At 40.5% G+C, this 53,493-nt stretch overlaps 1 protein-coding gene across 2 annotated transcripts; it reads right to left on the bottom strand.

Annotated features, from left to right (window-relative positions):
• Nucleotides 1–13,748: 13,748 nt before the first annotated feature.
• On the bottom strand, nucleotides 13,749–36,422 carry LOC116047898 (23 kDa integral membrane protein-like). 2 transcript variants are annotated; one of them, XM_031296921.2, is made up of 9 exons: nucleotides 36,136–36,418; nucleotides 32,734–32,799; nucleotides 30,214–30,327; nucleotides 29,950–30,024; nucleotides 28,993–29,088; nucleotides 26,132–26,226; nucleotides 24,751–24,856; nucleotides 15,918–16,001; nucleotides 13,749–14,196 (listed from the first exon to the last, which is right to left on the bottom strand). In XM_031296921.2, the coding sequence occupies exons 1-9, from the start codon at nucleotides 36,193–36,195 to the stop codon at nucleotides 14,074–14,076; spliced, it is 819 nt and encodes a 272-aa protein (XP_031152781.1). In that variant the 5' UTR covers nucleotides 36,196–36,418; the 3' UTR covers nucleotides 13,749–14,073. The 2 variants fall into 2 exon arrangements, with proteins under 2 accessions (XP_031152781.1, XP_031152782.1); XM_031296922.2 differs by lacking the exon at nucleotides 28,993–29,088 and having other exon boundaries at nucleotides 36,136–36,422.
• Between the last annotated feature and the right edge of the window lie 17,071 nt (nucleotides 36,423–53,493).

Here is a 53,493-nt window from a genome sequence, read left to right as displayed (position 1 = left end):
GCAGGGAATCTATAATCAACCACCTGTTTTCCGTGGCTCATCAGCGCAGCTTCTTAAGCTGTGGCTGCTCTCTGCTCGGCACCGGATAGTTAAGTCTAGTCACGTAGGTGAACGTCCAGTTTTGTTTCGGTCGCGGTACTTTTTGTTACCTGTAGTTTTGCCTGTAACCTGTATGCTGTTCTTTGTGTTTCGAAGGAGAACCACTCTGCTCTTCAGTCTCTCAACCTGCCTGCTGACGCCACTCTCCACCTGCCGTCACCAGTCCTGCATGCTTCGTCTCCCTGCACGAGTCCACATACTGCTCTGTCGCCTGAGAGGTTTATTCTACCAGTCCATTCTGTTACTTTGCCTAAATCATCAATAAACTGTGTAAAACTTTAAACTGTCTGCAGTCTGCGTCTGGGTTCTATCACAAAGTGTGACACTGAGAGAGGAAGCATACTCTGAGGGCTTTTACTGGATGGCAACAAACCCTGTGGTCGGGATGTTTATTGATTAATGAGCTGATCTCACAAGAGGCAGGTATTGGCACTAATTGCGGCTTCTAAAATGTTCGTTTATTTATTATATATAACAGAACTTAAAGTGATGCATGAAAACAATTTGCTCAATAAATACTTTGTGCTTAAAGGTAGAAACATAGGAAATGAACTAGCCAATTGTTAAGTACTCTACTCTTTCTATTTTCTGCTACATTATGCTCCTACTGCACTACATTTTGGAAGCCAATATTGTACTTTTTACTGCAATTATTAATACAAAATGTAACTTGACTTAAGGGGAAGTATTTGAATATAGCTCCACCGTTACCAGCTGCAACATTAAAGTGCTTTGTATCTGTGTGAAACATTAAGTGAGGGCGGAGATGAGGCATGTTAGTCAAATGGAAAGCACTTTGTCTAACTGTTGGAGCCGAGCGACCACAGCTGCCGTCCCTTTACTTAATGCTAATTGAGGTGGGTCAGCCTGCTGTCAACGTCTGTGCACTGGCCTTTATATCTAAATCAACCTTATTAATGTTATGATCTGCAACTGTGTTCTCTGTCGTCTAACTTCACACACTCAACAGGGTCTTATGTTTAAAATGAAATGCATAAAAAAGACATCTTTTGAAATAAATAATTCTGTGAATAAATTATACATGCGACCGTTTCACAGCGTTAATGTTACGTTTAGGTATGAGGACGAAAAATGCTCCCTTGGGAGCGTGCATAAGCGGAAGTTAGGTAACATAACATATGTACTGATTTCAAACCAAACACCGATCTTTTTCAAACTTAACTAGGTAACTTTTGCGCCTAATCCTAACCAAACTGCAACCGTCTGACAAACGTTTGACAAAGCCACGACCGTTACGGGAAAGAAAAAGCTCCTGTGGGTCTTATTAGACGGGTAGGAATAAACAACCTATATCGTCGTATTGGTTTGAAGTACTTGTGTTTTGTCTACAGTAGGCTACTGATATCAGTGTCCAGAATTTTTTTTTTTTGTTTTGGCAGATTTGGGTCCAGAAGTTGGCACCAGGGATGATCTGTAGGTCTTGTTCCCATTTTTCTAAAGTGATGGATATTGTTTGGTCAGATGTGGAAATTAACTTGTAGATTAGAGCAGTTTACATTTTTTTTCCAATAGTGATAAAGCTATAGTGCGTAGTTTCGGTCTCCCCCATGAGGAATTCTAAGGGCGTTATCACACCTGAAAGTCCGAACCAAGGTCCAGAGCAAGGTTCATGTTTTTGTTACATTGTCTACATTTGATCCGGTAAGTTTTGGTTTCACACTGCAGTTATGCAAGTGCACTAAAGATCTATATGTGACAAAACTACGTACTGCCGTCCATGGGCGTCAGTTTGGTTTGAAATGTGCGGGGGACAGAGACGCATTCGGAAGTACATTTCCAGAAGTGCTGGGTACAATGACGCATTCATTTTTTTTTTTTCTCTTTTGCGCAGGTCATGTTTTGAAAGACGCTGTCCTGTAGCTTACTAATGAATAAAAACGTGGTTTAATGTAAGTAAACAATGAACACTGATTAATAAATTTCTCTCTCATATTGCTCCTCACAACCACTGAAAACTGACAAAAAATCAAACCCAAAGTCCAATTATTATAGACGTTATCTGACATTAAGCGTTTCTGCTTCATTAGAGCCTATGTAAGGAAAAAGCTTAACATGGTTTAAGGTACCTAAACAACGACCAGACATCACCAAATTTCTCTCTCATATTGCTCCTCATAACCACTGAAAACTGTCAACAAATCAAACCCAAAGTCCTATTATTATGGACGTTATCTGACATTAAGCGCTTCTGCTTCACATTTTCAGCAGGGCAGCAGAGCGGCTGTGGGTTGACTCCCCACGGTTCTCATGGGGTTTATAAGTCATAACGTGAAAAAGCTTAACGTGGTCTAATGTACCTAAACAACGATCAATCGTTACCACATTTCTGGTTCGATTTTTTTTGACAGTTTTCAGTGGTTATGAGGAGCAATATGAGAGAGAAATTTGGTAATCATTGATCATTGTTTAGGTACAAGCTTTTTCCTCGCCATAGGCGCCGACAACGCTAATGTGAGATAACTTCTATAATCGTTGGATTTCGGTTTAGTTTTTTTGACAGGCTTAAGTGTTCATTACAAGATATGGCCATGAGAAATTTGGTGATGATGGCTCGTTGTTTAGGTACATTAAACCATGTTAAGCTTTTTTTCACGTTAAGCAGAATGTCCCGACAGGCTGTGTTGTGAACAGAGAAGATAGAGTTTGTTGTGGATTTTTTTGGCATCTGTCGCTCAAGAATTATGTCTTATGGACTTTTTTTTTTTAACTAAATTGAGCTCGAGGTTTTCAAAAAAAGTGGTGGGTACAAAATGACTCATGACGAAATCTGGTAGGCGTCCCCACCGAAATCGACGCCTATGCTGTCGTCATCACATACGTGAGCTGCGTCTCCAGATACTTCTAATTGATTGGTTTGTAGACGGGCTTCCCCGTCATCTCGTCTCCTCTCTGTGTCGGAGTTTTTTCAACTGACTGCTGCTCTCCCCTACTGCCGCGGCTCTTTTTGTTTTGTTGTGATGTTGAGAAGCGAGACACGGGAACTTTCTTTCTGGAGAATTTATTCAGAGACAAACGGAAACCTACACTGTACATTTACTACCACTTAACAAATAAACTGCTGATGTATTCTCTGCTCTAATAGCCGACAGCTGTCTGCTCTGAGCTCATTCACCATCACACACTCTCTCATGTAGCCTACACACTAAGCACCGAGCTATTCCTTAAAGGAGCTATTCCCCGGTCTTGTAACACGAGGAGAGCCTGCCAGAGCTTCTTGTATTTGGTCCAAAAGTCCGAACCATCTAAAAAATGCTTTCACACTATAAACGAACCAGACCATGGTTCAGTATGGTCCTGGACCGAGACACCTCTTTTTATCGGACCAAAATTTGGTCTTTTGATCCGGACCATGGTCCGGGGGAGGTTTCACACCTGTAATTTTGGTTTGGATCAAATTGAAAAGTCCGAAAGTCCGGACCAAAGGAGGTAGGTGTGAAAATGCCCTTAGTAATGACAACAAAACTCTCATGGGCTCTCATGTGAGAAGGGAGCAAAAAGATGCCCTAATGAATAGCTGTGGATGCCGGGAGGGGCCCATAGAGAATGCCTTACTGCAGGGCCCCAGAATTTTGTGCTATGCCCCTGGTCAGAGTTATAGCTATTTTCGGGGTTTTTGAAACACGGATGGTGTGTGATGGCCTATGAATGATAAGTCTGATAGATTTCCTTATATAAGGTTGGCTCTATGTCTGTCTGAATCGTAGTTATTCTTCTCTCTGAGCTGGCACGATGCCTGAACACCAAAACGTCGTTTTGACCCAACAAAGATGTAACGGTTAACACATTTTAGGTTTCATTTTGACTATAGGAGTTTTTACTTTCATTTCTCCCCCAAAAGATAGAGTTGAAGGAAGAGAAAGTTTCATTTTTTCATTTCCTTTGTCAGTGAGTCATAAGTGAAACATGAAGCCACAAAAAGAAGGTTTGGTGCTGTGAGCGAGGAATCTTTATCCAATCAGAAAGAGGTCTATCTAATCCAGGGATTATGCAGTAAAAAAAAAAAAAAAAAACACCAGACAAGTTACAACAGAGATATCACTAAACCTCTTTACTTAAGGGACTGTATGAAAAAAGAGGGGCGATAAAAGGAGTGGGTGTATTTGTTGTTTTTTGAGGAGAGTAGAGAAGAATCTATTATTTATATATATATATATATATATATATATATATATATATATATATATATATATATATTATTATTTTTTTTTTTTTTTTTTTTTATTATATAATTTACTATTTTTTAAATAAGCTGAAACAAGATGGCATTTGGTGATCTTTTACTTGATTCAAAATACCCATACGACAATGTAGAAAGTCCTACATTCAAAATCACAAGTAAAAGTACAGAAGTAGTGTAGTAGTGTAAACTAAACATACTTAAAATATGAAAAGTAAAAGTACTTGTTCTGCAGTGAAATGTGTCCTATGACTGATATTGTTTTATTATATAATTGTATAGCACCTTTTCAGTACACGTAAATTTAACCAAAGCATCTCCCTTAGGCTGAGAAGCTCAGTCACCTCAGTTCCCCCTTTCCGGTCTACATATCCCTGCCTCTGCTGAATTATTTTTATTCCTGGTGGGGACAAAATGTATGCCCCCACCCCCGCACCACCCCCTCAAAGTGATTAATGCTCCTTCACCAATAGACCATATATTATACACCTAAAATAGAAGAATTTTAAACTAAGTAAAGCGCTGCAACGTGAACAGTCTATAGTGCCATAGAACGATAAAATCCGAGCTGCAGTTGCTGGTTGTATTTAGCCGCTACAGAGCTCCGGGACGCCGGCCTCCAGCTGCAGTTGTTTAGCTGCAAAAAGGGGACTGCAAGCCGGCTACAGGCACCGCCAGATGACAGTCCTTCCAGGGGCCGTGGATGGTAGTGGAGTTTAGCGAGAAAAAGTGAGCGTCATGCGGCGATGACAGTTAAGTTTAGGCACCAAAACGACTAGTTCAGTTCAGGAAAAAGATCATGGTTAAAAAACAGAAACGAACGAGCGTTTCCTGGGTGAAAGTATTTTGTTCTCCACTCTCCGGCCTCTGAAAGCAATGTGTTTTATGTTGACACCACGTTGTGCTATTTCATAATGAGATTATTTTCCATTGGATATTGAAGTTCAGAAATAAGTGTTTTGGCACGGCTGGCCGAGTGGTACTATGTCCATGGTATTGAAAGGGGGATTTTATTATTGCATGTTTTCTTTTGTTGTGCGTGATCAAAAAACGTTCCCCCCTTTTTGTTTTTTTACTTTAAATCGCACCCTGCGTGTGGAACTTTCCTTTGCGTGGAAAGGAGTCAGTTGAGGTAGTTTGGGCATCTAGTAAGGATGCCCCCTGGGCGCCTCCATAGGGAGGTATTCCAGGCATGTCCAGCTGGGAGGAGGCCTCGAGGTAGACTCAGGACTAGGTGGAGATGGAGGTGACGTGCACCAACAACACCAAAACAAAACATACTTGGCAATAAAACCCTTTCTGATTCTGAGATTATATCTCCACCCTGGCCTGAGAACGCCCTCGGGAAAAGGGAAGTTTGGATTCCCGTGACCCGACCCCAGATAAGCAGATGTTGATGGATGTCAGTTTTGAGCAACCCACTACAACAGAGATATCCAACAGGGGGTCTATGACCCCTAGGGGGTCCTCAGAGTTAAGTGCAGGGGGTCCGCCAAATTATGTCTAAAATTTATTTGAAAGTTGTTGTTTTTTATTCAAATATGTCTGAAAATATACAATAATATGAATCCAACCTATTACTTGGAAAGATAATTTGGCCTATTTGTGAAAAGAAAAAAACATTTAATTTACACATTGAAGATAAGCTTACTACTTACCGGATAAGCGGAAGAAGATGGATGGATGAAGATAAGCTTACTATAGGTAAAGTAGCCACTATGGTAGCCATACAGTTAAGCATAAGGATTCACTGTGCCTTCCACATATATGTTTAACATTAAAACATGATGTATAAATAATGCATATCTATTCATTTTCATCCTTCCGGCCCAGTTTAACATGCATCTTAATTTTATACAATATATGTACAGTAGTAGGGGGTCCATACTCCATCTCTCTTCCAGCTAAGGGGTCCTTGGCTTAAAAAACGTTGAAGATCCCTGCACTACAATGTTGATCTTATAGAGCTCAACCGTGACCGCCCACATTTTTAAAAGCTCCGGTTCCGGAAGTGTGAAATATCCCCATTCAATTATTCCAAATGATGTTTCAAAAATTCTGAAAAGTCTGAAACTAAGCCAACCAGCTACAAAAGGAATCATGACCGTAAAACATTTGATTCTGCACAGAAAAAACATTTTTAAAGTGGCAAAAAAGGCAAAGATACAAGACTGTGTACAGAAACTACCATAGACTTCAATGGTAGAAGGTCGCTCTAGCAGTTCGTGGGTTCGTTGGTATGGTAAACCCTTCCATTGCAACAGTGTGTTGGACCAATCAGAGATTTCGCTGTTACACTTAGGATTGTGGGTAGTGTAGTATAAGATTGCGAATAAAACATGTTTTTCTTAAAACAAGGTTGATTTCATGCAGACTTCTGGCTTTTACAGGAGCAGATTACCCAACTTCGTAGCTCGTTGTCAGTCTACCTCGGATGGTTTAGACATAATGGCTGATAATCAAAATCCTTATGAAGAAAATCAATGGGGTTTTTACTTCCGGAACAACACTGACTACGTTTGCATGCACATAATATTCCGGTTTCTGCCCTTATTCTAAAAAAGACTATCTTCCGACTAAGCTATTTACATGGCTAATAAAAGTGAATATTCCACTAATATTCCCGTTCACATGCAGCCGTGCAAAGTAAGATTTTTTACAAAGTTTACCAGCGGTGGCGGACTTCTTGGACTGTGCGAACACTAGTGATGTCTTTATTTTCTGAGCTCACTAGATGGCACTCTGTTCAAAGAAAAATGTTAAAGGAATGGCAATTACAGTAAGTGTGTTTTCAAGCCTTTGTTGAAGAGAGAGACCCATCTAGTGGGCTCAGAAAAAAGAGAAAATGGTTCACGATACGTGCACACACATGCTTCATTTGGCCATCACTAGCGAACACAGCTTCTCTCTTTCATTCCTTCAACCAGCTTCTTGAAAAGGTCGGCTCATATCCAAAAACCTGCTGATATCCAAGTCTTTGATAATGTTTAAAAGTAGCTGTTTCTCCTTCTTATCGGGTCTGCAGCCTTGCAAACTGTTGGCTGGTTGGTTTGTGTACAGCAAACATAGCAACGCACAGAGCTGACCATAAACCGTAAACGGGGCACGAGGCCGTAACCTGCAGTAAAAACCCCGATTGAGACGTGTATTTCGAATGCGCTGTATACATGTCCAAAGAATGCCTCTAAAACCTGAATAATACCGGAATATCCCACATGTCTTAATCGGAAAATGCTATATTCGGAAAAAGGCCTTATTCGGAATATCCAACCGGAATATGCTGTTTACATGACCTGTATCAAATTGGGAATATTTACGTATTCGGAATAATAGTGGAATATTGGTGTGCATGTAAACATACTCACAGTTGAGCTCTATTGGTGGTTAATCAGTTTTCATACAGTTCCTAAATGAGACATTATCAGACTCTGCTGACTGGCTTTTGGGAGTTTATCATGTGACAGTGAAAACGCGAAAGGCGGCACAGTATGTCCTGTATGTCCCTTACCGGTCTACCCCAGTTCATGCGAATGCAAATGTAAAATTTCAAGCCAAAAGGAATACTTGGAATTGATGGTGGAGGTAAATATTCATGAAAAGAACAAGTTTGTGAACAGCCAACACAGATTTTGATAATGAACGACTAAACACGTTACACACTGGACCTTTAAAATCAACTCACTTGTGCCTTTTGGACAATTTGGAGATCTGGTTTTAAACCTGCAAACTTCTACTTGTACTTTGATTTAACAAAAAGTTTTGTTGTCCTATCTTTCTTATGATGGTGTATTCTTTCTTTCATTCTGTGTTTGTGGTTGTCTTTGTAATTTGACTCAATGACATCACAAATAAGGTTGAATGAAGGAAAGAAATATTGTTTAACAGGTTTGTGAGTTTTAGGATAACACCTTTTAATTTGTTCAACATGTCGGGACAAGCGGCTGAACAGTCATTTTGATTCATCTTTTTGGGAAAGGTGAAGCATCTACCCACACACATACGGTATAAAGGTCATGTTTTTGTGGCATTTTCTCGTACAATTCCTTAACCTTCAAGTGCTGCCAAAGTTGAGCTCAGATTAATTAAATCTTGCACGTCTTTACCTGCAGAGTCAAAACTCTTCCCATGGCTGCAAAATGTTTTCTCAGAATAAGGCTGATTACAATAATAGTTAACATAAGCGGAATAATGTTAAAATAAAATAAAAAAGACAGTTGACGCTGTGAGGAAATGATCATGGATGCTTTATTAAGTTAAGGATGACAGATGATGACATCTAGAGATTCAGATAAATACTAAAGGAATGAACCTGTAGGAGCCACATATTGTATGTTGTTTATGGTCTCATTTATATTTATTGATTATTGTGCACTTACATTGTAGGTGGTGGGCGTGTTCATCGCGGCTTGAGCGGAAGTGATAACATATTTGTTTGCTTCACCTGTTCACCTGTTCACCAGGGGCTCTACACATGAACTTGAGCATTGAGAACATTGTTTTTGTACACAGAGTTTACTAAAACAGGTTTTGAACAACTCACTTTAGCAGTTGGTTTTTCCGCTCGCCGCCATCTTGCCAGTCAAAAAGTGTCTGTGTACACAAACAATGTTCCCAATGCTGGAGTTCATGTTCCTGGTGATACCATGTTCCTGGTGATACTTCGAGCAAAGTCTCATGTTGTGTCGAGCCTTCTTAGTGTTTTAATAATAGCTATTTTGATGCGATCATAGCAGTGCCCCTAGCACTCCCATTCAAAAGGCCATTTGACCGAAAATACAGTCAATCTTAAAAGTGGCGCTTCCGTTCTAATTATGCTTTTAAACGAAAGTTTGACTCGGGTACATTCACAAAAAGCCCCTAGGCTGCATTTTGGTGAGAGTTACGCTTTAAGTACAACGTTCACTTACCTGTACTTTACTTCGTTATTTATATTTCTGGAAACTTTTACTTTTACTCCACTACATATCATAAATAAAATATATACTTTTACTCCACTACATTTCCCCTAAGCATCTTTGTTACGCTTTACTTGCAAGAAATGCCTTTGTACATTGCAGTGAAAATGGAACAGAATTAAAATTCTGTCTCCGTTTTTCTCTCTGTTGATGTCAGACTTCGAATTAGATTTTTAAGAAGGTGTGGAAACCCTGAATATTACATTTATTTACTGTTTTATTCATATATTACGCTAGGGGAGAGCCGGGACAGTTGAAACACTTTTTAATTAAACGTAAATTACAAAGCGATCATATCGCACTGAAAGGTAATATTTTGTCACTAGCAACCTACACCTGTCATCTGTCAAATACAGTTGCATTTTCAGCTTTGAACAAAAACGTTCAGGAATTATTACAGCAAAAGTGGGACGTGCGTAATGTTTCATTCATCCCTCCTGGCCGGGACAATTGAAACAGCATGGGGGGACGGATAAAACATAGAGTTTAAGCCATTTAAACTTCCCACAACTTCAATATTTTACTACATATCATGAATGGTACTCCCAAAAGGTGTTATTTTAGATAGGTTGTTGCTGGGCTATAGGTCTTCGTGAATGTCTGTTAACAACTAATCGCCGTCATCATGAAGCGGTTATTGAAATATCATGCACTGTGGATGATTCTGCCATTTTTATAGCTAGAACAGTAAGTTTTCCCATTTATATCATGTTTCTATTGTGGAAAATGTCATTCCACTAGGTTTTTACGTGGGTTAGGCCACTGCACATCCAAATAAGTGCCCTAAACGACCCACAGCCCGTCAGTCTCCATAGGATAACATGGGAAAACTCGACCCCCTACCTGGTGGGCTCAAATATATTTTCATCTTTCTAAAACTGCTTTTCCATGTCTCACCTCCATAAATTATTGTATAAACACAGATATTTGTGCATTTACTTAAAATACATGCAGCCAGGTCGGGATGGTTGAAACCGCTGTTTCAATCGTCCTGACATAGACATATGCCATTATAGCTTGTTCTGCTTTCCATGTAAACAAGCATGCAATATGAAAGTCTGGGATTGTGGAGAACACTAAATGGTCTACTGAATAAGCGTGTAGTATAACCTCTAAATGAAAAACACTCATTAATAATCAAAAAAATGTAACCGCTAATGAAGTTTACTTTGGACCATCAAAACTCATTTATCGCCTGTAACTCTGTGATAAAAGGAAATAACAGGAAGATATTTGGCTGATAGAAGGAGGTTACGTGTGTTACTTGTGTTGACCTAAGGAAGTCTGTCTGTCATTATTGCACTCGGAGGAAACTGGAATGTTTCATCTGTCCCGCGTTTCAATTGTCCCGGCTCTCTCCTACTTTTGTGAACCCAAGACTTTTTTTTTTAACTCAGTTCAAGCACCAAAATCGATTGAGTGTAGGTATGTTTTCACAAGAGATTGGAGAAATTTCAAAAAGCCAACATCAACTTTTCAGCTTTAGGGCCAAATTATCTCTATACACATTGCTCTGGAACACATTTGGGCCTCACTGGACCAAAAGCTGAGTTTGTTCTGAATATTTTCATATGAAGTACATTGGTATCAGGCTTTATGCAAATACCCTTAAAAAGCAAATTTAAGAAGATGTAAAAAGGCCCTTAGACCTCAGAGGGTTAAGACTTTTATTCAAGGAATATTCTGAAAGTTGACCTTAACTTCTACCAATATCATTTTCTGGTAAGATACTTGTACTTTTACTCAAGTACTGCTTTCAAGTACTTTATACAATACTGCTAGTTAGTTGTGGAAGAACTTGACGGGAGCAAATCTCTGTAGCATGTTCAACATCTGGTGGGAAGACAGTTGTTGATTGGAAAGACAGTTTTGAGGTATTTGCACTTCCCTTTTTTTTATTTTATGTAATTTTATGGAACGGAGTGAGGCGTCACAGATGCAGTGTCATATACTAATACTACACAGGATAAAATGGATTTCTTGTCGCAACCAATGTCTGTCTTGTCGGGCTATTATCAGGCTGACGCCATGTACTCTGAACCCACGATATCTTTTGTTTTAATCATGGCGGATCATAATGCAACACGTGCCGCTGCCTCCCACAGAATTTAAATGAACCAATTTAATGATTTATCAAGCTGTCGACCTGTATTCTTATAATATTGACAATATTTTCATGACTCCATTGTGGTTTTTAATGATTAATGGGAACACACACACATTGGGGCATGAGGTGGGAAAGTGGTGACTCTTCCCAGAACATCAAGCATCAAACTTTATTCTTAATCGTCACATGGGAAGCTATCCATACAGCATCCAGGGCGCAAATTGGGGTTCAGTGTCTTGCTCAGGGACACTGTGACATGTGGCCAGGGGAGCCTGGGATTGTTCCCCCAACCTTGTGGTTGAAGGGGCAACCACACTACCTCCGAGCCACAGCCACCCCTGCTGCGGTTTGACTGCTGCTGTTTGACTGCACTCCAGCAGCTCGGCATGCTCAGACAGATTACAGAAATGCAGAATCAGAAAGAGAATGCGGGTGCCATTCATTGAGCAGAAATCCCCTGCCAACTTACCTCATGACACAAATGGAAAGGCCTTGAATGTGGATTTTACAAGCAACAGCCTGAAACAGGATGTTAGCATCCGCCGGTGTAGCAACACCCAGAGCAGGAAATTCCACCATAAGACAGTTTTGTGTGTGTGTGTGTGTGTATGTGTGTGTATTTCGTAGAATATCATACAAGTTGTTGTGCATACGTTTTCATCTGATATCATACAAACCCATTCATGTACAAATACATCAAATACATGTAATGGAGATTGCTGGAGCCTTACTAAAATGAAACTATAGGAGCCTTTTGTGTTCAAAGGGATACTGTGTCTTCACTGTAAATTCAGGGGCTGCATCCTCCAAAAGGATGTAACCTACATATGCAGGTCCTCCAGAGGACTTGAAGACCAGGCTGAACCTGAGCCTTCTTTCCCAATTAGATGGGCTGGATCTCACTTCACTTATTTGAGCAGCAATGAGCAGGGGTTTCCCCTCCCTATGGTTTCCCTCTCCTCGCATGATTTCCTCGCGTTTTAGTCCGTCCCACGGATAAAGCATGGGAGAGCAAGGCAGGGAGTCAAGTGGAGGGGCCAAGGATGAAATTTAAGAACCTGGGATGCAGCCAATGTGAAGCCTTCAGATACCCAAACTTACATTAAAGTGCTCCTCATTAACTTGTGGTAAAAAGAAAGTTTATTAACATGCAGTTTCCCTCAAATGGTTGTTTGTGTTACCCTTACTTGTTCTGATAATTTTCGTTCCATCAGAAATCACATGTCTACAGAGGCTGCCAAAATGTTTTTACATTCTATGCTTTTCACCCATCTGAATTATTGTTTGACAAGCTGGTCCCAGGCCAACAATAGCACACTGAAACCACTTGAATCACTATACAAACAATCCATACAAATTTTAGATAAAAAAACTAAGCGTTTCCATCACTGCTTAATTTTGAAGAAGTACCAGCTTTTAAGCTGGGAAGACCTAATGAAATATGTAAACGTATGTCTGATATATAAAGTCACTCACAACCTAGCTCCACCGCCACTTGGAGCCTATATCAACAGAAGATCAGATACTGCACGAGTCACAAGGGGATCCTCAAGAGGAGACTGTTATTCCGCTGCGGAAAAGTTCTTTTAGTCAGTCAGCCTGGTCCATCAGAGGGTCAAGAGAGTGGAACTCAATCCCTAACCACATCAGACAGTTAAACACATATACGTCTTTTACTAAGCAGCTAAAACACTGGATGGTCAATACATATACATGTCAGCACTAACACTATCTATTATTCTGTTAATTTGAGTAAACATATATGAATTTTACTTATTGTTTCCCCCTAGTTTAATACTGTTTTTATTGTTCTTAATGGCTGTGTCTGTTCTAATTCATATTGTTTTTTTTCTCACTTCATACCGTGTCGTATTGCCTCGTTGTATATTTTTCTGTTTTTCCGTTGTGTCTTGTCTTATGCTAAGTTATGTGTTGTACTTTGTTTTGTTGTTTTCTGTCTCTGTGACGTGTTATGCTAAGTTTTGTTTTGCTTGTGTTGTTTTTTGTTTTTTTGTATTTTAAAAAGCCTTTTTTAACATCGAAGGCAGGGGACTACAGATGAAAAATAGCCTTTTGGCAAATTCTGGCTTTTTTAACCCATGAGAAATGATGCGTTTTATTAAGTTGCGCCGTCCCCTTCCATAAATAAACTAAACTGAAACTAAAAGCTTTGTGTCACTTCACAACAGCAGTATGTTCTATTACTGTATGTGAAATATTATTTAATTCATTTATTCGGCCTCTGAAAACAGACATAGTCTAAGAGGCTTAGTGTCCACTGTCATAACAGAATAATTCTGACTTGCTGCAGGGTGAGTTATAGATATCATTACCGCCATCTTGTGGCTGCTGGAGGAACCTACAACTGAAGACTACACAAATGTACATGTCACTGATAAAATAAACTTTATTTATAACAGACTTTTTTTTTTTTTAAGTCGAGAGCCAAACATTTCATCCAAACCAGCTGCCATTCCTTCTTTATTTAGATTATATTTTTTTATTCACCCAGCCAAATATAATCACATAAACAGAGATAGGAACAGTTTCATCTCTTCTTAAAACCATTCTGTCGACTATAAATTATATATAAACAAAATTCAGATCCCGAAAGAGTGGATGATGCAGTTTCATTGAACTCTTGCGATCATCACCAGCAGTTTGAACTGAGGCCTCGGTTAGTGGGTGAGAGGTCAGAGGTCAGAGGTCGGTGGTCAGGTGAGGGAGGGTTTGGGTTTATATTTCACTCTGTTGAAGTCATCGACTGTAGTTTCCACCGGAGGCGTCTTCCAATATTCCTCCAGACCCAACGTCAGACACAGAGCAATGGCCGCCATCTGCAACACATGTCCATCAATGCTCCAACACATTCTTAGAAGTACATCATCTTTGGGGTTTTAAAAATATCATACAACATAAAGATACAGATGATGTAGGACAGAGGACGGCCAATTACTTGATGTCCTACGGTCCTGTGATGACGTCCAGGATACATGATAACATATGTCAGATTGAAGGGACCCTAATCACTCCGCCCAAGTAGCAGAAGTAGCAGTGCTTCGCCTTCTGAGAATATAGTTCCCAGTGTGTATACAGTTAGAAGATGGCTGTGTCTCATGTGACCTTGTTATTTGTACATGATGTGACTATACAAATCACAACATGTAAATAGGAACATGTTGGCGTTATTTTGTCACTTATTGGGAGCAGTAGGCTAGATGGAGCCAGTTACCTCCAGGATCTGTGCTAAGCTAGGCTAGCGGTGGGGGCGTCAGACAGAGTTACGACACGCACAGAGATGAGAAGGGTATGTATGGACTTATCTAACTCTGGGGGATACGGTGAATAAGACAAAGTCCCAATACGTCGGTGTGTTCCTTTAAATAATCAAATATCCATCCAACCCCAAGGTGGACCCCTTCCAGAAAACCCTATCCTTTTTTTTTTAAATGTTATTTAACCTTTCTTTATACAGGTAATCTCATTGAGACACAGGGTCTCGTTCTCAAGAGAGACCTGTTTGAGAAAATGAGATGGAATATGCTGAAACATGGGCATCCGTTGAAGCGTTCTTACAGTCACTATAAAAGAAAAAAATGGAAAATTGAAAAGGCAAATATGATTTTCTGTGAGGGTGCACGGATAATAGGGGTATGGTTTTGGATCGTAAATTTTGTGTGTGTTTGTTTGGTCTGATATTATGTACGTAATGCATGTATGTCTTAAATTTACGTTGGAAAAAAAAAAGAGACTGGTTTAGAAAAATACCACAACAATCAGTTACAGACAGATTTACCAATTGTACATACAATATTTAAATGAAAAAAGATTTAAAACTCTAAAAATAAAAAAAAACAAGAACAAGTTGTCAAAGAGGCTTTTTCCAGTGCCCTTAAAATGAGTCTAGAATCCCCCAGCGGGATCAAGCTGGGCAGCTTGAGATCCTGCTGCAGTGTATTCCAGGTTAAGAGGGCAGAAAAAGTCTCAAGATGTACTGTAAATTATTTTAGAAATTCGTTTGATGCAGATTGTCATGGTTTTCCATACGTTTTTTCTCTTTTGGCTGCTCTGTTATAGCCAATATAATCAGTTGCTGTAGTCCACGTGTGTCAAACTCAAGGCCCATGGGCCAAATCCGGCCCCTCCCAAATTTAGATCTTGCCCGCATAACAACTTAGGTTTGAGACTCAGAAATTCCCACCCATATTCAGGCCTGTGAAACAGGTTGTTGTGAGTCGGTTTTTGCTTGATTACAGCTTTTTTAGGGCTTTATGTGGGCCAAATGTGAAAGTATGTAAAACATTCAATAAAACAGTCAAAAATATTTGACTCTTTCGATTATTCAGATTATGTCAATAAACTACACATGTCTGGCCCCTGATGTGATTATCATTTCTAGTGTGGCCCTTAGTGAGATTGAGTTTGACACCCCCTCTGTACTCCATTGTTTACATCATCTTTGTCCATTATAGGGAAGTTTCAAAGTAGCAACATAAAAGACAGAGAAAGATAAATAAAAAAGTTAAACTGAAAAGGAAAATGTTGTGCAATATTTTACCGTAATGGTGGCGAAGGCTGAAATGATTCCTATCTTGAGTTTGATGGGGAAGCTCAGGTAGCTCTTCAGGATGGGACCACATGGCTGCAGGTCAAAGGTCAACATCAATAAAAACATATATATCCTCCCTCACAGGGGGGTCAATGTTAAGATAAGTAAAAGAGAAGCATTCACGCTGGATTAGTCTATTTCAATTGAAAGTTGGGTTTGAATATTAAGTAAGTAAGTACATTTATTACTAGAGCACATTTAAACACAGCTTAAGCTAACCAAAGACAAAGGGTGTTTCTCAATCTCAAGAATGCAAAGAACAGACTTGTGTTCTTGGTGAGAACGTTCTTGCTGGTTGTTCTTGGAAGAATGAGCTCGCAAGTTCACATGCACAGAAAACTCTGTTAACAGTTTGAGACAGATGCGTTCTTGCTGGTATTGCTCAACACCCCCAGCACAGAGGCTACCTGCAGGGCTCCAAAATAACAGCTAGAAATAAAAAACACAACAATATAACTTTGTATTAAAGAAATCTCCAGACAAGAAAACCTCACAGTGTTACAACTACTGCAATAATATTGAAAAATAAAACTTATTGAGCTTTAATTTGATTGTTTATGGTTTAGCTCAAACACCCATTACTTATTCAAAAGAGTGGAACGCGATCCCTACTATTATTAGTGTATTAGTTTAAGTCAGTTTAAATAAAAAAATAAGTAGGCATATGCACTGGTGTGTCCTATGTGTTCCTATTAGTGTTATGTGGAATTATCATTTCTATATTATTGTAGTGCACTGTATATGCCCAGGGACAACAGATGGAAATTAGCAATTCAAATTATAAAGGTTGGTGTCTCCCCTTTAGTCTACATAACATGTCATAGCATGTTACCACTTTATGTACAACTGTTCATTTATCATACAGACTGAAACTCAACTCTAATAAATCAGAAAACAAATACACCAAAAAAAATATGAACTAAATACTAAATCTAATGTATAGCCTATGGCATCATTTAAACAAGAAACCAGTATCTCTCTGTCCCCCGCCTGTGTGTGTGTGTGTGTGTGTGTGTGTGTGTGTGTGTGTGTGTGCGCGTGCGTGCGTGCTTGTGGAGTTTAACTCCGAAAAGATAGTTAACCACAGGTTCCTGTTAATCTTATGATGGACATGTGTGGTGATATTTAAACAAACGATCCGTCAACGGTGAAATAAAAGCCTCTTATTTACGAGACCGGTCTGAGAGACCTCCGGCTTACAGCGAGGTCTCCGAGCGTGACCGTCCGAGCGACGAGCTAGCAGCCCCGGCAGGCGCAAGCTGGCTGCCGCGTCACTTTATGGAGCTCCTCAACTCCGAAAACTTTGGAGCAAGTTGCCAATTCGGCAAAGATTTAAGCAAGACTGCCTATATTCGAAATCTAAACCGTTCATTTCTCGCCTAAAATGTTCTCAGAAGTGAATTTAGTGATGAATAAGATGGCGAAAATTGTTAAAATTGTCCCGTTTTTGGTCTGTCTATGTACCGGAACCCCGACCCTCACTGAATGCCGAAATGAATGTTGGGATACGGGTGATGCCAAGTTCATACAAGTTACCAACCAATGCATCCTCGGTAAAAATCTTCTATATTTTGGCCGTTTCTCAATCTGTGTTCTTTTATTGACTTGTGTTCTTGTGTCCCTGTGAAACGTCATCTCGTGTTGCCCAAGTACTGTCCCAATACACAAGTTCGCATTTCACCAAGAACAGTTAAGATTCCCGGAAATGTTCTTGACACGCCCATTTTACCGAGGATGCATTGGTTGGTAACTTGTATGAACTTCGCTGCAACCGTATCCCAACATTCATTTCGGCATTCAATGATGGTCGGGTTTCCGGTACATAGACAGCCCAAAAATGGGACAATTTTAACAATTTTCGCCATCTTATTCATCACCAAATTAACTTCTGACCACATTTTAGGCGAGAAATGAACGGTTTAGATTTCGAATATAGGCAGTCTTGCGAAAATCTTTGCCGAATTGACAATTTGCTCCAAGGTTTTCGGAGTTTTCGGAGCTCCGTGAAGTGAGGCGGCCGCCAGCTTGCGCCTGCCCCGGCCGCTAGCTCGTCGCTCGGATAGTCACGCTCAGAGACCCCGCTGGAAGCCGGAGGTCTTTTAGACCGGTCCCGTAAATAAGAGGCTTTTATTTCGCCGTTGACGGATCGTATGTTTAAATATCACAACACATGTCCATCATAAGATTAATGGGAACCTGTGATTAACTGTCTTTTCAGAGTTAAACTCCACAAGCACACACACGCACGCACGCACGCACACACACACACACACACACACACACAAGGGGGAGAGATATATACACGTTTCTTTTCGGGAGACTTGTTTAAATTATGCCATAGGCTATACATTTACGTATATATAGATTTAGTTTTTTTTGGTGTATTTGTTTTCTGATTTATTAGAAGTTGAGTTTCAGTCTGTATGATAAATTAAGAGTTGTACATAAAGTGGTAACATGCTGACATGTTATGTAGACTAAGGGGAGACACCAACCTTTATAATTTGAATTGCTAATGTCCATCTCCCTGGGCATATACAGGGCACTACAATAATATAGAAATGATCACGATCATGAACACATAGGACACACCAGTGCATGCCTACTTATTTTTTAATTTAAACTGACTTAAACTTATACACTAATAATAGTAGGGATCACGTTCCACTCTTTTGAATAAGTAAGGAGTGTTTGAGCTAAACCATAAACAATAAAATTAAAGCTCAATAAGATTTATTTTTCAATATTATTGCAATAGTTGTAACATTGTGAGGTTTTCTTGTCCGGAGATTGTTTTAATATAAAGTGGTTATATTGTTGTGGTTTTTATTTCTAGCTGTTATTTTGGAGCCCTGCTGGTAGCCTCTGTGCTGGGGGGGTTGAGCAATAACAGGAAGTATGCATCGTCTCAAACTCTTAACAGTGTTTTCTGTGCTTGTGAACTTGCAAGTTCATTCTTCCAGGTACAACTAGCAAGAACGTCCTCCCCAAGAACACAAGTCTGTTCTTTGCATTCTTGGTATTGGGAAACGGCCTCAGTCTATGGGTAAAATGGGCGTGTCAAGAACATTTCCGGGAATCTTAACTGTTCTTGGTGAAATGCGAACTTGTGTATTGGGACAGTACTTTGGCAACACGAGATGACGTTTCACAGGGACACAAGAACACAAGTCAATATAAGAACACAGATTGAGAAACGCCCAAAGATCACTATGGTGCTGTATAAAACATTGAAATGTAAAAATAAAAAGTAGAAATAAAACACACATACGGAAAAGCATCACAACAACAACAAGCAGCGATTTAGAAATACAGACGTATAGACAACAGAATGGGTGATTAGTGTGCTGAAAAGCACACTGATATCTAAAGGCAGCTGGTTCCACAGTCGTGGAGCAGCAACTTCAAAGGCTCTGTCACCTTTTAGTTTGAGTCGAGATCGGGGGCCATGGAGGAGAGATTTGTCCTCAGGTCTAGAAGACCTCGGGGCTGAGTGCCTTTGAATAAGATCTGAGATACAGTATAAGATGGTGCCTGACCATTAAGGCAATCAACAGGATCTTAAACTGGATTCCAAAGCACAAATCAACATCAGTTTGTCCAGATACATACCACGACAAATGTAAAAGGTAGTTTTAAGGACAAAATGTGCAGCGCTGCAAAGATTAATTGATTGGTCGATTAGTTGTTGTGGTGGAAATCTGAACAGAGAAAACTTTAATAAAAGGTTTGAGACAAATTTGTTCCTGATCTGGTTTTATTTCATATATACATTTATGGAATCAAGTCCTGCAGAGATACGCAGCACAGTAACGGACGTTGACCCACAAACTGAATGCGGGCACAGACTTGTATATCGTTTACAATAAATAGGATGAATAGGACATATCATAAAGGATGGTCTGGTTATGTAACCTAGTTTACCACTAAGTCAAAGGGAATCCTTTACAACCTAAGATAATCATGCCCCATAAATGAAGAAGCATTAATGTACACTTGAAGCTTTCCAAGATCATTTATCAAGCAAGTAAAAAAAACTGGCCAAACCCAAACTCCATTATCAGTACTTCGCACCCAAGTTGTTGAAAGGAATGCCAATCACATTACAAAACATTCCACTCAGCCACTGCATAACTCCCCTTTAGTTACTGCCATCAGGCCGCCGCATAAAGTCCCTCAAGCCAAGAAAAATACTTACAAACTCTCCTTCATTCCCACTGCCATAAACATCCTAAATATAAAGTAATGGCCCACACAATAACACTATGCCACTTTGCACACATATATTGTATTGTGTATACTGTGTAACTTATTAAGTCATTTTAGTCATTTTAGGTCTTTCATACTACTCGCTACCGTTGTAACTCTAAATACTATGTCACCTCACAGAGCCGCAGCTGCTGCTATGCCCGGTGTGTTCCATACAGATACTAAAAGCTGATTTCTGTCGGCGCTGAGAGCCACTGACCAAGCGTCAGTATTTTACGAGTTGGGAGTGACAACGGGTTGTCTAAGACAATTTTCTGTCACAACAAATAATAATGATAATAATAGAATAATAACAACAATAATGTTTTTATAAATCGGAATCTGAATGATGACCTCTCCTGGAACCATCACCTTATCGTGGTGGAGAGGTTTGTGTGTCCCTATGAACCTGAGGGCTGTGTTGTCTGGAGCTTTGTGCTCCTGGTAGGGTCTCCCAAGGCAAAGTGGTCTCAGGGGAGGTGCCAGACAAAGAATGGTTCAAAAACCCTATGAAAAAACGAGGTAGAGATGGAGTGACCCTGCCCAGGCCCAGATGGAGGGCCCGTCAGCGAGCGCCTGGTGGCCGGGTTTGCCACGGAGCCCGGCCGGGCACAGCCCGAAAAAGCTACGTGGCACCTCTCTCTCCAACCCATGGGCCCACCACCTGTGGGAGGAACCGCTGGGGTCGGGTGCGCTGCCACATGGGTGGCAGTGAAGGTCAGGGGCCTCGACGGACCAGACCCGGGCAGCAGACGCTGGCTCTGGGGACGTGGAACGTCACCTCTCTGTGGGGGAAGGAGCCGGAACTTGTGCGGGAGGTGGAGCGCTACCAGTTGGAACTGGTGGGGCTTACCTCTACGCACAGTCTCGGTTCTGGAACCATACTCCTGGATAGGGGTTGGACTCTTTTCTTCTCCGGAGTTGCCCAGGGTGTGAGGCGCCAGGCGGGTGTGGGGATACTCACAAGCCCCTGGCTGAGCGCCGCTACGTTGGAGTTTACCCCGGTGGACGAGAGGGTCGCCTCCCTACGCCTGCGGGTTGTGGGGGGGGAAACTCTGACTGTTGTTTGTGCGTATGCACCAAACAAGAGCTCGGAGTATTCGGCCTTCTTGGAGACCTTGAATGGAGTCCTGTATGGGGCTCCAGTGGGGGACTCCATAGTTCTGCTGGGGGACTTCAACGCGCACGTGGGAAATGATGGAGACACATGGAGAGGCGTGATTGGGAGGAACGGCCTCCCTGATCTAAACCAGAGTGGTTGTTTGTTGTTGGACTTCTGTGCTAGTTATGGATTGTCTATAACGAACACCATGTTCGAACATAGGGATGCTCATAAGTGTACTTGGTACCAGAGCACCCTAGGCCAAAGGTCAATGATCGATTTTATAATCGTTTCATCTGATCTGAGGCTGTATGTTTTGGACACTCGGGTGAAGAGAGGGGCAGAGCTGTCAACTGATCACCATCTGGTGGTGAGTTGGGTCAGAGGGTGTGGGAAGACTCTGGACGGACCTGGTAAGCCCAAACGGGTAGTGCGGGTAAATTCGGAACGTCTGGAGGAGGCCCCTGTCCGACAGACTTTCAACTCACACCTCCGGCGGAGCTTTTCGTGCATCCCTGTGGAGGCTGGGGGCATTGAACCCGAGTGGACAATGTTCAAAGTTTCCATTGCTGAAGCTGCGGTGGGGAGCTGTGGTCTTAGGGTCTTAGGTGCCTCAAGGGGCGGTAACCCACGAACACCGTGGTGGACACCGGTGGTCAGGGAAGCCGTCCGACTGAAGGAGTCTTTCCGGGATATGTTATCCCAGAGGACTCCGGAGGCAGTTGCAAGGTACCGAAGGGCTGCAGCCTCTGCCGTGAAAGAGGCAAAGCAGCGGGTGTGGGAGAAGTTCGGAGAAGACATGGAGAAGGACTTTCGGTCGGCACCAAGGTGCTTCTGGAAAACCGTTCGCCACCTCAGGAGGGGGAAGCGGGGAACCATCCAAGCTGTGTACAGTAAGGATGGGACGCTGTTGACCTCAACTGAGGAGGTAATAGGGTGGTGGAAGGAGCACTTTGAGGAACTCCTAAATCCGACTAATACGCCCTCTATGGTAGACGCAGAGCTGGAGGATGATGGGGGATTGTCGTCAATTTCCCTGGTGGAAGTTGCTGAGGTAGTTAAACAACTCCACAGTGGCAAAGCCCCAGGGATTGATGAGATCCGTCCAGAAATGCTTAAAGCTCTGGGTGTGGAGGGGTTGTCTTGGTTGACACGCCTCTTCAACATTGCGTGGAAGTCGGGGACGGTGCCTAAGGAGTGGCAGACCGGGGTGGTGGTTCCCCTTTTCAAAAAGGGGGACCAGAGGGTGTGTGCCAATTACAGGGGTATCACACTTCTCAGCCTCCCCGGTAAAGTCTACTCCAAGGTGCTGGAAAGGATGGTTCGGTTGATAGTCGAACCTCAGGTTGAAGAGGAACAATGCGGATTCCGTCCTGGTCGTGGAACAACGGACCAGATCTTTACTCTCGCAAGGATCCTGGAGGGAGCCTGGGAGTATGCCCAACCGGTCTACATGTGCTTTGTGGATCTGGAGAAGGCGTATGACCGGGTCCCCCGGGAGATACTGTGGGAGGTGCTGCGGGAGTATGGGGTGAGGGGGTCCCTGCTCAGGGCCATCCAATCTCTGTACGACCAAAGCGAGAGCTGTGTCCGGATTCTCGGCAGTAAGTCGGACTCGTTTCAGGTGAGAGTTGGCCTCCGCCAGGGCTGCGCTTTGTCACCAATCATGTTTGTAGTATTTATGGACAGGATATCGAGGCGTAGTCGGGGTGGAGAGGGGTTGCAGTTTGGTGAGCTGGGGATCTCATCGCTGCTTTTTGCGGATGATGTGGTCCTGATGGCATCATCGGCCTGTGACCTTCAGCACTCACTGGATCGGTTCGCAGCCGAGTGTGAAGCGGCTGGGATGAGGATCAGCACCTCTAAATCTGAGGCCATGGTTCTCAGCAGGAAACCGATGGAGTGCCTTCTCCAGGTAGGGAATGAGTCTTTACCCCAAGTGAAGGAGTTCAAGTACCTTGGGGTATTGTTCGCGAGTGAGGGGACAATGGAGCGGGAGATTGGTCGGAGAATCGGCGCAGCGGGTGCGGTATTACACTCAATTTATCGCACCGTTGTGACGAAAAGAGAGCTGAGCCAGAAGGCAAAGCTCTCAATCTACCGGTCAGTTTTCGTTCCTACCCTCACCTATGGTCATGAAGGCTGGGTCATGACCGAAAGAACGAGATCCAGGGTACAAGCGGCCGAAATGGGTTTCCTCAGGAGGGTGGCTGGCGTCTCCCTTAGAGATAGGGTGAGAAGCTCAGTCATCCGTGAGGAGCTCGGAGTAGAGCCGCTGCTCCTTCGCGTCGAAAGGAGCCAGTTGAGGTGGTTCGGGCATCTGGTAAGGATGCCCCCTGGGCGCCTCCCTAGGGAGGTGTTCCAGGCACGTCCAGCTGGGAGGAGGCCTCGGGGAAGACCCAGGACTAGGTGGAGGGATTATATCTCCAACCTGGCCTGGGAACGCCTCGGGATCCCCCAGTCGGAGCTGGTTAATGTGGCTCGGGAAAGGGAAGTTTGGGGTCCCCTGCTGGAGCTGCTACCCCCGCCACCCGTTACCGTATAAGCGGAAGAAGATGGATGGATGGATGGAATCTGAATGATATTTCTTCATGCCTAAGGCACTTGAGGGCCATGCTGGGGCCCGGCCAGGGGTCAGGCAGATATGTCGCTGTGGAATGTCAGACAGAGGCCTGAACAAGGCTGAACTAAGTTATCCCCATCGTCCATTCATCACAGTAGATTACTGTCCTTCCATCACAAGACATTGTAGGGTTTCCCCCGTATGAACACAGCATTCATTTGAGGCATACTTTGGTTACATATTCACTCCATAAATCCATCTAAAGTTCAGAAGTTTCCACTAGATGATGCATTAGGTGGTTTCCATCATAGCAGAGTTCAACTTTTTTAATAATTGATTACTCAATTTGAGTTATTTTTCATGCTAACTTCTCTGATTACAGCTTCTAAAGTGTGATTATACTCATATAGTTTCTTCACTCCTCTGTGATAGCAAACTAAAGATCTTTGAGTTGTGGATGAAACAAGACGTCATCTTGGGGTTTGGAAAACACTGATCAACATTTCTCTCCATTTTCTGACATTTTCTAGACCAAACAACTAATCGATTAATCCAGAAAATTATCAACAGATGAATCGACAACGGAAAGAATCGTTAGTTCCCGCCCGTATAATGGTTGATTTTATGTGTAGTAGTAGTAGAAGACTGTTGAAGTGGAAAATTAAGCACCAAACACAGGAAGGGAAAGAGAAGAGAAGGAAAGTCAGGAAGCAGTGTCAAAGGGAAGAAAAATGGAAGATGGAAAAATAACAGAAAGAAGAAGGCAGAAATGGGGAAAGAAAAAAAAAAGGAATGTCAGAAACAGAGCAGAAGTAGTTGAAGAGAGGAAGAAAGAAAGAAGAAAGCATGAGAGCAGGTGGTTAAGTTACCTCGGAGTGAACCCATAGTTTCTCTGTGGGCTGTTGGTCTGGAGGGTAAAAGTTGGGGCCCACCATCACACAGCGCCCCTCTGAGCTGGAGTTAGCAGACTGAGAGCTGTGAGACAAAGACAAGAAAAAGAATAAAAACTTTAGCCACGTTCAGACCAAAAACAAACAAACTGCCGATTTGTCGCAGGGTGGTGTGACTGTGGGAGTGTCACTTAACAAACGGCACATTTGTGGGACGTGTTATTTTACCCCCCCCAATGTAGTAAGCTTTCAGACCGTTAGATCGTTTATGGATTTCGATGTTTCCCACCGTACTTGAAGGCAGCTAAATATTACAGGAGAAAGAGAACGAATAGAGACGAGCGAGACATAGCAGTGCTTTCTTGTTGTAGGAAACATTCAGCGACAGTTGTGTTAGGCCAGATAGAAACAACAAATTGTCTGCAAAACGTGTACGCTGTTGGCATCATGTTGTGGTGACACAATTCCGCTTGAAAGAGTTGCAGTTGAAAAACGCTGCCTGTGGAAACCCAGCGTTAAGCAGCATTTTTGGAACACAACCGAGACCAAAGACACAAAAACATAACGCTATAGTCCTGTTTGTCCCTCTGGTGCAGGAGCCTAAAGCTGTCAGCTTTTCTGTTGTTCATCTTTGTGCAGTTTTTCGTGTAACTCAAGAAGAAATCTGAGAATTCTGCGAGGAATCCAGAAAGTTTTCCAGAAACATGCTACTTGTAGATCGTGTCTAGCGAATCGGAAAATCAGCCAGTTGTAGGCTATGAATTCTTATAGAAAGTCGAGAAAAAAAACAAAAAAAGATAAACCGTTTAAAAAAAAAAACTACTGTGCCATAAACTTGCAAACTTATCTAGAAGTTCAAAAGCTCTGAGTGATTACAAAACTCTTCTAACTACTCAAAAACCTTTCTCACAATACAAGTAGCTTGTAAATGTGCATAGATTGTAAAATCATTTGAGAAATGTATAAATTCTTCTAGAAATTCAAAACTCATAACACTCAAGTTTCAATGTCTTCTAAAAACTCTTTTCAAGAAACGTACAAGATGCCTTTAAACGTGTCTAGAAAATCATAAAATCATTTCATTAATTCTTCTAAAACTCTAAAAACTATTAAAAAAAAACAACTCAACAAACTTGCAGACTTGTCTAGAAGCTCAAAAGCTCTTTAAGTGACTTCAAACTCCTCTAGAAATCCCTAATTTTTTGAGATATCTGGAAAACTCAAAATCGAAATCAAGAAATCTGTCTAGAAGCTCAAAAACCTTTTTAACTGCAGTTAGTTTGTAAATGTCAACACATCTGCAAACTTATCTAGAAGCTCAAAAGCTCTTTTTAAGTTTTTTCGTGTTTTGCTGTCTTACCTCTGCTGCAGGTCGGAGGCGGGCGGAGTGCAGAAACAGGTGACAGGAAGTTGATTCTCCCAGTCCTCAAAACTCCTCAACCCACAACAAGAGTCCTGACAAACACACAAGTCAAGTTATCTCCCTTGCACTTCTGACTGGTCCATTAATGAATTCTGCAAATTTAAAAGAAAATCAATTATCATCTTGGAATATATAAAACTAAGATTATAGACATCGGAAATTGGAGTTAAGACTCATTCAAACGAAATACAATAATAACCACTAGTCTAGTCTATATCCTTGTTTAATTTAGGGGATTATTCAAGGTGCTACCGGATGTCTTTAATTTTTGGCCGGATGTCCGTCAACTTCCTCTTTCTTTGTGTTGTAATTTTAAACTCCGGTGGATTTCTGAGGACTATGGTTAACTGCTCCTCAGATCTCTGCAGGGTAAATCCAGACAGCTAGCTAGACTATCTGTCCAATCTGAGTTTTCTGTTGCACGACTAAAACAACCTTTGAACTAGGGATGTCCCAATCAGGTTTTTTTGCCCTCGACTCCGAGTCCGAGTCATTTGATTTTGAGTATCTACCGATACCAAGTCCCGATCCGATACTTCTATAATATATAAAAAAAAAAGAAGAAGAGCGAAAAAACAGATCCAGGATGTTCCTTATTTTTTATTTAATTCACCTTATTTTAACATTCAACAACTCTGTTAACAAACAAGCACTTCTGTTACATATCTCACAGTTTGCTATGGCAATGTTGTTGTCATCAACTTTATAATACCTCCAGACCGCAGACATACTCGCGCTTTCCGCTTCAAGCTGCTTCCGTGTTCTACTTTGCCGGCATTTAACCAATGCAACAAAGTGAAGTCATGCCGCACGCGTTGCTGTTTCTGTGTGGAGTCAAAAGGGTCTAACTCTGTGCCACCGCATAACTATAGATGTGTTAAAAAATAATGAGAATATATATACATATATATCCGAGTCCTGATCGGGAGGTAACGTCCAATTCCGATCAAGTCTGAAACCACGTGATCGGGCCCGATTTCCGATCACGTGATCGGATCTGGACATCCCTACTTTGAACGTACACGTTCCGCCAAAACAAGTTCCTTCCCAAGGCTATTTTGCAGCAGCACCATTAATGCATCCGGCGCTTAGCACCGCTTAAGACGATTGTGATTGGTTTAAAGAAATTCCAATAAACCAGAGCACGTTTTTCTCCCATCCCGGAATGCTGTGTGGACTAGCCAGACCTTCCTTCGCAGCGCTGTGGAGGAAGGTCTGGCAAAGTGAGACTAACCACTGTCAAACTGTGATAAACAATTCTGCAACTTTGTGTATCTTTCCTGATGTTTAGCTTTTCTCGGCTGACAGTTTACAGTATGTGTGGCGTGAAAGAGAGAGACACGGAGACAGAAAGAGCATGTGGTTTATCGGGAGTTTATCTGTGTGAAGTGTTTTAGAAAATAGTGAAAATGTAGAGGAACAGTTCTATAAATATTTATAGGCTATGGTCAGAGCCGTCACGGGGGGGTGCGAGGCCCTGTGCGAACTTAACATGCAAGGCCTTGCTCATGACATGACATACACCGCGATGCACGCGTAAGAGTCACTGTTAACCCGTACGGGGACTGCCGTTATTCAGACAGCTATATAGTCATATCCTGTGTGTGTGTGTGTGTGTGTGTGTGTGTGTGTGTGTGTGTTCTCGTGTACCTTGCTGTGTGTGCATGTGTTAAATGTGGACGTACGCCCTCTGTCCATGTTGCTGAAATACGTGCCAAAATAAAAAGGATGAAAGGCATTGCCACAGAGATAGTTGTATTTGTATTTTGGTGTTAAAGCAACACCAAAGATTCTTTTGTACCTTAAAATAATGGTTCCAAAATTGTGTCAGTGGTTCATCAACTCGTAACAGGGTGAACGGCACTCCTGCATTCGCTTTGCGGCCCTCTATCGGCTATAACCGCACTATGCAAGTTTGCCAGATCGGGTAGCGGATCTGTAGTTTGAATGAGACATACGACAGTGGTAATGGACAATTCCGCTTGCAACCTGTAGGGTGACCAAAGAGGAAAAGTGCTTTGGTGTTGCTTTAAGAGAGATAACGGACTATTTAGCAGTCCGAATAATAGGCCGTCTGACGTACGGCATGGCAGTTCAGCTGCGTGTCACTTTATATTCTTTCTATAGCTTTACATAGCGTCCGACTTACCATGCTGAATAAAGCGAAAGTCACTTTCCTTGACAACTTGCCAAACTTCGCAATAAAGTCTTTGTAGGCCAGTGTTTGTGAAATCGGTCGCGTTCTCTTGTAGCTGACATTGTTTCTCCCATCTCCTTCTTCCTCGCTCGCACTCTTGCAGGGCGCATTAACATTACCATGGTAACAGCGTAACATCATAAATGATTTTTGACAAACCAGAATTTCATTTTAGAGCACATCGAGTCAAAAACAGGCATACAAAAATATTGAATGTAAAGAAAAAAAAAAAAAAAAAACTGCATGATTGCAAATCAGGCAGGTGTGAAGCCCCCTGAGGCGCGAGGCCCCCAGAGGCGTGAGGCCCCCAGAGGTACGAGGCCCCCAGAGGCGTGAGGCCCCCAGAGGTACAAGGCCCTGTGCGCACGCAGTTGGCACCATGCGACCGTTCTGGCTAGGGTGATTATAACACCAGCAAGAAGTACTGTACTTAAGTACAATTTTGAGGTAGTTGGACTCTACTTGAGTACTTCAATTTCATGCTACTTTTTTGATGCTACTACTTTTGTACATTTTACTTAAATAAAGTATTGCTACTTTTACTTAAAGTAAAACTTCTGCATTGCTTTATTTCCTGTATTTCTTTCTTTATGTCTCTTACGGAGGCCTGGAGTTTGTTTAGTTTAGTCTGGATGCCACTCTCTGCTCTGTGGAGGGGAGTTACGTTGAGAAACACCTCGTCCACTACACCGCCCATCTGCAGAACACAGATACAGAAGAATTAAACAGTGATGGAGAAACAGTCAAGATAACACCGCAGTAGATAAAAAAACACTCCAGTAGTTGCCTGCCTACCTGGACCAGATGACCAAATCATAGAAGGCCGGAGAAGGCCGGAATGGAATTGCGTAACACTTAGCCGAGTGTAGAAAAAACTGTTGAAATCGGAACGTTCAGAACAGTTTGAAATCTGAACGTTTTAGCTCACGGGGGTTTCTCTGAAATACCTCATTATTTGAATTTTGGCCAAGTTTAACATGAAAATCTGACATTATAACATTATAGATATGACAGAAAATACGGAAAAGCATAATAGTTCCACTTTAAGTAGTACTCCCATGAACGCCAGTTTTCTGGGTGAAGGCAGAGGTGTCGGACTTGGAGGAGGGGGGGGTTGAGACTGAGTACCCAGGGCCCTCATGTAAGGAGGGCCCAAAAGATTCAAGCTAGCTTGAATAGCTGTGGATGCTGGGAGGGGCCCATAGAGAATGCCTTTCTAGAGGGCCTAGAATTTGGTGCTACGCCCCAAGGTGAAAGTCTTGTGTTTTCCCTGGGACACAAACACCCATCCACCTCAATCTCCTTACGCCTCCAAGAGTGCTCTTGTACAGCAGCATCCAGTGTGGTGCATACAGTAATAAATACCTGGAATTAAAGTGCTTTACTTTTCGTAGCAATATGTACGAATGGTTCATGAGAACAGCCTGAAAAATATGGTCAAAGGCAAGTGATGTGGGCTATGATGAATACGGCAGCCTCTAGGGCGCAGCAGTGCGGGAGCTAAGAGTGGATTGGGCAGTATAAAAAAGGTAACAGAGACACAGACAGGTAGAGTTACCTGAGCTTGAACATGAACCAGCGGTGAGGCAACAACCATCATAGCCACAAACTCCACGAATATCAGAGCGGAAAACTGGAGGAGATAATCACAGGTTAGGTGTGTGTGTGTGTGTGTGTGTGTGTGTGTGTGTGGCTTTGTGGTTGTGTCTTTGTGTCTTTGTGTGTGTGGTTGTGACTTTGTGTGTGTGTGTGTGTGTGTGTGTGTGTGTGTGTGTGTGTGTGTGTGTGTGTGTGTGTGTGTGTGTGCGTGTGTGTGTCTCACCACCAGCAGTAGAGGTTTATGGTCCAAAGACGCAGCACAGATGCCCAGAACTGACAAAACCACAGTGATTGGACCGAACACCTGTAGGACCAGTAAGCCGTCACTACTGGACAACTGGGAGGGAGAGGGAGGGACTGAATTAGAAATTTAGAATTTATTATATATATATTATTATTATATTATTTTTCAATTAAGCGGACAATAGAGAATAATTCAAAGCTCTGTGATTTATTAAAATGCACCTTTTTGTCCGCAAGCTAGATATATTTTATAAAACCTAGATTTTCTAACACAGTTGTAAATACTTTATACTGAAGATTGAACCAGGAAAATTTAATGGCTTTATGATGGACAGTTTTTTTTTAAAGCATCAAAATTGATGAGGCAAAACCAGAGATATCATCTTTTTTTATTCCACGCACTGTCTTTTCTTGCTACATACATTTGCTATTACCCACAATGCAGTTCTGCAAGAAAATTCTGTCAGAGATGTGGTGTGCTAATTAGCAGCTAATGTAGCCTCTGGCCTGCAGCAGAAATTAACGGCGGGCTTAAGAGGTCGGGTAAGCTAAAATAGCTAACACTCAAGAATCAATGGATATATAAAGAGACTCTCCGTTTCATCAATAAAGTCAGAACAGATAAGCCTTGTGTTGTCCTCGGGTCTAATTTGACCCATTTTCAAAAAGTTTCTATATCAGAAAATTGGGTTTTCTTTCAACCAAATTGTAAAAAAAAAATATCTGGATGGTTCCATACAACGTTCCTCACAGGTAAAATAAATGATCAGTTCACTACTTTCATTGAATTTGGGTGTTTTATTCAATTATATAGCATCTAAAAAAGAAGTAATACAAGAACGTTGAAAAAAGTGACCAAAATATTGGAAAAAGCTTTAAAAATGTGGGGAGAAAACAAAAAAAGCGCAACAAAAACATTGAAAAAGTGACAAAAATACTTGTAAAAAAAAAAAAAAAAAGAAGTGACAAAAATGCCTGAAAATTGGGAAAAGTGACAACAATGTAAAAAAAATAAATAAATAAAATGTGGCAAAAACATTGGGAAAAGCAAAAAAAGTGGCAAAAAAAAGACCAAAACGTTGGGAGAAAAAGTTTTATTTCAAATTTTGACCCAGAAAAACAAAAATTGCATGGTCGAGAGGAAGGCAACACAAGGATTAAGAAAACAGCTGAGCAAAATGAATCTGTAAATATTCTGGAGAAAGATATACAAATTGTATCAAAGTAATAACTATATATATATATATATATATATATATATATATATATATATATATATAATGTTTTTTTTTTTGTTTTTGTTTTTTTGGGGGGGGGGGCTTTTCCCTTTATGGTACAGTGACAGTGGATAGACATTAAAGGGGGAGAGAGATGGGGGACGACACGCAGCAAAGGGCCGCAGGTTGGATTCAAACTCAGCCAACATGGGGCGAACGCTCTTACTGGGTGAGCTAGAGGCCGCCCCGTAATCACTATATTAAAATTGCAAATCATTGTATTATTATTTTAAACTAAATATTTCAAATGAAATATTTATTTTTGTTATATACATTCAAATGATTATAATGTATCTAATATGTATTTGTTTGTATTATAATTGTGTGTGTATATATATATATACTCTAATTACCGGTATTATAATGTATCTAATATTTACTTATTGTATTATAATTGTGTAGATTATGACTTAATTTTTGAATAATTTATCTAATATCTTTATTTTTTTAAATCATAATAATTATTTATTTAATTATATCAACTGTTTCATATTTTATAATTAAATGTCCAGGCTGCACCCAAATACAATTAAATCAAATATATATTTATGAATATATATATATTTTATTAAATATTGCAATCATTTAATGAAGTGGAAATGGACATAAATTCATTTATTGTTTTGCTTATTCAGTAACTTCGTCTATTTTTTTCTAACTGACTTCATTTAATGAGAGACATTACTTACTTATTTGTGTCACTTATGTGTTCAATTATTCATTCAACCAGTGTTTCATCCCTTCTCAATTAAGATAATGATGTTACATCTGGTTTTTGGAATGAAAAATGGTGCTCAAACAACAGACCAACAGGCGGCACACGGCAGTAAAACTTTAATTTTATTTGTTGGGGATACACACACACACACACACACACAGTGCGTTTCACTATCTTTGTGGGGACCCGTCATTTACATAATGCATTCCCTAGCCCCTTACCCTAACCTTAACCATCACAACTAAATGCCTAACCTTAACCCTTATCCTCACCCTAACCATAACCTAATTCTAACCCTAATCCTACAACCAAGTCTTAACCATCAAACAGCCCTTTAAAGTTGTGGGGTCCCTCATTTTAGTCCCACAAAGCTGGCTGGACCCTACAAGTACACTGTATTCCCGGTTTTTGGACCCCTCGGAAATAGTTAAACAAGAACACACATATACACATACACACACACACACACACACACACACACACACACACACACACACACGGTTACCTGGGTAACCATTATATTGCCTTCGACGGAGGAAAATCCGACGCCTATCATCACCACACCAGACACCTGTGGAGACATAATGAAGTCAGATTAAACCGCAGGAACTGTGCATGTGTTCGTAGAGGTTTCACAGAGCAAGGGAGTCTTTAACAGCAGCAACATTCCTGTGAAACTGTTGTTTTCCCTTCGGAGAGACGCTCATCAGACTCCCATCAGCTGGGAGCTCTGACGTCGTCTGTCTCACAGTCAGTTTAAAACTTTCACAAACATCATCATTTCCCTCAATTTCCTCCGTTTAAAGTTTCCAGACTCCAGTATCAGCTTTACGGAAATATTGTCACACTGAAACATGTTCTTGCAACAAGGATTTATCTCAACATCAGTTGTTACAGCTACCTATTTTTAGCTTGAAGTTTCAAGTTATTTATTGTCATAACAATTACAAAGAAGTTAGCAAAGAAAATGTCAGATCTCAGGCTCCGTCCAACAATGTGTATTAAATATGTAAAAGAAAAAAACGTAAGTGAAAATGAGAATCTAAGATGTAAAATAATGCAGAAGTTAGAAATACATTATAGGCCTAACATATATAAAATACAAATATATTTGTGTAAACAGAAATGTAGTAAGTGTTTATGCTGAGGTAATAAATATAAATACAGAAGTGTAAAGTTGTTGTGAAACGGTAAGTAAAAGTGTATGAAGGTAAATGATGCAACAGTGACTAAAAATACTAATATGATTAGATTTTCAATTTATGTTATGCTGTGATGATGAACGTCAAACACATATCTGAAATATCTGCAAAACAAACAACAAAACACTGACACAATCCATAGTGAACATGTGAAGACAAACATATGAAATTGAATGAAACAAAAACAAACCTAATGCATACATAAAACAAACTATAGCATGTAACAGAAACATCAAACCTTTCCAAAAGAGAAGTGAAAGTCTTACTGTCGGGTTGAACTAATTACTATAATCAGATGATATAAAGTAAACAACAACACAGGAGTCAAAACAGGAAGCAGGAAAACAGGAGCCAGTAAACAGAAATCTCCACCATGGAATATCCCCAGTGTTTGTTTGTTACTAAAATTGAAAATATTAGAATATAAAAGCTGTTTACCAGATAGTTATAATAATATTGATTATATTGATATTGATTACTAGATTATAATTTGAAAAACAAATTAAAACCACAAAATTAAAACACAAACAATCAGAATTTACCAAAGACCAAAAAGAATTAAAAAAAATAAAAGTTCGAGAAGGAGCAGGCAGAAGCATACAGCTTATTAGGTCCTGCCCCTACTTCACAATATCATATTATTACAAAACAAATATATATGCAAATACAGCATACAATCTTTCAGGTCTTACAATAACTTATACAACAATATACAACAGTACCTTTACATTACAATTCCATTCCTATGTTTGATACTCATACTTTGAATATTTTATTATTATTGTGAAAAGGGAACGAGTGGATGGATATATATTAATAAATAATATTTTGTGGAGCTGATAGGCCTAATTAGCTTTGTATCAACTCCTCTGGCAATGGCTTGAATGTAACGGACGTTCATTCATATAAAATTGTTGCGCACTTTAAACGTGCACTATGAGTTCCTGTATGGTTTCAGCGCAATTTCATTTTTGTCTCAAATCGTAGGCATCTCTCCTTGATCCACTAGCTGCCTGTCCCCTGAATACACTGTGAAAAAGCCCGGTCTCGGGAGACAACACAGGGGTCGTAAACGTCAAACAAACACTAGGGGCACAGGCTGTGCACCAAAATACAACAAACCATTCCAGCCAATCACTGACAAGATGGTTGGGGGAGGGGGTGGGGGTTAGTGAAAGTTAGTTAGTTAGTCATGACAGTTATGGAAACATGGGGAGAGGGGCGAGCTTGCTCTGTTATGTTTGGTATTTACATGGAACGTCAACAGAAGTGACATCATGCAGGTACTCATAGTGCACCTTTAATGCAATTTAAAGTGCTTTACTGTGTTGGAAATTTGATTTAGCTATAGTGTACAGTAGGCTACATTGGACACTGCTTTTCCAAATGTTTCTCTGTTCTTGACCCTTACAAATAACCTTATACATAAAAATCATAATCATGCATTTGACTGTCAAGCTAATAATAAGATCACACAAACATAAACAGTTAAACAACTGGAGACTAATGAGCACTAATATAGAAATTATAAAAACAGAAAAAGGCAATAAGAGAGAAGAATTTAAAGACAAAACATTCAAAACAAGGGAGCATTATAAATAATATACAAATACAAATATTATATAATATTAAATAAAATATGTTTATAAATAGCCAAAATTAAGAAGTTTAAAAATGTCTTCACTTTCTGCAGTCAAATCTAAAATGCTTATAAAAAGAGCATCAGTTTGTCCTGAGTCATCAGCAGACGCAGTCACATAAAGCTGCCTGTCATTAGCATACATATGTTAAAATGTAGAGGCCCAAAAATTGATCCTTGAGGAACCCCACAAGTTATTTTGAGAAACCATTGAGGCAAAGGACTTCTTACATAAAGTTGAGACATGTTCCTTCAGTCTCTTTAGAATAATTCAGTAATCAACTGTATGAAAAGCAACTTTCAGATCAAGTCGACCCTAGTCCATATCCACAACGTTCCACTTCCGTGATTGCTCCGGTGTCTCAGGAAATTCCGCCGGATGCATGTCCATTTCCTTTTGCTTTCTTTGTGTTGACACTCCGGTTGGGTTAACTGCTGGTGAATCTAGACAGCTAGCTCGAAATCTGTCCAATCTGAGTTTTCTCTCGCACGACTAAAACATCCTTTGAACTTACATGTTCCACCAAAACAAGTTCCTTCTTGAGGCTATTTGGCAGCGGCTCTGTGCTGATTGTGATTTGTTTAAAGAAATGCCAATAAACTAGAGCATGTTCCTCTCCCATCCCAGAATGCTGTGTGGACTAGCCAGACCCTTATCCGCAGCGCTGTGGAGGAAGGTCTGGCAAAGCGAGACTAATGCGAACCAAACCCTATTGTTTTATTGTACTTTTACTTATTGTTTGTATTAAAGATAATTCTGTTCTTGCATTAAGACCATTTAATGTGTCTGAACGATAAAATGTGTCAGAAGAATGCCCTTATTAATCAGATTTAATTGATATTTAGAATTACATTTTTCCCTCCAGCATACAAATCTTCTATAGCTATAGATCCATTGCAATGAAAATGAAAAGACAGAGCTGCGTAAGCGAAATAAAAAAAGTTAAACCAAAAACCTACATTTCTTTTCCTTATCCAATAATTCTCCAAGTTTCCAGCTGCTCATCATCATCACCACATCACATTCAAACACAAACACGCAGTTAGCTGTTAGCTGTTAGCTTACCAGTAGCAGCACAGTGACACAGATGGCGAGTCCTCGTAAGTAACTCCTGCAGCGAGCCATGACCGCTGTCTGAGAGAGCCGAGCTAAAATAGAAACAGAGCAAAGACCAGAGCCGACTCTGTGTGTGTGTGTGTGTGTGTGTGTGTGTGTGTGTGTGTGTGTGTGTGTGTGTGTGTGTGTGTGTGTGTGTGTGAGAGATGGATGTTGTTTAAAGCTCAGGAGTGTTTGGCTGCAGTGAGAAGAACATGACCAAGTTTGGAAAATCAGCTGGAGAAGAGAGAGAGGAGAGGAAATGAGAGTGGAGAGGAACCAAGAGAGGAGAGGAAACAAGAGAGGAGAGGAGACAAAACAAGTGAGGAGGGGAGAGGGGAGAGGAAACAAGAGAGGAGAGGAAACAAGGAGGGGAAAGGAAACAAGAGAGGAGAGGAAACAAGGAGGGTAGAGGAAACAACAGAGGAGAGGAGAAGAGGTTACTCCGGGTAACAATTAAATCTAGGCCTAATTGAAAGAAAAGGAAGATGAGTGATTGTGAAGTGGATATGAAGGGAAGGAAGAAAAACAGGAAAAGGGACAAGAAAGAAAGGGAAAGTATGATGAAGATGAAAGAAGCAACAAGTGTAAAGGAGGGGTGGATATCCTTAATACTTTATAATAACAATTTATAAAATGGGTTGTATAAATAAATAAAGTGCTTTACAGAACAGAAACAGGTTGAAACAGTCCAGCAGCCATTTCGCAATCAGCAGCAGACTCAACAAGGTGCCTCCTCATCGACTACTTCCTCCAGCTGTTACTGGTCTCCTCAACTGACTCCTTTTTATTTAGAGCATCTTACAACTGTCAAAGTTTCTCATCTGAGGAGAGGAAACAAGGAGAGGAAACAACAGAGGGGAGAGAGGAAAGCAAGGAGTAGAAACAAGGAGAGGGAACACGAGAGGAGAGTAAACAAGGAAAGGATATAAGAGAGGAAACAACAGGGGAGAGAGAGGAAACAAGTAAAGGAAATAAGAGAGGAAACAACAGGATTGCATCACCAGTCATCAAGTATAAGTTTACACTAATATTAATTAAGATAAAATAGTGCATTGATTCAGCATTCCACTTACATGCAGGTCAGCTATGTAAGCTCTATACTAGGGAAGCACCGAATCCAGGATTCGGCTTCGGATTCGGCCAAATATTGGGCTTTTTGACGGGGTTTGGTTTCTGCCGAAACTTTAGAATGTTTTCCCACCGAACCGAACCCTACGCTTGCACTACACGCGCTACGCTGGTCGACGTAATGACGCCGCCGTTGATTACAGGAAGGTGTTTACGTAGGTGGACCGTTCAATGCAGTAGGCTGTGAGAAAGTGAAAATGGAACTCGTGAACAGAAAAAATGTTGTTTGGCAATACTTTCAGTCACAAGAAGGCCATTCAAGTCCAGCTACATGTTCAATTTGCAATGCCGATTTGTCTCGTGGTGGCGAGGACCCTAAACAATACACAACATCCGGAAGAATACGAGTTTTGCATGAAGGAATCTACAGACAGGTACGGCAAAGGAAGGGTAGTCACATCTAAAAACTTGTGCTAACCATTTGTTTACTTCATTAATGTGTTTACTGTGTTAATGGACTGAGGATGGGAGTAGGATTGGGTATTCGGATTCGGCAGAATCTTAACCAGTGGATTCGGTATTCAGCCGAACTCCAAAAATCTGGATTTGGTGCTTTGTCTTCTCCCCCGCTGGAATTTAGCTGCGGTACCGCTTACACAATGAGTTCCAAGCATCTCTGTATTACTGCCGCACAAATAATGCAGATGAATGGCGTCCCCGCCCTCCCTCTCCATGTTTTTCCTCCCATCCCGGAATGCTGTGTGGACTAGCCAGACCCTCCTCCTCAGCGCTGTGGAGGAAGTTCCGGCAATGCGAGACTATCATCCGGCAGACTTTTTGCTGGTGGAGCTCCAGGAATGAAGGGAGGGTGGTCGCCGTTCATCTGATAAATACAAAAAGTGGGAAAAGTCAACAGGCTGACCCAGTTTATAACGGACACTAAAAAGAGTCGTTCAAGAAGATTGGTTCGTTCATATTGGCCCGTCCCTACTTGTACTAATGATACCTCAAACTGATCCTTCATTGTTTTACCAAAACTGTGTAAAAATACTGACTTCATTATTTGTTATATTGTAATTTCACACATTTATATTTTATAGTAACATGTGAAACATTGTGCCAGTAGAGTTTGTTGGATATATAAAATAAAACAGAAAAGGAATTCAGTGGCGTCATTAAGCTCAGCACTGTGTTGACTTTGGACTAAAAATAACTAAAGGGTTGTGTGTGTGTGTGTGTGTGTGTGTGTGTGTGTTCTTGTTTAACTATATTCGTAAGGTCCAAAAACTGGGAATACAGTATACTTGTGGGGTCCGGACAGCTTTGTGGGGCCGAAATGCTGGACCCCACAAGTTTAAAGGGCTGTTTGAGGGTTAAGACTTGGTTTTAGGATTAGGGTTAGAATCAGGTTATGGTTAGGGTGAGGATAAGGGTTAAGGTTAGACATTTAGTTGTGATGGTTAAGGTTAGGGTAAGGGGCTAGGGAATGCATTATGTAAATGGCGGGTCCCCACAAAGATAGTGAAACGCAGTGTGTGTGTGTGTGTGTGTGTGTGTGTGTGTGTGTGTGTGTGTGTTTTTATGTCCATACGTGTGTGTGTGTGTGTGTGTGTGTGTGTGTGTGTGTGTGTGTGTGTGTGTGTGTGTGTATGTTCCTGCTCTCAGCTGGCTTCTCAGCAGACACTGTGTGTTTCCATAACCTGTAAATACCCGTACATAGTGATAATGATGAAGAACAATGACAGACACTTCAGCTGCTCCCCACAGTCACTCAGATGGAACATTTCCATCCATCACTCCCCATTGTATGCAGTGTAAACATCCATTAGAGTAGGTTTTCTTTTTTGAAATTCCGTGTGTAGTTAACATTGCAGGCTCCAGAGGGTGCTATTAGGACTTCATGCTGTTTATGGACATTTTAGTCTATATCCACGATGTTCCACTTCAGGGATTGGTCCGTTGCCGTCGGAAATTCCGCCGGAGTCACTCTTTTCAGCTGGATGTCCGTTACCTTCCTCTTTCTTTGTGTTGGCATTTTAAACTCCAGTGGATTTATGAGGACTATGGTTAACTGCTCCTCAGATCTCTGCAGGGTGAATCCAGACAGCTAGCTAGACTATCTGTCCAATCTGAGTTTTCTGCTGCACGACTAAAACAACCTTTGAACGAGCACATGTTCCACCAAAACCAGTTCCTTCCCGAGGCTATTTTGCAGCGGCACCGGGGCTCCATCCGTCCAGCACTTAGCACCGCCCAAGACGATTGTGATTGGTTTAAAGAAATGCCAATAAACAAGAGCATGTTTTTCTCCCATCCCAGAATGCTGTGTGGACTAGCCAGATCCTCCTCCGCAGCGCTGTGAAGGAAGGTCTGGCAAAGTGAGACTATGGGTATTTAGGCTGTGTCAAACTGTTTCAACCTTTACTCAAGAAAAGTCAGAGAAATCTGTCATTTTATTCAAAGTAACGGTCACATTTGTTCGCCTGTCGATGGCTTCATATCCCCTTTGTGCATGCGTCAGTGCTGTGGTTGTTCTCTGCCAGAAGCTGTCATAAACTGACTTATTATCAAGTTTTAAGCCACAAATTTTCCGACACACTTTTTAGATCTTGTTGTTTTTTTACCGGATGAAGTCACCGGCTGTCTGGATCTTAAGTTCTCAGGGAAAAAGCTGATCAAACTATAGTGACAGCGACTTGGAGGAGGACTGAGTTCCTTCTAGACTGCTCCACTCTACGTCAGTCTCTCTTCCTGTATTTCTTTTAATTTGTTTATGAACTTATTTATTTTTATCTTTTGGATGTTGTATGTCCTCACTGGTGTGTGTTTGTCTGTGTACGTGGGTCTGTGTCGTCTGACCCCGTTTGGTTTGGACCTGATCTGGGTTGGTTTGTGGCTGGGTAAGGGACTTATGGGGAATTGACATACTGTCTCAATTATGCTTCGTTCACCATGACCTCCTCATTTATTGTGAAATTCAAATAAAAAGAGTTGGCGGAAAAAAAGATAGTGGCAGTTCGGCTCGCAGGGTTGAAGACAACAGCTCCCATGATCCCATGCTACTTTACGACCTCACCAAACTGCCTCTTTTGTTATTGTTTGATGTAGAGACCCCTAGTGGCAGAACATTACATGTTTTATGTTTAAATTAAAGTAGCCTATGTAAGTATTAGTAGCAAATTGTACTTACATGTATTAATAGCTATACTATTATATAATATATAAAATAGATTATTATCACCATGCATTGATGTAGAAGCAGGAACTACTGTTGTAGTTGGTTGAGCTGGAGCTTATTTGAACTATTAACTAATGATTATTTTCATTATGGATTCATTCCCTGATTATTTTCTCCATTAATCGATTGATTGGTTTGTAAAAAATAGTTAGAAATGTTTTGTTCATCCAATAGTCCAAACTTCAACACTGTTAGATAGCCTACGTTAACATTATTAAAAGGAAAAGCAGCAAGTCTTCACATTGGTGAAGTACTTGAGTAAATGTACTTAGTAGGGGTGGAACGGTACACTGAAGTCACGGTTCGGTTCATACCTCGGTTTAGACATCACGGTTTGGTTCAGTACAATGGAGGGAAAAGCATAACAAAAATGCAGAAGGCAATTTTTTTTTATTGTGCATGTCTCAATGGCTGTACCACCTAGTGTCATACAGTCTGTCCCCTGAGCTAGCTGCAACAGCCTGAAGTGTATAAAGTAAGATGTAAACAGTAAACAATAAGTAGGCTACCCCACATCATCTCCAGACTCCATCTGGAACTTGTAAACAAAATAAGACAATCAGCTCGTAGTGTGATATGGGAGACAAGCGCTGCTCTCATATGTGAATGCACAGAGCAGGGGTGTTAAAAGAGCAGCTTCGGTTACACAGAGCAGTTGGCGAATTGTGGCGTTAGCTTCACACGCTAACAGCGGAGCTAGCAGCAAACAGCGGAGCTAAAAGCGGATCTAAAAGCGGAGCAGATGGGCCTGGAAGCCATTTGTGGTCGAGGCAAGAAGGGATACAGCTACAGTACATCCGTGTTTGGTTGTATATGGAAGGGACTAGTTTGCTTCGTGTGGACTCACTGGACCGACTGGACATGTAGGCGGAGCTTGGGAGCTTCAGAGCTAAGGCGGGGCTACAGATTAGGTGTCCCTAAGAAACACGTATGTAACAGTAGTTCCACATTACATTAATTAATTTGCACGCAAGTTTTATTTATTTTTATACTGTGTATTCTCCGTGTAAATTCATGTACCGAACCGAGACGCCCGTACCGTTTCGGTTCAATACGAATACATGTACCGTTCCACCATGTATGAGGGGCCGTCAGGGACATTATTCAGAATTACCTCTCACACTACTGAAACACTCTCACATAAACAACTGGAAGATTATTCACTCGCACACACTACTGAAAAGCTCTCACACATACAAGTGAAACGCTCTTATATACACTACTGAAAAGCTCTCACACATACAAATGAAATGCTCTCATATACACTACTGAAACGCTCTCACACACAAGTGAAACGCTCTTATATACACTACTGAAAAGCTCTCACACATACAAGTGAAATGCTCTTATATACACTACTGAAACGCTCTCACACACAAGTGAAACGCTCTTATATACACTACTGAAAAGCTCTCTTACACGCACAACATTTTGCATAAACTACAAAAAAGCTTTACCATATACTAGTAAAATGTGCTCATATTGATTGAGAGACTATGGGCAGAACTCAATAGTGTTGTATCTAGACACTTTATAAACATCTTTAACTTCATGGAGGAACAGGGTGTACTGGATTCATTGAATGAACTACATTTATTTTGTCTGCATTGAGTTTATTTACCAAGGATTGAAAGAGCAGTAACAGAATTCATCAATGGAACAACCATGGCCTCTCCACACAAGGGGGGCAGACACCGCTCCAGCTGTGGCATTCAGGTGTCATTAATAATGCAGAAATCCATCCAGTTATAAACAGCATTTTTGATGCCGATATCTACTATGGCATTGATGAAGAACGGCCATTACCTGAAATTCAAACCAATAATAATGTTGTAATTCCACAATGCACATTATTCAACATCTGAACCCACTTGAAAATGATGGGAACCATGGAATAGATTTTTCACTTCTGCACTTTCTTCAGTGAATAACATGGGAGTTATGTTAAGGTTTGTTAAAATGTTTTCTTCACTTGTGCAGTGTATTCTGTGAATTTAAGTTTTGTTAAAACATTGTAAAACATTTTATGAAAAATAAATGGACATGATAAACATTTGTTCAAAGGAACGAACATTCAAAGACAGGACAAGAGAGACAAACAGAGACTTAAACAGGTAGAGGGAGAAACAGACAGACACATCAGAGAGGCAAACAGATTGATAGACAAATAAGAGACAGAAAGTGAGTCACAGAAAGGGATACAGAGCATATGTTCAGCTTAACTGTTTAAATTTCAACTGTCGAAACAAGTATATGTTAAAAGAAAGTTTGGTAAGAATATGAAACATGCCGTTAAAAATATGTATATATAAATATATATAAATATGTTTTAAAACATAGGCTCACTGAGTCAACTGAATTGTGGTGAAACTATATAAAATACATAAGTTATAATGCATACGGCATTCAGAAATGAAAATAATAACTGTCTTGTTTTAAACTTTTTTCAGAAAGCAGAAGGGTAGAGACAAACAGAGAAAGTGAGACACAGACAGAAAAAGTTTTCAGAGCATGACATGTTCATGCCCTGCCAAACCCATATGTGTTTCCTAATGCAAAGTCAAACTTCTCCTTGAACAGTTGGTAAGACACATGTAGTGGCAACTTGATGCAGTTAACACATGTGTTGGCAAGAGGGAACATTGATGTAGAGAAGCCATCATCTCCTTTGTGAATGAACTGGACAGAAGGAGTTGGAGAAAAGCCGATAGGTGGTACCACAGATGCTCCAGTTGTGAAGGCCAATATCTTCTCTAGTTTGGATGGCCCTTCTTCTTCTGTAAAAACAAAAATATTATCAGTGGTAGTTGGTCCAATTAATGTGTATGTGAATCATCTCTAAAGCAATTAACATTAGCTGATACTGAATAAATTGTCCAGTAAGCGTATTTCACTTCTCAAAACCAAAGCGTCTAAAATCTGAATGCCTCTTATAGCAATGAATTTATAACAGCTCTTTCATCTTTCAACATTCGCAGGTTGCTTTGTGATAATGTTACGACTACCAAGAGAATAAAATAAAATCTAAGATGCAAAATAAAGATGCATCAGTTTATTTGACCATTAAACCATTAATTACCTTCTGCATCTGCATCTTTTATATATATATATATATATATATATATATATTATATATGTTCCGTAGGGTGGCCATTCCTCCGGCTTTATGCCGCCTTCACACTGGCAGTTGAAATCAGGTCCGATACGGCTTCGAAACGACCGGAAGTCATTCATTTCCTATGGAGATTCGCAGACTGCATGCGAATGGGTCCAAACTAGGTCCGAACGAGTACGGTGCAAAAAAAATCGTGTCAGTTGGTCATTCGTATGCGTTCAAAAAATTTAACTCTTGCGAAAGGCTACGGACGGTTCTTATCCGACAATTCCAGCGTTCCTGGTACTGATAAACAAACCTGCTAATGCTAATTAGTTAGCTAGCAACAGACATCGAACTATTGACATCATACCGCTATATCACATTTAACCGACATGACATGTCAACGTCCTGGGCAACTTTTCTCCACGCAGCAGCCTTTCTATTTATATTTGTGTAAGAGAGGTCATAGAGAATCGTACATTCAGACACTTATCAGTCGTTCTAGTCTCTCTGCCATTTTTGTGAGTCGCTTCCGAAGCTTTTCAACGGTGTAGTACGATGTCCACTGGGGGCGTATTGCGTATTACAGAGCTGATTTCAAGGCGTGAAGGCGGCGTTAGGCTGGACAGTCCGGCTGCAGGCGCAGCCTTAAGCCTGACACTCATTTGTCCTCCTTTTGAGAAAATAACAAAAAGGGCCACCTTTTGACACATTATCTTGTTAGTTTAATACTTATTAGCTAAAAATGTGTGTCAAAAAAGCTGTGTCAAAATAAGTAATTTCATTGGTTACATTTTCGTGTTGTGACCTATCAACACATGGCTAATTTTAATATTCAAATGAACCATGTGTTGATTCGCCACAACACGCGCTCACCGCAGTTGCTACCACCAGGCTGTCAATCAAGCTCTCAGCGACAGAGAACGTAACGTTAACTAACGTCGGTTGTTGGACTGAAATTCTGAAAATGCTCATACTTATATGTATAGGCAAAGCCTATACATCTGAAACAGAAGGTGCTGTATTTTTTTACCCTTTATCTATCCAGATAAAAACATTAAGAACAGTTTCTGTATGATGTTTATTAGACCTATGCAATCTGAATTGGAAGGGAACGTTGTCATGAGCTGTATCTTGTAAGGGATAATCACAGAGAGGCAGGGCAATAAACAGTTTGATAGGACAGTTTGATATGCCTGGCTTGTGGACAGCTTACTTTCCACAAGCCGCTTGGCAACATAATAAAACTATTTAAATACTTTAATAATTGTGCTTTTTCTTATTCATATTGCATGCTTATTAAATGTATACTCTGTTTCAGTTCATCTCCCTCATAAAGTAGTCCCCTTTAGAACTACGGTGAATAGCGTTAGCTCAGCTGTAGCTAGTTAGTTTCTATAGCAACCACAGTCCGGGTCAGTTGTCACTGTCAGTCTATCCTTCTGGTGGATCTTCCACTCGGTGAAAACCTTGATAGCAAAGGCAGTTGCCTTTTTCGTGTTTGATTCAAGGGCCCCGTCTTCAATTGTAGGCAGCTCCTCATCTGTCAGATCTCGGAAACGGGTACCCTGGGCCTTGTTTTTTTCTTTTGTCATTCCGTCGTCCTCGTCGCTCTTTAACAAGTCCTTAAATGTCTTCCCTCCTCCAAATATATTAAAATTGACAATGAATTTGTCCATTTTTAAAACACTGTAATGTTTAGAACTACGGCGAATAACGTTAGTTCAACTGTAGCTAACGTTAATTAGTTTCTATAGCAACCACACAAGGCTGCATCTGATCACTAACGTTAGTTTAATAACGTAGTTGCTACATTGTATCTCGCTTGCGTAACTATGTATCAATTGACCCTCCGATAGATTTCCGACACATTTTAGAAACTTTTTTAAACAAGGTTTATTTTTACAATGGACCTCATCTTTGAAATTTCTGTGATAGAAAAAAAATACAAGCGGCGTATTAATCTACTATTTGATGACGCTGTGCTCAGTCAGCGGGCAACCTGCCGAGTTAATGCCCTCCTCCCAGCCAATCAGAATCAAGCATTATTAAACGAAGTAGAATAAGTATATTTATTATTAACTATGTGGTATGTGTATGCACCTTTATGTAATCTGGTGGAAAAGATAAGATATTCCGTTTTGTCCCACAATGGGAAAATTCTAATGTTACAGCAGCAAAGTGGATAGAGAAAAAAACAGTATAAAAACAGTAAGAGTAGGAAAATAATAAATAAAAAATAAAAACACTATGTACAGGAGAAAAAAACAGTAAGAATCCACAAACAACAGATAACACAAATAGTAGCAGCAGCAGCAGTTGAACATGGGCAATAGATTGCAGAGTGAATATAGAATGGTATTGCACAGTAATTATTGCACATTGTTATTATATATAAATATTATTATATATAATATAATATATATTCATTAATTATTATTATTGATGCCGAGAATTTTAACAAATTTAAAATTTAAAACGGGATCATACCAAACAAATATCTGTTTGCATGTCCCTGTGTATCCAAAGTGTCCTCCTTTTTGATGTGAAGGAAATGGCCACCCTAGTGTCCCAGTGGAAGCAGCATTGAAACATGAAATAAAACACAAAAACTCTCTCAAACAACATTGTTCGAGAGGGCAGGACTTCAGAGAGTTACAGTGAAAAAATAAGAACGAACAAAAAGAGAATAAAAGTTAAGAAGTTAAAAAAAAAAAGCAAACTCAAAGGCTGGAGTAACATAACCGGCAGCATGCAGCTTTCGCGCACGCGCACTACTGATCATCTTAATGTATATATATATAAAAGCGTTTCACTTGTATATGTGAGAGCTTTTCAGTAGTGTATATAAGAGCATTTCACTTGTATGCGTGAGAGCTTTTCAGTAGTGTATATAAGAGCGTTTCACTTGTATGTGTGAGAGCTTTTCAGTAGTGTGTGCGAGCGAATAATCTTCCAGTTGTTTATGTGAGTGTTTCAGTAGTGTATGTAAGAGCATTTCACATGTGTTTGTGAGAGGTAATTCTGAATAATGTCCCTGACGGCCCCTCACAGAAGTGTAAGTCACATTAAATCTAAACATACATGTATTATGTCATTTTACTGCTGTATATGTTCATGATTGTGCTCATTTTAACTGTGTTGTAGCGTCGCTGTTGTGTGAGAACCACGTAACGTTACCTGTAAAAGGTTTTTTATGGTGTCAGAAAAACAGCCCTGTTTTCAGTTACGATGCATTTTCCAGCTGATCCAAGAGGCTTTTTAAAGACTTAAGTTAGCTTAAGAAGGAAGAGAACACATAAAGAAACACTTTATCCTTCAGTTTATCACAAATCTTCAACATCAACACATTTGGAGATACATGGTTTTCACTGGACAGGAAGGGTATGGAACACTGTCATCTGAGAAGTAGATGATGATGTAGGGGAGTACAAGTATAAAGTAGCAGAAAATGGCAATACTCGAGTAAAGTACAAGTACCTTGAATTTGTTCTTGAGTCACAATCCGCAATTATCGACTTAAATTAATTCTTAACTTTTGTTCAACAGAGCATGTGACAAAATAATCTAAGCTAAAAGGTCCACTTAGGAGAGGGGTGTCAAACTCAATCTCACTAAGGGCCACACTAGAAAATGAGAATAAAATCAGGGGCCAGACCTGTGTAGTTTATTGACATGCTTTTAATAATCAAAAAAGTCAAATATTTTTGACTGCACGTTTCACATACTGTCACATTTGGCCCACATAAAGCCCTAAAAGAGTCAGCAAAAATGTTCCTTAGCCATCACAGAATTTAGTCAACAATGCATTCTGACTACATTTTTAAAAGTAGGCTACCCGACTCACAACAACCTGTTTCACAAGCCTGAATATGGGTGGGAATTTCTGAGTCTCAAAGTAGGCAAAATCTACCAAACACTGCGTTGAGTGTTTCGTAATTGCGATTTGAATTATTTTTTTCCATTTTGGTTTTCGCGCACAACTAGGCGGGCCAAAATTTATTGTGAACCTAAATTGTTATGCAGGCCAGATCCAAATTTGCGAGGGGCCAGATTTGGCCTGCAGGCCTTGAGTTTGACATACGTGACTTAGGAGCTGGCTCGAGTTTCTCTGTTTGTCAATAAATAATTGACTGACTCTTCATAGAAGCATTCACTGACGCCTGCATGATGCCTCTAACCCTTTTAACTTGATGTTGCGACTGGCTTATGGTTGCTGTTCATAAAACGGCATCCTTTCTCCAAAAACTAGTAAGTAGACCTTTGAGCGTGAATTCCTTTTTTCTCTACACACCGTTGAAAAGTTATGAATTGATGTTTTTCTTTTTTCCTTTAATGATAACAATTTGAACGGAGATATAAAAAGAGTTCAGACACCAGATGTTTTAAATTACATTTGAAATAGTTTGGCCCCAAAAGTAAAGGAATAAAATCAAAGTTCATTCCAACTTCCATTTGGTGGATGTCCCCACAGTGTTGCATGATGGGAGAATACTGTTGGAACTTGAATGTTGAAGTAGTTTCCCAGTCCCGAAAAGCGTAAGTGACCCTCGATCATTATTGAAGCCAAATGGTGCTGTTATGCTCTAAATTATTGCTGGATGATATGAGGAGAATATGCGATAACGTTGAATATCGCGATAACAATATTACTTGAAATAAATAAACAGCGCTGCATTTCTGCTGCTCTCAGTATTCTGCAGAAATACAGCAACTCGCTTGTTGAATTAAATTGTAAAACAAATGAAAGGAAATCATTTCCAACATTCTTTAATTGAACGAATTGAATGTTGAATTGAATATAAAACCACTAAAAAAGAATAACAGCTACATTTTAAAGTGCAGTTTTCTACTGATATTTTGTTTCAACTAGTCGCGCTTTGCCAGACCCTCCTCCAAAGCGCGCTGAAGGAGGGTCTGGCTACTCCACATAGTATTTGAGGTTGGGAGGAAAACATGCTCTGGTTTTGGTTTTAAAATAATGTTTCCAAAATCGTTTCAGTGGTTCATCAACTCGTAACAGAGTGAACAGCACTTCTGCATTCGCTTTGCGGCCCTCTATCGGCTATAACTGCACTATGCGAGTTTGCCAGATCGGATAGTGGATCTGTAGTTCGAATGAGACATAAGAATAATGGTAATGGTAGCGGTAATGGACAATTCCGCTTCCAACCTGTAGGGGGACTGAGGAGGAAAAGCGCTTTGGTGTTGTTTTAAGGTTAGCCTACTATAAAGGTGCTGGTTGACAAGTAGCTAATACTAATGCTTGGTCTATAACGTTAGCTAATTCTTGGTGGGTAACATAAGATTACGACATCGTTCAACATGCTCAGTTATTTTTAGTATGATTGTTTTGACCACGGTTAACAACTCTGTGCTAACCCATGAATTCATCAGTTACCTTAACTGTATAGATAGACGACTAATCTAATGGTAATTTAGCCAGCTAGCACACCCCTGTCTGTCTGCCTCACTCTCCCGGCGCTGCAAGGCTTCAGTCGGGATGAGAGCTGACAACAGCCCCAGCGGCCATTCGTAACATTACACCTCCGTTAGCGTTACCAGTGTTCGTGCCAAAAATCTCCTCCCTGCCGAATTCCCCTCCAACTTTGCGTTTAGCCATCTTTACAGTTAGCTAAATTTACCCGACAGAAGGGGGAAGGAGGCACCAAAACGACTAATACTAATAGTAATTTAAAGATGTGGTAGCATTGGATCTGGACAGGAAGGATAACTCTGGGAGTTGGAAGGGGTGGGTCGCGATTCTGCCGTCAGGTTCGTGGATCTGAGTGTTGCGATTTCGGTTTCATATCGCATATCGTTACAGCCCTACTTGACACTGAAACAGGAACCTGTTCCTATTTTGATGCTAAGCCTCCAGTTTATTTTACCAATGACTGCTGATTTATTCTCTTCTTATTCAACTGTTGCTCAGAGGGATCTTTGTCTCTTTCAGTTGTCGGTATGGTTGAACCAGTGTACAGCGTTTTGTTCTCCATGTACAAAACTAAATAATATCTATTTGTAAAGAGGACTTTCCACAAGCTAAAACCATCAACAAGCATTCAGTCAAACATTCAGTCCTCCAGACATCAGACTCAACACAATCAAGCTTCCTGCCATGAGATTGCAAACATTTGAACTGTATATATATGGTAAATATGTAATATGTCATAGTAAACTTTACTGACGACTCAAGGAAACTGCGAGACTGGATCCTGTGGAGTTTTGTAGATGCTGAAAGTTGAACTTTATGTACTTGAGAGTTTTTATTGATGTAATTAAAGAGCAGTTTGGATTCATCTGAAAGAGAAAGGAAACAGAGTCCTGGCATTTATCACAAATTCAACATCTATCCACTTCAGCTGCGACACAGACAGGAAGCCAGACAGCTGAACTTCCCTTCATCATTTATTGTATTTATACATCTGGAGAGGTGGAAAAAAAATATTTTAGACAGCAGGCTGCGGCACAGGAACACATCTGCTTCAGTGTGTCAAGACTGCAAACACACTACAGTAAAAAGACCTGACTATCCTCTTCTTCCTCTTCAGCACGTGTCAAAGGGCCAGAGCCACCAGGAGCCAGTGGGGCGTCCCATCATGCATTGCTCTGCCGTTAGACAAGAAAAGTACAAGTAGCTCAACATTTTTACTTAAGAGCAGTACCTGAGTAAATGTACTTAGTTACATTCCACCACTGAATACCACACTGTAACGGTAAAAGTCATGCATTTAAAATGTTATTTAAAGGTATAATACGTAACATTTCGGCATTAAAATGTCTAAAAATGACAAGACCCATGTTATATATTTAGTTGTGTTATATACTTACATTATCCCAAATATTTAAAACAATGTTCAAACCCGTTACATTCGGTCGCTTGTCGATGGCGCCAAATCCCGCTTGTGCATGCGTCGGCGCTGTTCTCTGCCCGAAGCTGTCATAAATTGACTTTTTATCCAGTTTTAAGCCACATTTTTATTTTTTAGATCTTGGTGGTTTTTAACTCCATATTTTAACCAGATGAAGGATTTTAGTCACCGGACGCCTGCATCTTAAAGTGCTCATATTATGCTCATTTTCAGGTTCATAATTGTATTTAGAGGTTGTACCAGAATAGGTTTACATGGTTTCATTTTCAAAAAAACACCATATTTTTGTTGTACTGCACATTGCTGCAGCTCCTCTTTTCACCCTGTGTGTTGAGCTCTCTGTTTTAGCTACAGAGTGAGGCATCGCACTTCTGTTCCATCTTTGTTGAAGCGAGGCTCTGCGGCTTCCTGGTGTTGTAACCTAACTATTACACATTTAAATGCATTTCAAGTATTTGTATCGTGAATTACTAAGCAATGTGGCAGTAATTCAAAGGCCATTCTTAAAGCAGGGATGACTAATATTTATTTTGTATTCAGTTTTGAAAGATTTGGCACCTTTGTCTCAAACCTGTTGCTCTAACATTCAGTACACTGCTGCTCATCTTGTACTGCAACTCATCTCATATAAAACAGAACCAGGCTTTGGATATGTCCAATCGTCCAAAGTGTTTTTGCCTCACCGGGTTTGTAGTTGTTTCCACAGGAGAGTTTCCAATTGGTGGCTTGGAGCATTTTCTACATGGAGACCCAGAACATGCGGGTTGTTCCTGTTGCCGAGGAGACGGAGGTCAACGCCCTGAGTCTCCACTCAGTGGCCAACAATAACTCAGGTACACACATTTTGCTTGCTAGCTCAAAGTTTGTTTCCCGTGGCAAGAATGGCAACACACAGAGAGTGAAAGGTGAGGGACATCCGGCACATCCGGAAATTATCCTGGAAATGTACTTTCGTTGATCCACACTACTTTGTGTTAATGCATATGGCATACATTTTGGAAGTTCAACCTCAGCTCCTATAATAATTCTAGAATAAACTGTGTAGCAATAATACAGACACTCAGACCCTTAAGAACAAAAATGTCCCATTGAAACTCCATTTTTGATCCCACTGCCATTACAGCATTAAAAGCACGCATTCTATCATATCAGGTTTTCAATCTAGAGCAGGGATCTTCAATAAGGGGTCCGGGACCCCTAGAGGGTCCTCAGAGTCAATGCAGGGGAGCCTCCAAATTATTGTTAATTTTTGAATTCTTTTATCAAATATAATATATTTTAGCAAATATAAATCTCCGCTGAGGACATGCCTACTATAGAAAGTAAGATAGCCATCCACAGATACAGTTAATGAGGATTTACTGTGCCAAAGGTATGTTTTAACCTAAAAAATCACGCCAACAATTATTAGGCTATTTTAAAAGCTTAGTTTTCTATGCATAAAAGGTATGTATAAAGGCTTTAGGCCACCCTACAAGTTATTATAGGCTCAGTTTAATATGCAACTTCATTTTATACAATATATGTAGTTGGGGGTCCCTGCTCCATCTCACTCTTAGTTAAGGGGTCCTTGGCTTAAAAAACGTTGAAGACCCCTGATGCAGTTTTTACTATTTTCCACCAGATGGAGCCATTTCATCATGATTATTTGGCTCTGTGGGGTATTGCAGAACTTGTTCTCTTCCTGGGCATGTTCGGTGTTCTTCGCCATCAAAGACGCTGTGGCTGCAGCGTGCTCAGTCCAGTTTATCATCACTTACCCCCCTCCTGCCCAGATTCACAAAGGGAAGCAGTTGATTTTATAGTGTCACAATCTAACAGAGAGATTCCTCATGACATGTTTACATCTTGTATTTCTTTTTTTACTGATGTTCATTAACGTGCTCTGTCCCTCCATATAAAATAATAAAAATAAATAAATAATTATTTCATTTGCATGTATTTGTTTTACTCAGAGCTTTAACCCTCATGTTGTCCTCAGGTCAAAGTTTTTTATATCAGAAAATATTAAAAAAAAAACGTTAAAAAAGCAACAACAAAAAAACGATGGAAAAAAAAAAACGGTCAAAACCGCAAAAACAAAGCGTAAAAAAACATCAAAAATAAGCACTCAAAACTTTGAAAAAGTGACAAAAACATTGGGAATAAGTGGAAAAAAATGTCAAAAAAAAGAACACTAAAATGTAAAATACAAAACGTTGAGATAGGGACAACAAAAGTGTTTTTTTCATGGTTGACAGGAAGACAACACAAGGGTTAAAGGTGAGTTAATGACTAATTAATTAAGGTGAGTTAATGACTAATTAACTAAATTGAGGCAAGGCCGCCCTCTGGTGGTCAAAGTTGTTTTTTTTGTGTGAGGACACTGTTACCACGGGTGAAATTGACAGTCAAAAAGTTTTGAATGTGTAATAAACTTGTTATCTCCGCTGTCTGTCTGATAACATTAAAGTGTCAAAGAGAAGAATGTTCTGTTATCTCTCAGCTGGTGGTGAAGATCTTACCCAGTGTCTTCAGAGAAAAATCCCCAAAAGGTGGCAGTACAGACTAACAGCTTGTATGTGTGTGTGTGTGTGTGTGTGTGTGTGTGTGTGTGTGTGTGTGTGTGTGTGTGTGTGTGTGTGTGTGTGTGTGTGTGTGTGTGTGTGTGTTCTTGTTTAACTATATTTTTGGGGTCCAAAAACCGGGAGTCCAGTATACTTGTGGTGTCCGGACAGCTTTGTGGGGCCAAAATGCTGGACCCCACAACTTTAAAGGGCTGTTTGAGGGTTAAGACTTGGTTTTAGGATTAGGGTTAGAATTAGGTTATTGTTAGGGTTAGGGTAAGGGTTAAGGTTAGGCATTTAGTTGTGATGGTTAAGGTTAGGGTAAGGATCTAGGGAATGCATTATGTCAGTGACAGGTCCCCACAAAGATAGTGAAACGCACTATGTGTGTGTGTGTGTGTGTGTGTGTGTGTGTGTGTGTGTGTGTGTGTGTGTGTGTGCATGTGCCTTTTTACTTCTATCTTTGAGAGGACCCATTTAACTTTTAGACCTACAGAGTGA

Source organism: Sander lucioperca, chromosome 20, assembly GCF_008315115.2.
Source record: "Sander lucioperca isolate FBNREF2018 chromosome 20, SLUC_FBN_1.2, whole genome shotgun sequence".
Classification (NCBI taxonomy): Eukaryota; Metazoa; Chordata; class Actinopteri; order Perciformes; family Percidae; genus Sander; species Sander lucioperca.
This window is presented reverse-complemented; position numbering and strand designations above follow the sequence as displayed.

Coding starts and splice junctions, on each gene's coding strand:
- LOC116047898 (XM_031296921.2), bottom strand. CDS start 36,195: ATGGCTCGCTGCAGGAGTTACTTACGAGGACTCGCCATCTGTGTCACT. Junction 24,857..26,131: donor GCCTCCGACCTGCAGCAGAG/GTAAGACAGCAA, acceptor TTTGTCTCACAG/CTCTCAGTCTGCTAACTCCA. Junction 14,197..15,917: donor CAGCCTTCGCCACCATTACG/GTAAAATATTGC, acceptor CATGTGTTGCAG/ATGGCGGCCATTGCTCTGTG.